Below are 70856 nucleotides of genomic sequence, written 5' to 3' on the forward strand. Positions count from 1 at the left end.
GTTTATGAAGATCTGAGCAAGTGTGGATGTGGAAAGCAATTTTTTTTGCAAGTAAATGTGTGAAAGTTAATGACAATTTCTGTACCTGCTGATGTAACAAGCCAGCCACAATGTCAGGTTTTAATGTAGGGAAGTAGCAGCCCCCTGGAGAATACCTGCAGCCTTTTATCACTTCACCAATACATTTATCTCTCTCAAGGCGATGCAGACATCAGAGCACACGCTTGGTTTTGCTCTGTAACAACATCAACATCACAGAGGAGCATATCCATGCAAAATCTTTATTTGGAGAATGTCTCCTGTGGGACAGCAGCACCCCTCCAGTTTACAGGTAAGCACAGAAGCACGGTATTTGCATTGTGCAGAAAAAAAAAAATACAAAGAAAATTCTTAAAATGCATTCATCTGCTGACATAATATAAACACTATTGAAACTGCTTGCCTCCGTTTTCTCTTTATCCCTCCAGCTCCCTGCCCTTGGGCTACCTAGAGCAGAAAGCTGTGGAAATGAGCTGGTATTAGTTTTGGAGATAGGCCACAGCAGCTTGAAAGTCAGTATGGAGAGTTATCCGCAGTGTGTAAGGAAAAAGGCACGAGGATACTCTGCCTGCTTTCCTTACAGGTTAGGAACAGCTTTTGGAATAGTTCTGATTATTTTCTCTGCCAGTCCAGCTCTGGAAGGAAGGCTGAGATTGCTGCTGCTCGCGGTGGAAAGTTCCTCCTTCGTTTTATAATCTGTATGTTATTGTGGTTTCTCCTGGCTGGGAAACTTCATTTTTATTTCTAATCTCAGCCATGTGTCAGTCAGTTCTAACTTAAGTTCCCTTCACCCTCTCCCTGCTGAGCAGCTCTGCAAGCCATATTGCAAACATATTTTTCAGCATGGGTGGGAGGTAGCATTGTGGTTTGGGGCTTTGCTATTGATATCAGGATTTCCCTTTTTCTTTGTTTCAAACATTTTTTCCTTTAAAAATAGAGTTGATGGTAAACAGCTTTCGTTTAGCTCCCAGGGGGAGGCAGAGTGAACACTTTTTCATGCAAGTTTGAATGAAAACATGAAGTCACAATTTCCCAACTTTTCTAAGGGATTCAATGGCATAATCATCTCATGAAATCTCCAGCTTCATTCTTTACTGGGACTGTGCAGAAGAATACAAGTTTAAACTCTGTGGTCTACACCTGTAAGTAAATCTCACTCCAGTAAATTAGGACTGCAGCATCGTGGCTTATTGCCCGGGGCATGAAATTAGGGGGGTGTTTGATCCTTAACCAAGAAAATATCAGTGTCCTGCAAAAGGACAGCTTTACAGGAAAAATTCAAAAGGCCAACAATTAAAAAGTTCATTTATTTCATCTGATGGCTCCTGTCAAGTAAAGATGTGCTTCTCAGATACACTTGCGTAATCAGATTGTGAGCTTGGACAAAATGCCTACCTTGCAATTGCAAGAACTGCTACTTAAAATGCAAGAACATCTCACTTGTACTTTTCTCCCAATTGCTTTTCTTTTGAAAAGGGGCAGTGAAGAAAATATCAACACTTTAACCAGCCCAGAAAGTCCACTATTGTAAAACTAACATTCAGCTGGCTGGCTGTGTGCTAAAGGCAACAGAGTATTGACCCAAGATATTAATACTGATTTATGATATTAAACAGAAATATTTCACTAAACTCAAATATTTATATAAATAAGCTCAATGGGACTGGCTATTTTAAAAGGGTGCCCACTTGACAGATTAATTGTATTACTTGACCACTTTAAGCACATATTGTCCTTTATTTCATTTTATTTTATTTTATTTTATTTTATTTCCCAGCAGTTGTTGGCTGTTTCAGTGTATAGAAGCTCCCACCAGCCTTTCATTTTTACGTGCTCCATCAGGAGCGGAGACAAGGGAACTCGATGGGTTTGATGCAGTTTGCAGTTGTTTGCAGTAAAGACTAATCTGTGGCACGAAACACAAGTCTTTCCTATGCCTAAGGAAAGCTTTTTTGAGTCAGTAGCTGACAAGTGGTGCTTGTTCAGGCCTACTGCTGGGCTACCAGTGATTGTGAGTCATGCGAAGGGATTTCCCTCCTTTGCCTCTCTCGTCCCACCCTATTTGTCAGTGATGACAGTGGGATTTCAGAGACAGGAGCATTTCTCATTGCACTCTTTTGTCTAGTTCAAAATGCCTCTAGCAAGGACTGGGGTGGGATCAGGGAACCGTGGCTCTTCCCGCAGACCAACTCCTGACTCGTGCTCAGGGGAACCACACGAGGGAGCACTCTCACCTTCCAAAAATGACATTCCCATCAGGGAGTTCCCGAATACCTTCTCGCTTCGCACCTCTCTGCTCCAAACCCGAAGGGACTGGCTTTTCTTGGTCAGCAGCTGCGAGCAATGCTGGAGACTGGTGTGACTCTTCTTTCCCAGGCAGAAGATGAGACCTCAGGCTGCGGGTTCACCATGTCCCTCCCTGGCACCAGCACTGGTACTGTAGCGCAGCCACCAGGTGCTGTTATCTCACTAACCACATAAATTGTTTTTTTACCCTAGGAACAGGCTCCACATCCTCCTCCTCCTCCTCTGCATCCACTCAGCCCTGAGCTCCTGCCCTGGCCATTGCCAGTGACAGCTGTTGCCATGACAGCTTTATTGAAACAGGCACTGAAAATCACCATTAACTATTTTTTAACTGCATCTGGTGCAGAAGGAGCTTTCTTTTGACTATTTGCAACTGGCAAAGGGCTTCTGGAAAGGTGTTCACCTATGGTATCATCCCCCAAGCCCGTTCAGATAGCTGATATGGCACAGGTGCCATAGAAACACTAAATCATAGTCATTCCTATGTCACAGTAGGAATATCTAGTGTGGTTAGACTAGCACACCATGTTTAAAGCAGTACTAACTCTAGTCTTCCATCCATTGGTCAGCCACATTGCTGCAAAATAAAGCTTATTAATGTTTTAAGTTTTAATTTCTCATTGTTGGCCTGTAAAACCAATTCTTCCTGTTGCTTTTTTTTTTTTTTTTAAATAATAAAAATATTTTGGCTGTTCACATGTTTTGGAAAAGCAATTACTTGACATGAGTGGTGAAACAGACGGTGAAGAAGCAAGTAACCCCTCCCCATCAGAAAGGGGAAAAAAAGCACAAAAACTTCATGTTCCACACAGACATGAACTGAAGGTAGCAGGACCAGAGATATGTGACATTTACAGTTCTCCAGAAATCCAGGGTAAATTAAATCCCTCAAGTTATTGCCAGGCATCTCAGCTTTGCTAGTAAGTGGGATGGTAAGAACTGGAGCAATTCTTTTTAGGAAGTAGCTCTTTATGGATGGAATTAGCAGTGGGAAACATGTTTTGCAGCCACTTACCAGCCCCCAAATGTGCTAGATGGAGATAGACGATTATTTTGAAACAAAGGTGAGTATAATAAGGATGGTAGGAACAGCTTGTCAACAAGCATTGCTAGACAGCATGCACAAGAGTTAATAAAATAAATTATACACCACAGTTTCTTTTCAAACAAGCTTTAAATAGTCCATATGTAACAGAATCGTGTTACAGACAAGAAGTTCTTTCTGCCAAAACACAGGATGAGTGTTCTTTCCAAAGTACAGACTTAGGAAAACATATTTCAAGAAATCAGATTTTAGAAAATAAAATTATGCTAAAAACAAACAAAAAAAAAAGGATAGTAGAATAGACCAGTGATGTACATGAACAAGTCACCTGAAGAATGTTAGTGTCCAGGTACTTACAAAAACTGCACAGGAGTGGACATAAAGGCTTTAAAGACACAGATCCTATGCAGGCTAATTCAGTCTCAAAGAGCAGAATGCATAGGCTTTATTATAAACTCTGTAGGTCATGCATTTGTGTGTGCAGATAAAATACATTAAAGCCATGTATTTGAATGCCTCAAAGAAGACATCTGAACTCCTCCCCGGCACCATCAGTGAGCTGCAGGGAAGAACTGAACCCGGGTTTATTTATTTTCATACACTGGCCCAATCCAAAACCACAATGTGCAAAAAGAAGTTAAGTGAAAGAAAGAAACCAGGTATTTCATCTGAGCTGCTCAAGGACACTGGGATGAAGATCCAAACTCTTTTTTTTTGGTAATCACAGTCACTGGAATGTTATGGCAGCAACACCAGCCCAGACGGTTCTCAGCTGCGCTTCAGAAAGTTGCTCCAAGCAGAGCGATCCAAGGGTTGAGCGGGGAAAAAACAGAAATTAACCCTGTAGTACATACACACATACATACATGGATGGCTCTTTTCCCAACAAAATAAGGGAGCACTACTGGATCTGTGGCAATACGGTGTGCATTAAGATACACAAGTGAAATCTGCTTGGGTCACCTTCACTCAGACGGATAAGTCTTCTTAAAATATAATAATAATAATAATAATACTTCTTTATACTTGCCACTTGTTAGCAATTGTTTACATCGTAGAAAAATAGATAGTATTCTGTAACAAGAAATATAGTTACTTTGTTAAAATGGGCTATTTTAAACCAGCTACTATTCTTTCATATAAAGAATTTCTAAACAGCAAAACAAAAATAGGTAATACTGAGTGCAAAACAGCCAGTGGTATACGTTGCATTGGTCTGAAACACTAGTTGCCAGCTACTATAATTACACGTTCTGTACATTGTACTACAAAAGTCTTCATCTTTTAGAAGCTTTGGGGTTTTTGCTTTTCTTCTCTCTAGGTGGCAAGTAAGTATTTAATCCGAGTAAATTCAAACTCTGGAAGTCAGAAATAATTTCACAATCAGCCTTCGCTCCCATTGTCTCACATTCCTTCCCCCGCTTTGTGCAGCAGCACTTTCTACTTATGGCCAAAAATCCCTTAAGTTAAACAAAGTTTAGACTATAGAGACTGAGAAGTTTAGCTTATAAATTCACATTCTTTTCAAAATCATTTCACTAATCTCCCACGTTTACATTTACACCAAAGAGAAAGCTCAAAAGCCTCGCTTTATGCACTTCATCATCCCTGCTGAAGACTGAAATGCTGCTCAGACAAAAACGCTTTGCCAACTGTAGGCATTAAGTCTTAATGCTACAAAGCCAGATGGTCCCAATGTAGAAGTCAGACTTTTCTGCGGTCTCCGCAACAGTTTCAGACACAAATAGCTAATTCCTAGTGCCAGTGGTAAAGGCATTACCAGTACACCATGAACACCACGAATGGAGGCAACTTCCAAGCATCAAAGAACAAAAACATACAAAAAGCACCCAGCAAAAAAAAATAAAAATCAGTGAAACATTCTTAGTAGAGCAGGAACCTCTGTTCTCCTCTCAGTTCATCTCACACCTTTTCAACTTTGGTGGGGTCATACGTGTCTGAAAAAGAGAAGAAAACGCCATCAGTAAGGTACTGTGAATCTTATTTAAAACTGATAGGTACAGCAAGCCATGGAAATACATCATCTTTTTCCTAATTTTAATATAAAAAGGGAAGCTAAAACTACTACATTCCTGACCCAAATTCTGTATTTGCACCGGTGTAACCTGGGAGCAACTCAGATCAAATGCATCGAGATAAAACTTGGGAAGCCTTGGGTAGGTTGGAGCAAGCTCACTGACTGCTAAATGATTACGTCTGTTTTTCAGGTGCTTCGAGAGGGAAGGACATAAGATTTGCCCCCCTTGTATTGAAGACTCAGGACAGGGAGATGCTGCAAGCTCTTTTCATCAAGATCTTTTCTTTTGATTGTGTGTCCCCAGCCCAAGGTTCATTCAGTGGTGTAGCAGAAAGCACTGCTGTTACATCCCTGTGGTCAGACCGACCTGCTTCAGTCCGCAGCTCACGGTTTGAATGTTACTCACTGAAGTGAGAACTGGTTCACTAACACTGGTCTTGGCTTTTAGCCTACCTCTCCTCAGGTCACAGGACACGCCTCACTTTGCATTTCTTCTCTGAATGCCCAAGGATGCTCTTCTATCTTTTATGTTGGTGTGAGGGAATGTTTTCATTCCAACAGGCATAAAAATCCTCAGAGGGGGATTTCTGCTTTAGGTGCAAGTGTCCATCTGTAGCACCCAGACCCACGCCAAGGCTAAGAAGAAGCTTCTGGGTATGGCCCTAGTGGGTGGATTCCCGGGGAGGGATCTGTGATTGTTTTTCTTGCCTTCTCTCCCCAAATTGCTAGGCCAGCTAAGAAAGGAGCCTGTGCTGTGCCAGCACTACCTCTGTTTTCCGAAGTGCTTATCACTATGAAGCCTCTTCTGGTATTTCCAGCCTTCAAGGACAGCCACCACATGAATGCAAAAAAAAAAAAAAACTCAAGGGGAAAATAGTGTACGAGGGCCAGTGCACTCCAGGACAATGCTTGAAGCATCTTTCTAAGCTTCAGGCATTGATGGTGCAAGAGGATGTCTCCAAAGCAGCGATACTTTTTCAATTGCAAGTGTTTTTTCCCACCTAACCTACAAGAACATCCACAACTTCTCAACTGCTCCGCATGAGGTTGACCTAAGGATAAAAATGGATTCACATTTCAGAAGTCTGATTTTCCTAAGGCCTCTGTGGCCCCATTTTCACACACGTTCACGCTGTGAGGGCTCACCACAACACGGAGGTGCTGCCTTTGGGGGAGAGGAAATCAGGCCACAAGATTTGGAACTGCGTGGCCCAATTTATTCCCTGATAGCTTACCCAGATCTTCAGCATCTAAACCAAGGCCACAAAAGGCCCAGACTGCCAGGAAGACTCTTGGCTGCCTCAGACTGTATCTGAGGGGCAAATACTGGAACTCCTGCACTGCTGCACAAACATTTATTCAACATTTGGTTAAGCTAACTTGAAATACTCTCTACAGACACAAAGCCAGATCATTAGCCTCACAGAAGCAGTCTTCAAACAGCAAAGGAGAAAAGACATCGAGGGCATTTGGGAACATTTGGAGATCAGATTGCAAGATCAGCTTCTTGCACTGAGTTTCAGGAGAGGTCTTACTCTGAGATGACTGTTGGAGCAGGAGTTAGCTAGGACAAACATCAGGCTAAAAAATCCGTGATTTTCTACACAGAAATCTTCAGTCCTGCCTCACTCAGGTCAGATAAACACCTCGTGGCTGTTGCAGCTGCGAGGGAACTGCTGCAATGGGAGCACGCTGCAGAATGCACGCCTGGCATTGTCAGCAGGAAGGATAAAATTAGACCTCATTTACTGCAGAATAACTCAAAGATTCCAATAAAACACACACAATCTGTTTTGGTACATCCCTGAAGTCATGTCACCACAAGAGTTATTTTCTTCACGCCGGCAGAAACCCCCCGGGAGGAAAGCGTATGGGAGGCGTGTGGGGCGTGCTCGCCCTGATGGGTATGAGGAAGCTGAAGGAACCCACTTGGAAAATTGGGTCTAGAGAATACAGTTCAGGGCAGAAAGAGCTGCAGAGCTGAGGGATAAGGAGAAAGACACGGAGGAAAAGGCTGCAAGACTGCAGGAGTCAATACTCAGAACTCATAAAAACACATTTTTTTGTCAGAAAGAAAGAAATACTTGCACTTTGAAGTATGCTCAGTTTAGTTCCAGTCCCTCTGTACTGGAAAACTGTGAACAGATTTGCATTGATGGGGTTTAATGAACAACCTGGGCAAATTTCAAGGCAGAGTGTCAGCTGTTGCAAACGGGATGGAAGAACGGAGGAGGAGAGTAACAGTAATTGAACAATTTTCGCACCATACACTTGCTCACTCCAATTCATTTCATGTAGCAGACAGGTGGCCCGGGACATTTGTCCCTTTATGCAGATCTATGGCAATGACTGGTTTTCAGTTGCTCACTCCATCCGATGCCATATGAAAACTGCTTTGGAGAGAGAACAGCTCGTGCTGCTCTGGGGATGCATACAGACTACACAAGTTTATATGCTCTTGAGAGATGAGGAACATCAGAAAAAAAGAAAAAAAAAAAGGTGTTCACTGAAAAAGACAACTTTCCATTTGACCCGGGAGTAACAGCTATTCTCAACATATGATCTGGAAAATATTCATGAGAGAGAATTTTCCAGGCCCCTTAATGCAGCCTTTTCCCAGAGGCTTCCCAGAGGAACATCAGATTTTATTTTTAGTTTCTCTTGAGCTCTGATATGGCATGTGTCTACTGAAGTATCAGAGAGGGAAAAAACGCGTACTCAGGGAGAGGCTGCGAGTAACTCACCACACGTTCCCAAGCACTGGCACAAGAGTGGCTGTCTTTGAACCCCGCTGGTTGAAGCTGGCAGCTCCCTGAAACAATTCGACAGAGAGCAGACCGCAGGGAGCGCGCCCGTCGTTGTGAATGAGCTTCAGTGTCACAAGTTGGCTTTACAGCAACTTGTCCTAAAATAGGCTCCCTCCTTACCTCTTCTGCAGGGGGTGGCAGCCAGATGGGGATAGTACCACCTACAGCCTGTTGCTATTTGAGCCTCGTTACGTGGGCACAGGCAGAGCTTACATAAAGCAGCTCCCCCTTGGCTCTCCAACACGAGGGTCTTACCTAAAGAAAAATCTCTGTCCATCTTCTTCTTGTCCACTCCAGCTAAATAGCCGTTTTCGCCGAGGGAGATGACACGCTTGGACACAGCTCCGGAGTTCGCCACTTTGCTTCCTCTCTCCTCTGGTGCCCTCGACAGCTTCTCCTCGTCCACCTCCTCTCCCGAGTCCGCGCTTTTAATGCTCAGGCGCCGCATCCGGGACACGGAGTCTACTTCCTTCATGCGCACCAAGCGCTCCATGGCAGTCCGGCTCGGGGGAGACGTGAGCTTGCCTTGGAGCGTCTCGATCACTTTTGAGGTGCTCCTCACTCTCTTCTCCGAATGCTGAGACAATGGCTTGGGCACCGAGTTTTGGTCTTCGTTTTGGCTGGGACTCGCAGGTTGTTCAAACGCTTGCTCCCTCACCAACGTTTTAGGGCCGCCTTCGCGGTGCGTGGCCTGGCATTCATCAAGGTACCTCTCTCGGTTCCTCTCTCCAACAAAGAGCGCGCTCTCTGTCCAGCCACACTTGCGCCTGCCTTCATAAGAATCATCTTTTTTTCCTTCTTTGCCACTTTCTGTGCTCTCCGCTGTTGACTCAAAGTCCTGGGCACCGTTCACAGGGCTCGCGCCTGGATGGGGCCCACTGTGGTCATCAGGAAGGAGAGACTCCACTGCTATCTCTATGCCTAAAATTCTTGCAGCTCTTGCCTGCAAGGACTCATTCACGGGGATTTCCACTGCGTTCGCATTTGAAGAGTGATCACAATTGTTAGCACCAGGTCCTGGGGCTACATCAAGTCCCACTGACCTCAAATCCGGCTCAGAGCGCCCTTGGCTCCTCTTCGTTAAGGACAACCGTACCACTGAGCCTCTCTCTAATACTGGATCGTTTTGAGGAGCTGCCCCTTTGCTGAGTTTCACGAAGTCCAAGTAATTTTGGTCTTCGCTCATCTCCTGTAAAAGGGGATTATTGAAAGGATTGCCATGGTAGCAACTGCTTGGGCTGCTGGACAAGAATCTCTTGATAGGTCCCGCGCGAACGGGCTGCTTGTTTGCTCTGCTCTTGGCTTCCTCTGCCCTCATTTCTGTTATCAGGCTTCCATCTGCTGGCCTGACTCCTTCACTGCTCCCTCCTGGCTGCGAAGAGCGTTGAGAGCCAACGCAGCCCGGCTCACCACCGTGCTCGGTCCCCACGCTCCAACTTTCAGACTTGCTTTTAACTCTCCCTGACTTCAACACGGGCACCTCTGGCACACCCGTTTCCAACCTCCCACCACGTTTTGGCTCCTGGTTCTCATTCCTGGACGCCCTTCTCTGCGGAAGGGCATGTGCCAGCGGAGAAGCCGCAGCGCTTTCCAAGTCTTCTTCACTGCTCGTGCTCTCCTCCTGCCCCTGCAGCTCCTTGTTGAAACTCTCCAGCTCGCTTATCGCGTCCCAGGGGCGGCGACTGACGGGCTTCAGAAGGAACTGCCCAAACAGCTCCTTACTGTTGCAGGGAGCGCCTGCTTCTCCCTTAACCACATCGGCCTTGGGAAGAAGGCCATTCTCCCTCTCCTGGGCGTGCAGGGGCTGGCTCTGGTGGCCCTTTGGCGAGGAGGCCTGCAGGATGGAGGTGGCAGTCCTGGAAAAGGCGCTGTTGCTGGACTGGCTGAGGTACGTCTGGCCCTTCATGCCGTAAGAGCTCTGCCTGCAGCCTCTCTCGTCAGAGGGCGACCCTGATTGTTTTGACCTTGTGGTGGATGCTGCACATCCCAGCTGCTTCGGAGACAGCAGCCTGGTGCTGTCGGGCTGCCCAGGCTTTGTACCACGGCAAACCTCCGGGCTCTGAGGTTCTTCGGAAAAACTGGTCTGTGTCTGCTGGTCTTTGTACTGATCACCTGGCCAGGAGCCAGAGTATTTGAGCTCTCTGTGTTTTGCAGGCTGAATAAATCTGAGGTCATTCATTTGTTTGAACTCTTCTGGTCTCCACAGCTCTTGTTTTTGTAACTCATTTTTATTGGTCATGCTTCCTGTAAGCGCCTGTAACTCCAAGTCCGTCGAAGACATACTTAAGAGACTTTGTTCTTGCAAAGCCCCATTGTTATCAAACCCGTTCTTATCAGGGCTCTGGGTTATGTTGTTGTTCCTATCTGTATCTGGCAGATTTGACTCTGATTTAACTGGGATGGAGACCAAACAAAATATAGTTTCATTCATTTTTTTCTTTGAACTCTTTTTGCTCTGCATCCCAGTTCCAGGTTCAAACTTCTTCACTTTTGTAACGGTCTCGCAGGTGCTGTCCATATGTGAGCTCCTTGCAGGAAGCCTGCCTCTTGTGTACTCTGTGCCGGCGTCGTTACGGGGGCTGTGATTAGTTGAGCTACAACTGTCTCTTTGGTCCAGCAAGGCACAATGGTCCTGATCGCGGATGGACGGCGCCAACCACCTGCAGCTGGGAGTGGAGCTGTCAGAATTTCTTTCTCCCTTTGCAGAACCCGGGGAGTGTGCTGCATCCAGAAAGGCACTGTGGTACTGCGCGTCGAGATCTCGCTCCTGCAACGTGCCAGCACTGGGACTCCGCGCGTTTTCACCGTGCTTGGTGCTGTCCTGCAGCCCTTCGGGAGGGGTGGCGATTTTAATGTGCCGTATCCGAGGGTCGTCGAAGGGGATGTACTGCACAGAACGCAGGTGCTCAGCGGGGCGTCTCGGGTGGCTCTGCTTCCCGTGAGGAGGGTGGCTGTCTCTGCAGGGGTCGCCCCCTCTTTCAACGCTATTCGCAGGCGGTCGCTGGCAGGTGACAAGCCGCTCCGCCGCGTCCTGCGGGCTGCTGCTGGCATGCGTGGCATTGGTAGGCACTTCGCTGGGGGAATGTGGAGTCACGGCGTGGTGGGGAGGGGATTTGTAGGATGGGGGAGGTACATAGACCGGGGGCTCCAAACCCGAGTCTTGAACGCAGGCGTCTGGCCTCGGCTCGTGTGCTTTGGCTAAGTAGGGAGTGGGGTCGTCCTTCTGGTGGTGGTCCTGAAAGCCAGCGGTGTCAGCGGGTGCCCTGCTCTGCCGCTGCAGTTCGTAGGAGGGAGGCAGCAGAGGCCTCCCATACTTGGGTTTCACCAGGGGCAGGAAATGGCTCCCCGTTTCGTGGTGTTTGGCCGATTCCACAGCCGGCCTGCTTTGGGGGTAGGACGGGGCTTTACTTGTGCTGAGGGAGCTGTTGCTGTTGGTCAGGGAGGGCATCTCCACGCACCTCATGCTGTCTGGAGACAGGACTCTGGGCAGGGACTGCGATTTCCCCTTGCTGTGGGCACTCAGCACATCGTCTCGCAGGGTCAGTGCATACAGCTCCTGGAGCAGTTTCTCCCTCTCGCCGTCCGACATTTGCCTTCCAACTTTTTTCGGCTGGTTCCAGCTTTCCAGCCTCAAACCTTGCCAGCTGCAGTCGCCGGGCGCCTCGCAGTTCTCCGGCAGGCCACCTCTCCTGACATACTCTGCTCCAAGCCCTGCCTTCAGCTGAGCGTCCTTGGGGTGCCGGGGCACCCCGTGGGCTGCCGCCAACCCTTGCATTTCCACTCCTCCTTTCTGGGAGTAGCCCTGCAGCACGCTGAAGTCTTGTCCTCGCCGCCGCCAGTAGGCCAGGTCCTTGTCAGCCTTGGGCTGGGAAGGCCACGCTAGTTGAGGCCTGTCATAAGTCCTGAAAAAGAAAGGCAGTGTCACAGGCACGTTTCCACAGCCGCCCCTTCTTTCCCTCATGGGTGATCCCGTTAGGTCGAATGCTGAGTTATGCCAATGGGGTTTCTGTAATTATTTTCAACCATGACACTTTATGATTTTAGTGAGAGGATTTAAGTCAGTCGTTAGCACGAGCAGAGGAATGGCGAAGGAACTGATGCTCTGCTGGCATGTTGTTAGCTGTGCAAAGCTGTTAGAAAGAGACACGAATGCACACGGTTACACGCTCTGTGAACACGTCCAGCCCTCCTCAACTGGCAGACAGAAATAATTACGTTGAGTTTATTTCTGCACTCTGTTACACCAAAACCTAGAAACTTTAAGGGGACTATAGAGATAAACAAGTTTAATAGGAATCTAAAACTAAAAAGTAGAGGATAGGGAGAACAGGTAGAGGGCTATTTCTTAAGATACATTCTGTAAGAAGCACGATTTGCATCCTAGTGCAAGAGCTGAAATTAAACACGTCATCTCCTGCACTGATTCTCGTTCATCTTTCTGAGGGAACAAATCTCTTTAAAGGGCTTTGGATGAAATGATACGTGCCACAACCATGGTGACGTATTAGCACAGCTCTGAGTAAGGTGGAACCACTCTTTAAACCTAAAACACACCAAAAGAAGTATAACTTTTTTAGTTTTGAACAAAAGAGGGGTGACCTTCAACAATCCATTACTGAAATACGAAACACAACACACATTTTATTGCAAATTAGAGATTCAGAACAGAGGTTTCCATGAACAGAACATTTTTTTCATGTGTTCTGAACAGACTGCAAACTATTTTGTATATTACTGCTGAACAAAATTGGTATCCTTGCATATAAATAATTAAGCTTCTACTTGAACCATGTCCTGCTATCCTTGTGCCTAAGGTGTCCAACAGTGTAGCTGCTATTACACTCCGTAGCTGCCACCAGCATACGACTAGAATGAAAAATCAAAATTGACATAAATAGGACAAGGATGTAGAGAGAACCCAAGAATTTCTTCCTCTTCCCTCAACCTCAAGGTATATAAACACTGTCATCTAGCTCATTCTTCTACTAAAAGTGCCCTATTTGAGTAGTAGTTTGTGAAAAGATAATATAATTTAAAATTCAGAATGAGAATCGCATCATCCATCTCCACAGTAATTTTCTTTTGTGTAGATTATCTTCATGGTCTGACTACACAAGTTTAAAACTAAGCTGGGATAAGGAGCATCTTGTTCACATTAACTCAACCGAATTAAGACTTAACATCTGAGCAAAGCGTTTTGCTTCTGAAGCACAAAGCACAGTTCAGTTGCTGAGCCCCACGAAGTAATAAATGTCTTAATTAATCAATGAGATATAACAGGACGCCTCCTATACTGGAAAGTTGATTGCAGTAACAACAAACATTTCTATGCATTTCAGCGTGTAAAAACATGCAGCTGAACAAAAGCTGCCTTCTTCTGAAATTGATCACGAGGGGATGGGCAGCTTGCTCTTTCTGTTCTGTCAGATCTGCTAGGAACACAAAATACCTGGTGTGATTTCACCATTCATCATTAAAGGGACTATAAAAAAAATCCCAGAAAGTACAGAGTCATAGATTCCGAGATCAGAAGAGACTGTTACGATTATCTGGCTTGACATCCTGTTCAATGCAGGCCAACACAACTCCCTGAAATGGTTTCTGCTTCACTGGCAGCAGGTCTTCTAGAAAAGCATCTAAAGTCTGGATCTTTAAATTTCCGGAGATGGCGAATCTATCATAATTATTGCAAGGGTTAATTCAGAGTTAAAAACAAACAAACAAACAGGAAACAAAACAAAATGAAACATTGAATATAAAGTGCAAACAAGTTCTTATCAACCTAACTATGAGAACACTGGGGGAAGGAGGTATGGGGGACAATAATGCTGCGATTTGCAACAACTGCAGCTAACAGTACAGGAACGAAGTGGGCTGCCTGTTTAAAGGATTTAATGGGAAATTGGGAATAGGGAAGGAAGCATTACTCAACCCTTTCCTAGGAAACCACTAAAAGAACAGTTTGGGTTAGTTTGCTTTTTTAAAGACAAACAAAACCCAAGCTCGGATATTCATTGAAGTAAATTTGGTCTAAGTTAGGGCAACTTCAGTTACAGAAGGGATGTTCCTCCATTTATTAAAGCTATTTGAAAGATTTAATTTATTTCTAAAGAGGAAAAGATTAACAGCTAGGCTCCGTAATAAATTTCTAAGCACGATACAAACCACCACGTGACCACCACTGCAGCATGAGTGCAGAAAAGACGTTTAAAAGGTGGTATTTAGGGCATTTTAAAGCTGATCTTTCCTATGGTCTATTCATTCACGAGGCAGAGAATCTCATTCTCTCCAATGCCTGACCCAAGGAGCTGGGGATGGTTACACACAGCCTGCTTCCCGGGCCCTGTAAGCCTCTGGAGAGGATGGCACCGCACTGCGCAGGGCAAGGGGATGCTCCACAGCCTCCTGACGGGCCTCCAGCCTAGCACAGCCTGAGGACACCTCTGCTCCTGAGGATTTAGGGGATCTATGACACTGCTGGGTGATCTAATGAAGCGGTGGAAAGGGGAAGCATCCCAAAGTCGCCTCAAGTTCAAAATGCTGCCTCAGCAGTGCCACAGGTCGGGATGGTGAATGCCACTCGTGCTGTGGTCTTTGCATCCAGGACATGTCATCAACGAAGAGCTCTCACGGTACCTTTTACCACTCCCTGACCATGCTGCTCCCAGTGCACAAGTCTGCTTTGCTCTGGGCTGCAGCCACGGTGGTGCACGAAGAAATGTGCTTCTGGCCACAGGGAGCTTCACAGCTGGCTCTCTGGTGGCAGCCAGGGACAGAGGGGTTCCACGCACCAAGAGGAAGATTTAATCATTGGGAACTTTTTCTACAAGGACTGCTTCTAACAGACATCACGACTGCTGTCATAAAGTGCTTTGAGCTGAATCTATATAAAATTAAGCTAATAAAGCATTCTAAAAGCATAAACTCTTGCTGGCTCTCTACGAATCTTGGGCCTCTGCAAGAAAGGAGGCCATCAGCCCACCCTGTGCTGGCTGCACGACCACATCTCACCCAGCTGCTGCTCTCACCACAGCAGGACGAAGCTGCCCAGAGGCTGGAGCAGGACCCACCAGAAGTAAAGGAGCATGGCACAGGGCATGAAGGCAAAACCCTGCAGAATGAGGCCATTGTAGGGCCATCTAACAACAGCATGGCAGTTTCAGTCCTTGTTTTTTTGGCTCCTAGTGGGTAAACAGAAGGCATTAGGCACCCAGCTGCCCAGGGTGCATGAGATTTTTTCACCAGGACAGACTTTGTGCCCTGCAGGGAGGCACTGTGAAGAACTTATTTCCAGGATTTTGGCAGCAAGGTGGAAAAAATTCAGAGCTCTGTTCTGGACAACTGGCAACTTCTGTTCTATTTTGGGCTCCTATCCTCACAGCATCTCATCCACGTTGCAACACCAGCACAGTTGTCTAAGTTTTGCAGCAGGTGATCTCATTAATGATGCTATCTGCTTATCTCTAAATTGGCTAGCTACCAGCATAGTTCCACACAAGCAAGGAAGCGAAGTGCATCTCCTCCACGCTCAGATGAGACGCAGGAGTTCTGCAAACGGTCCCGTCTCTACCCGTAGGGGCAGCCTCCTCGTTTTCTTTGCCTCACAGCCTCTTCCAAACCTTTCCCGCGTGGCCTCCTGATGCTCGGCTAAACCAGGACAGCCAGGACATCACTCCCACCACCACATGGAGGTTATGCTCCCCCAAAACCTGCCTGAAGAACACCAGGGTGGAGCAAAGCACGTCAGCAGAACAGCGGAACAATCCCAATGTGTGGAGACAATAGCAGCACCTCCTGACCTCACAAAAGCTGGACAACACCCCATATTTCTGGGGTGCTTGGAGGCTCATCAGCTCTTCTACACCCAGCACTCTGAGCATGAGTTGGGACACACGCCTTTGCCACGTTACTGAAGGTCTTTGTTGGAGGACGAGGTCCCGAGGCGAGAGCCTTGCGTCCTGCTTTCAGTTTCAAGCCCGTTCCGCCAGAGGAAGGGGCTTTTCCTCACGAAGCACCCCCGTCACAGCTGGGCTGGCTTCCAGTTCTGCTCTCGCCCCTTTCCTTTGTTGATCGGGAGCACTCAAATAGCCACGGAACAATGCCCGAGCCGTGCTGTATACACACAGCTCTTCCTGCCCGGCCTGCCCCGGCCCCGCCGCGCACGTACTCGGCGGTGAGCACCCCGCGGCTGTGCAGGCACGGGGTATGGAGCGGCGGCCAGAGCTTCCACTGGCTGTGAGCTGCTTTGAACAGAAACACACGGGCACCTTCGCCTGTTTACTCCACGAGAGCAGCCTTCGGAAAACCAGAAAGTGCCCTGTGCGTGGAGGAACCCACCAGGTGGGTGAACCCACCACAAAACCAGGCCATGTATGTGGCAGAAGAAGATGGGCTCTTTTTTTTAAAACTACTTACTTACAAAAGGAAGAGCTTCTGCCTCTCTTTTTTATTTTTATTGCGCTTGGACTGAGCTTTCCCCAGCCCCTCAGCAAGGCCTTTATGTGACAGACCATATGAGCAAATGGCATTTCCCCTCGGGTGGCCACTTCCCACCACCCCGGTACCCTCAGGGGCCTCTCCGAGCAGGAGGCGAGCAGATGTGGACCTGTGGGCATGGAAATGGTCACTAGCAGGAAAGGATCACAGGAAGACGGTGTCACGGGTTAGGGACATGCTCAGTTACCCGCCCGGAACCCCAAAGGAAGAGAAAGCAAAGCCATGGCATGATGCTGAAACTTACCCCCCTTCTGAAGTATGAAAAGTGGACAAACCCTGAAGGCCATGGTGGTAACCAGGACCCGCTCGCCTCCCGTGGCTCCCATGGCTGCTCTCGGTGCTGCTCGAGTTGGTTTTCACCAGAGGCTTCTTGCTGTAAGCTCTCGAGTCTGCTTCGAACCCGTTCAGCGGCCTCTGAGCAGGCCTGGTACACACGGTTTCACGCCGGTATCCATCGTATCTGTCCTCGTAGGAAGCAGGGGGGTTTCTAGCCAATTTGTATCCATGGGAAATCAGGAGGTCCTCCACACTGAACATATTGCGCTGCTTTCGCTCACAGCTGCGCCATCAGAGAGCTCCCTCCAGCAGGACCCATCACTGGAAGAAAAAAAAATCACACAAACAAACTGCTTTAAGCACGGGAAGGCATCCTTCATCAGCTGGTGGGATCCAGCGCTCATTGCAGCTTTCCCATCTCGCCCGAACCCTTGCACCAGAGGTAAACCCACCGTTTGACTCAGGTGTCTGCTTCAAAACCAGCTTTCCTCTGGCGTGCTCTGTAAGCCAGGAGGAGGGGACGGGTTAGAAGGCAAGCCGCCTCTCCCAGCAGCTCTGCATATTCCAATTAAGAAGAAATGTTCACATGAAGGACAATGTATGCATGAGAACAAAAAGTCATTATGCGACCACATGAGAAACCCAGGTAATGTCATGCAATACCTTAAACGGTCTATTTTACAGATTATTTTCTATTTGGCCTAGGCTGACCTGCTGGAAACCAGTAATTCCCAACTGGAATGACACGAAGCCTAAAGTTTCGAGCGTGCTCTATTTTTACAGCAGGCTTTCCCTGAGAAAAACGACTGAAATCAACCTAAGGTGCCCGTGTCTGTTGTGTCTCAGTGATTCCCAATCCAAGATTTTTCTCTCCGGTGACAGTCCTCAGTTCAGGACTCCAGTGGAGCTTCAGCAAAATGCATCAGCTCGCCAGAAACAACCTCTATTGTCCGTGCCCCCCTCGCAGCTTGTTATGGCGATTACAGAAAAACCATTCTGTAGTTTTAAAATGCCTGGGAGGTGTTCGTCTATTCTGCAGGTTGTGCACAGCAAGGGACTGACCTGGAGATACTCCTCCGGGCTTGAACTGCACTACCAGAAAAAAAAAGGTGCACAAATGAGAAGTAAAACAAGCAGAAATAGACTTGTTATGTAAAACATAAACCACTCCAGAGGATTTTTGCTGCGTAGGGACTTCATCTGGCACGCCTGGTGAGTGGTGTGTGTCCTTCAGAGCAGCAGGTCCACCTGAGGGACAGGAGCCCAGCGTTAGCAGCCACCCAAAAGGAGATCATCTCTGCAAAGATCACGAAAAACAAGCGTGTTTTTTCAACAAGCTCTAATGCTTTTCTTGGGCAAGAGGTAAGGGAGAGCCCTCTTCACTGCTATTAACAATAATTTGGATGGAGCAACTACCGGGATGGCTGCTGCGCATTTATTAGGGCTAAACCTCTCGGGCTGCCTACCCACAGAAGCCGATGGGTTGCCTTAGTACCTAAACCAGTTTCTGTGGCGCAGTGCTCCACGTACTGCAGCCACACTGCAGCTCTCCAGCTTTATCCCCATCCCCTTTTTGCTCACGCCCTGTCTGCTGGATGCCCTGGGGCCGCTGGGGCCAGCCCCCTGCGCGGCTCCAGGCGTGTGGAGAGCCCCTGGAGAGCACCAGGGCAGCCCACGGCGTGGAAAAGCAGTGTTTTAAGGCAGAAAATCATGCACGTTTTAAATGCAGAGCCACGATTTAGCCGGTAACCTGCAAGGCTGCAGAAGTGGCTTTGCAGCCTGCGAGCCTGCTTAGCATTGAAACCGGTTTGTCTCTGGAGCTTAATGAATCTCTTCCCTTTTCACGCAGGCAGCGCTACACACCCTTTAAAAACAGAGGAATAAAACTCTGCGCCGAAAATATTTGAGGAGTCTCCCTTGCTAGGACAGGACTCCAAATTCTCAGTGAGCGCTCCGGGTATCGGAGCCAGCAAGCAGGCGGGGAGGAGCAGGACCCTTCCCTGCCGGAGGGGAGGGAAGGCTTTGTGGTTTATTTTTGAGTGCTGACCTAAAAAGCTGATTTTCCATCCTCCCCCTGCCCTGGACCGTGCGAGGAGCCAGGTAGGAGCAGAGCAAGGGGAACAGCTGGCTGCTAGAGCTGCTCAGCCTCTAACGAGAGGAAGATCCGATGTGACTACCAGGGACGGCAGAAAGCCCATCGCAGGTGCAAGGAAGAAATGTGCTTTTCCTGCTATTATTGTCAGGCTGGAGCATGGCTTAACCCCCTCGCTGCCTCCTGCTGCAGCCACAGGGACATCGGGGAGGCAAAGGGACAAGGCACCCCCAGCCGTGGGGCTCGCTCTGATCCCCTTTTTGGTGAGGAGGAGCAAAGCCCACAGGACATCAACCCTGTCAGCACCCGATGCCCACAGGGACACCGGGCATCTTTCCAAAACTGGCTGCAGCGCTGGGACACTCTTCCCACCCTCCCTTGGATAAATAAATCTAAAAAAAAAAACTAAAATCAAAGGGATCGGACTGGCAGGAGTAGCAAAACCATGGCTGCGGTGCCGTCCTGTAAATAAGCCGTGAGACTGGGCCAAAGAGTAAAGGCTGCGCAGAGCTTCTAATTCGAGGCAAGATCAACAAGGCTGCAAAACAGTTTGTTTTTCCAGCGCTCGGTTGTTTTGTTTGCCAATGACATCAGTGCTTTTCTGATAGGGTTTGCTTCCTGAGGATGCCTGCTATCTTGCCAGGGTTTCCGACTTGTCCCCGTCAGCCGGTACAGCCCCGCACCGAGCTGCAAACCGGGGCCAAGCTTTTCTCTGGAAACTTCTTCACGGTGCTGTCAGATGGAGAGGAGCGAGCGCGGGCTGAGCTGCGGAAATCTGTGTGGCCTGTGTGCCACTGAGTCCTCTGTGGCCTTCAGGGCAGGCTCTCGGCGTGCTCCTTCGCTTGGTGCTGATCCTGGGGGAGCACCCACGCAGTTCAGTGGGATGCCAGAAGGGACAGGGAAGTGGCCTGGAGCTGGCTGCTCTCTGTCACACTTCTTGCTACTTCAAGTGGAAGGTGGCAACCCTCAAAGTGTTCGAACACCACCTCTGGAAGTCCTTCTTGCACCCAACTCTCCCTATTCCACCTCTGCGTCACTATTTACACTATTTTGCAAGCAATTCTGTGCAACTTGACAGAAAGGAAAGTAACCAAGGGGCATTGCTCACGTTGCAAAACGAAGCACACAGCCATCACGAATTGCCAAAATCGAGGCACCCTGAACAACCCAACGACATGCTGTGATTGCGTGCCTCCGGGCTGCTGAAGTCTGCAGGACTCCTGCCTCTGCTGATGCACGGGGCAGGTGGTGCTGTTCTTCACGGGCTTTATCCACAGCAGCTATCCAGACGCTGCTCTGAAGACGGAGCTACTAACAGGCATCTGAATTACAAAGCGTATTATCTAGATGGGTCACACATTAAGCTAGCTTATCTTCACTCACTTCTCTTAGCGTGCGCAGTGACTTTATTCTCATTTTATACCAGACACGTGCCAGACAGCAGTATTTATGTAGACAGACTAAAGTGAAAACAGCCCTCTCCGTTCTAGGAGCCCAGCCTGAAGTGGCTGCAAGCAGATTTTTCTGAAGCACAGGGTTAAAATGGAACAAGGTATGTTGAAAGCAACAAGCAAGAGGCCAAGGGGCTGCAAGTTGTGCCACATGTGGCCAGCCAGGTGCCCACACGATGAAGGAAACCATGGGGTGACCCAACAAGCTGGTTGCAGTAATTAGTCTAACTCCGTCCCTCTGCCCACCTAATCCAGCACCAACACGTTTGGCCAAGCAGCCTGCATCTCCCTCCCACCCTGGTAGTTTCTTACCTCTCTGCACACCGCTGCCTTCATTCCCGAGGAAAAGTTTCCCTGGGCAAAGCTGGGGCTGTGCAGGCACACTCTGCTCACACATCCATGGGAGCAACGAGGGCACCAGCACTGCACCAGAGGCTGTGAGATGCTGATGGATGTGAGGAAAAAAACTTGGGAAAACGGAGTGTCTGGAATCAGAGACAGGTCTGCTGAGAACACGCAGATGTCTCCGAGCCTTGTAACCATAGATCCTGCTCCTGAGCGTGATGGCACCACAGCTCTCAACCAAGAAGCTGGAAGGTTTCTTTTCTTTCCCCGTTTTAATGTGGGCAAAACAACATTCCTCCTCTCCTTCCTCCTCTCCCTAGTTTTTCTTGGAAATGGTTGAATTGGTTTGGCTGACGCTATTAGAATAAATTTAGCCTGAGAGAGACACACAACCTGAAAGTCTCAGATGAAGCGATAAAAGCCCGACAGAATACAGCAATGGAGAACAGGTTCTTGGAGTTGAAGTTACAATACTAGATGGTACTACGAGCTTAGACTAAATATAACCCTGAGCTACATCCCAGGAGAATATCCAAGCCTTTGTCCATTGTAATCTCTCCTGTTTTCTCACTCTGTTTTTGCATGTGTGCATACGAGACAGCTTATCAAAACCACACACACTCCGTGAGACGTTTACCTTGATCCTTTTGGAGAGGGATGGTGCTGCAAAGGGCAGGCTGCTCCTCAGCTGTACCTGGTGTGCCGAGCCCCTGCCCTCTGCTCAGAACCACAGGTGATGTGGAAAGGGCCAGCACCACGTTCGCTTGCTGACAGACAGACGTTCAGATGGTAAAGAAGAAATTCATTAATGGAAGTCGGATGCGTTCAGCTCAGTTGGCCCTAATTAAGCGCAGGCCTGGAGTAAGGAGGGAGCAGGGATGTAGCCAGAGCAGCCTCCAAACCATTCGCAAATACCTCCTAGAAGCTCTCAGAGGATGGGCGAAGGGCGAGCATTATCTAACTTCAAACAAAACGGGGAAAGAGACAGATCTGAGGTATCATAGACCAAACAGCCTGGCTTTGATACCAACTCAGACAGATTATTCAAGCCACTTGTAAATACTTCTGGTAGGTGTTGATTTATCACGGAGCAGGAGGGAGAGGGGACGAGCGTGCGGCCCAGCAGGAGCAGCGCCATTTCCAGCTCCCTGCAACCCTGCAGCTGCATCCACTCCCACATGATAAAGTCATAAGAAAACAGAAAACACAGACTTGTCAAGAGCAAATTAAGTCTAATCAATGTAATTTTCTTCTTCAGCAGAGTTGGTAGCATAGTGACTAGGGGGAAAATACAGAAGTTGCACGTTGGAAGGAGGAAAACTTTGGATGGATGCATGTGACAGTTTTATACGCAAAGCAGGTGAATACGATTTATGTATAATATATTATCGTAGGTGGATATACAAATGTTCCAAATCTGCACTCAAGGAATAGTGAGTAAATTAAATGTCAGCCTGAAAAGACACACAAGGGCTCTGCCGGGGGTTTTGCTCTATTCAGTATTTCCATTAATAACTTGTAAATTAGAATAAGGATTACAATTACAAATCAGTAGGGAGTGCTATGAGCATTTTCAGGGATTACAATTAGAATAAAATCTTAATAAATTAGAGAACCTATCCGAAGCGAATGACAGATTCAATACAGGCAGGTGCAAAGCACCACGCCGAAGAAGGAAGATGTGTAAGTACAAAACGGAGCGGTACAGGAGGAGGGTCTCGGGGCCTAGAGCCACACAGAAAAAAGGCATCAAGAACAGTGCAGGACTTGGCACCCAGAGGCGAGTATGTTTGGAGATACCCCAGGAGGAGCATCTCATGTCAGGCTGTCCTGCTCCTCTCCGTGCCCAGCCCCGCACCCAGTCCTGGGCCCTGCCTCCAGCTGCTCCCTGCCAGCCACTGGCAGGAGTGATAAAAGGGTTACGGAGTGCGACCCCTGGAGAAAAGGCTACAAGAAGAGGCCTTGTTTAGCCAGAGGACAAGGGAGGAGGGATTGGGGTGAGAGAACGAGACGTGATAACAGGTTTCAGAGATGTCAGGCTGCTAGCAGGCAGCGATAATCTTGTCCCGCTCCCTGCTGATGTAGGAACCTGAAGGGATTGCCTCAGCAGGCAGCACGGGAGGCTTGGGTTAGGCATCAGGAGAGACTGTCTAGCCGTGAGGATAGTCAGACACTGGGAAGCTACAAATCTCCACCAACAATGGTCTTCGAGAACAGGCTGAAGGGACATCTATCAGCAACAGTGGAAATAAAGCAGATCCTGACCTGGACACAAGGGATTTGGGACAGAAACTAAACAGTTTGACATTCCTCCACCCTCCTCCCACCCCCAACCCCAAAGGTATTGTTTTGTTGAAATGCCCCACACCTGTAATTCTGAATATTTGACTAGACGACGTATTTCTTGTTTCCCTCTTGATTCCTCAGCTGCAGCTTGCTGGCCTCCACTCTCTCCTAGGGGCCTACCCTCACACGAGCGCCATTGTGCCTCCACCACGAGCCTCATGCAGATGAGGAGGACCAGCACACGGCTCTTTGGGACGTGAAGTCCCAAAACGAGCACAAGGCACAAAAAACACCACACGCTGAAGGAGCTTGCACACAGAAGAGGCAGCAGATGACCCAAGCGGAGGCACGAGGACGGGTCCCGACCAGAGGACTGGGGTCAGATCTGGACACACAGCACCAGACAGAGCTTCAAGGCCGTTCCCACTACAGCCAACACCACACCAAGGGTTTCAAAGCCACTAAATGCAAAATCACCTCTGCTGAGCACACGTGAAGACGTGCCACAGTCATTGCTGGGAGATAATTCAGTGTTAGGGCGGCTCCACAGGCCTTCCCAAGCGAGTCTCTCTCATTTACCTCACAGAAACGAAAAAGAAATCTGTGAATTTTGTGTTTAATCCTCATTACCTATGGGCAGGAGGGTTCACATTTTTTTTCTGTAACACAGAGGTTCACAGAAAGGGAAAATTATAGCTCACGTCCTCTCTGCAGCCTTCGAGCAAGAAGTCCTCACTGAAATCACCAAGGAGCCGAGCCAGAGAGTAAATGAATGATCCAAGGTGGCTCCAATAAAATTAGGAAGTGGGGAGGAGGAGAGGAGTGAGTGTTAAAGAGTTTATCTATCTGGAAGAAGGTAGTTATTCCTGTCTTTTATCTCGCTGGCACAGATGTATCAGCAAACCCACCGGGGCATGAGAGAGAGCACCGAGCGCCTCCTCCGCTGGGGGAGGCCGTAACGAGTGACTGCTGCTCTCCCCCTCTACTGGGTTTCAGGTCAGGTTTTGAGGCTTGCCTTCTTGGATTTGACAAGAAAAAATGGCAAAGAGCTCAATTTATTTTTTTTAAGTGCTGTGGGTGTTTGAGTATTGGGTTCACATGATGATGAAATACGTGTCTGATGGTGCGTGGCTGGGAGGTTGGAGCTGAGCTAGTGCTGATTTTTAAATTTGCTGTAGCCTAACCCAGCGCTGACTGAGCATTCATTTGCTCAGGCTCCGAAGCATCCAAAGAGAAATAAAGGCAGAAACCGGGAGAGGAAACGTCCAGGCATGCACAGACACCACTGCTTGTGTTAGCTGGTTTTCAAAACGTCAACAGCTCGCTCCCACCGAGGACAGAGCTGCACACTGCTGCACTGAAATCCGTCCAGATTTTCTTCAGAGAAGGAGCAATTGTTAAAGAGCACTCGCTGCTACTCTGCACGGCAGATATAACGAGTTCTTAGACCAATTGGCAGCATATGGTATATTTCCCCAAATGACAGCTTTTGTTTGTCGCAAGAAGAGAACAAAATAGTACATTTATTAAACAAAGCGTAATTAGCTAACTCTTTCCCTGCCCAAAAGGAGCAATAGAGAATATTTTTTAAAACCCAGACGAATGTTTCCGTGCAGTTATGACACTTCTGTACGGAGAGATCCATCAGGGTTGTGGTGGAACAAAGCAAATGTAATCACATTTGTTGTTCACATCCTAAAATCAGGCTGCTAGGGGCTAATCATCTCACCTCAAATACCTGTGGGCAAAGTGCTAATAAGCAACTCCCACACTAAGACTGCGTGAGCTTTTTTTTTTTTTTGTAATTGTTTTTTAACAGAAACACTCTCATTTGTATAAAGCAAAAAAAAAAAAAAAAAGGATGTCAATAATAACTGTATTGAATGTTTATAAGTAAAAATTTCTAATAAGGGATCCATCACGGGGCCGAATGTCTTTGAGGTGACGGTGACATGACTTACAGAGCCTGGGCTTTGTGATCAAAAGGATTACGCACATTAGCATCCTACTAATCACAGCAGGACGGGCCGGCCCATCAGGCCATGGCTCACGGAGGAGCGATCCGCAAACAAACACTTTCTCCCGCTCACAACTGAGGCTGGGAGCGGAGGCGCTCCAGGCTTGGCATGGTCTTCTCTTCTTTCAAAGAGATAAGGATTGTGTCTGCTGGGGTAAATAAATTCTCAGCTTAGCCTTACACGTCTGTTTGTTTACTCATTTTCAGACATTACCATCCTCTCCTGTGCTGTTATCCCTTTTATATTACCCTTGTATGTATAATTGAGTGCCCTCTCTTCTGGATTGACCCTTTGCTTCTTCCTGTATTATAGACATCTTTGATCTTCCTTTCTTGCGTCTGTGTGTCCTGCCTTGTAGTCTCAGCAGGATTTCCCCCCGACCCTTTGCACTACTAGAAAATAAAAGCCAAGTAGCACTTGAGAGCATTAGTGTAGAAAAAAAGTAAGACAGGCACCTCTCCTGTACACTGGTAGGGTACGTACAGAGGGGTGAAAGGCGGCACAGATCCTGAGCACAGAGCCCCAGGGACCAAAAAGTCCATCAGCAAGCAGCGTGGTGGGGTAAGAGGACCTATCCTAAAGCTTCAGAAATGGCTGGTAAATTTTCCCTTCCCTTGCCCCACCATCTGAGATGGTCCAAGTTACAGCTGACGACTTCTATTAATATCCCAACTGCAATACACTTGGGCGACAAAGAGTCTGCTGCCCATTTTTGTTCTCTGCAGGCACTGCCAATACCAGAAGAACTGCGGGTTATCTCTACGTAGATGTGAAAAGATGCCATCCGTTCACATAGAGACCTTAACGACCACATCAAGACCACTGGAAGGCTGACCAGCCCCTTCCTTTGTCGCTGGAACCGGTGAGTAAGCTTCCCCAGCAAGCCCCAGTCCACTGGCTCTTAAAACAAAGCACAATAGCAAGGTTGCAGAAAGTGAGATAACCCTTTCCACTCAAGCAGTGAAAAACAACATCTGTTAAAAAACAAATAAACTGGTGTAATGGCTTCAGCAAGAGACCCAGAGGATTTTAGAGATGCAGCTCTTGTTTGGGTCGACACATTGTGAAAAGCAAATTACAAGAGAACAATTGTTTCATACCAAGCTCTCCCACCCCTGAACTCCCTCAAGGTTAATTAGGATGGCCTTTGGCCAAATTAATTAGAAGATCTGGACAGGACTTTGCTCTGCAGTCACAACTAGTTCCAAGGTGACCGAGAAGTTCAGAAATGCATCACCTCCCAAATAAAGTCTGCTTGGCAAAAACCAAGCCCACATGTGCCATGTCATTTCTCTGGCAATCAGGAGCAACGCTTAAAAGTAACCTTTTCCTACCCAGGCGGCGAAGGGTAGAAGATTTTCTGCACCCTTCCCACTGAACAATATGCCCTTGTTTATTTTCTGTGTGCTTTTTAGGTCACAAGAGGCCAGTGAAATTATGCATCGAAAGAACAATATAGCAGTGTGACATGCCACTGGACACACACGGCCAGGCAGGCTCTGAACGAGCAGTATTTTCTAGGAGCTGGCGAACACACAGCAAGGAGAGAGCATGAACATCACCAGGCAAAGGATGCAGAAATGGGGCCGAACCTTCGAAACAACAGCCTGAGCTGGCATTTTGCAGCACGCTGTGCCTGGTGGGACACCCTAGGGAGCATCCTGCCTCCAGGGCTAGGAGCTGCCCAGGGCAGCAACCTGCCTAGGTCCTCTCCTTACTCCTGCTGCCCTAGGCATCCTCGGCAAAGGGGCTAGCTGGCAGGACCACACTTTTTCCTCCACGTACCTGGGCGTGCTGTATAACTGCAAGAACATGACAGGGTAGGGCAGGTCTGGCCTCGGTGATTACAAACTGGAAGCGCTGGGACAAACTGAGGCTCTCGCAGCGGCTGCATCCCTTAACTGCACAGCCCTTCTCTGTCATTAATCCCATCATTTTCGGTCTGAAGCTGGAAGGTTGCTATTTTCCCCGTGCCTGCTCCCCACGAGCAGCAGCAGCCCTTCTGGGCAGAACCAGAACTTTTGAAGCAATGAGAAGAAAACGCTGCAGCTCACGGGAAGAAGCAGAGCTGAATGCTTCTCGCAGGGCACAATTCTCCTCGTCACCGGCCAAGGTTTAACGCCTTGCCTGTTCGGATCAGCCTGAGCGCTCAGTTAGATCATATCTGCACTTGGGGTAACCCAACATGCAGGGTCCCCGACACAAAAAAAAAAAAAACAAAAACAAAAAAAGCTATTCTCAACTCTTGACAAAACAGGGAAAAAAATAAAAAAATAAAAAGGAAAAAAAAATTTAATAGATGCAAGAGCCCACTGGCATGGACCTAGGGACAGAGTGAGGCCGCCCCTTGTAATCCTGAGCCCACACCCAAGTGCCATACGGGCGCAGACCCCTTCTGACACCGCAGCGCTGATCCCCTCCGTCACAGCAAGCGCTTTGGGACAGGGAAAATGGAAACAAACCACCAGACCCCAACAACTGCCGTGCAGACACGAGCCCAGACCCCCAAAGGGGAGCCTGCCGCTGCTCCCCCCCCTGCAACCACCCCGCACCGCGGGGACCCCTGCGGGCTGCTCCAGCCGCGGCTCCCCCCCAAACCTCTCCGGGGGAGGTGGGGGGCTGCCGGCGGACCCCCCTTTCACCGAGGGGTCCCAGCAGGTGCAGGGCGACCCCACAGCCTCCTGCAGCTCGTCCCCGAGCTCCCCCAACCCCATGCCCGTTCCCCCCCCCCCCCGGCACTCACCGCTCCGCGGCAGCCGGGAGGCGCCGAGCCTGCGGGGCCCGCCACCCGCGGCGGGGCGGGACGGGGCGGGACGGGCTGGGATGGGCTGGGACGGACTGGGACGGACTGGGATGGGCTGGGATGGGCTGGGACGGGCTGGGATGGGACGGGAGGAGCGGGGCGGAGCGGCCGCGGGAGGCCTGTGAGGAGCGGCTGAGGGAGCTGGGGGGGTTTGGGCTGGGGAAGGGGAGGCTGAGGGGAGAGCTCATTGCTCTCTGCTGCTGCCTGAAGGGAAGGGTGGGGAGCTGGGGTCGGGCTCTTCTCACAGATAACCAGTGATGGGACTAGAGGGAATGGCCTCAAGTTGCGCCAGGAGAGGTTTAGATTGGAAATGAGGAGACATTTCTGCTCAGAAAGAGCAGTCAGGCACTGGGACGGGTTGCCCAGGGAGGTGGTGGAGGCACCGTCCCTGGGGGTGCTCAAGGAAAGGTTGGACCTGGTGCTCAGGGACATGGTTTAGTGGGTGACATTGGTGGTAGAGCGATGGTTGGACCAGATGATCTTGGAGGTCTTTTCCAACCTTAATGTTTCCCTGATTCTATGACTGCAGCCCACCCGGCACAAGCCTGCTCACGGGGAGCTGGGGACATGTCCAGCACCTGTACATCCCTCCGGGAAGGTGACATAGAAGGGCCTGACCCCGGAGCCCTGCAGGGAGCACACTCCCATGTGGGCACTTCATGGAAAATATCAACTTTCCCTGCACGGGGATGAGCTGCAGAAAAGAGTGTAGCAAAGAGGGAGAGGGATCAGCGCACGTCCTTCTTCAGCTGCCACATCTGTTGGCCTGGGCAGACCGCATGCCCAAAGGGCTCGTCCTTGCCATGGTTTTCACTGTCACACTTTGAAGCATTATTGGTTGCCTGCTTCCCCACCTCTTCACTCCCCATCATTTAGTCAGCCTTGAGAAACAGGTGAATCATTTGAAAATCTACTTCAGTTTAATGATGCTCTGGAAAAGGCATGTTTGTGAATCATTTACTTCAGCAATTCCTTGGGCCTGCCAACTGCTCGCCATGTCTTAATTGACTTTTACCCTAGGCCATTGAAGCACTTTACACATGTTCACGAACAGAGCCCTGTTCAATAGGTGCTCTGGCAAAGAGTGGGAAAGCAGGGGCTGGAAGTTCAGCGATAACTCCAGGAGCTGGGCAGGAGAGCCCAGAACCAGGTGCAGGTTCCTGGTGCCCTGCTTTCGGTGTAATCATCATCGTCCTGCTTTTCTTCAGGCGTCTCCTTTCACCTTCCAGCAGCGAGGCTCTGTGCCTGCAGCCACTGGCACACAAAGCATCCCCAAGGGGAGCACCGCTGGTGGCAGGGGGACCTGCAGCAGGACCCCGTGCAGCACCTCACCCCCCGCCCTGCGGGTCACCCGTGCAGCTCCCGCAGCTTTGCTGGTCAGGTAGCCCTGTATTTTGCCCACAGCAAAGCCTTGTGGCTGGCAGTAAATGAGCAGAAAGACTGGGTTTTGTCAGAGCACAGCTTCATGTGGGCGTGATGGTAGCACAGGTTTCCATCAAAGAGGCCTTGCTGGCACTAGTTAAGGTTTATTATTTTAATATCTTGACGCTGACAGGCAAATTGGGAGGTGTTTTTTTAATACCTGTCTCTACTGTCTTGTATGAAAAAATAAATAAAAATTCAGGATGATTTCCTCATCTGCATGGCTGCAGCTCAGGGCTGTTTGCTTGGCTGTAAGAGATGGTCCTGCTGACATCCCTCCTTCCTGAGCCCAAACCTCCCTGTTGGGGGTTAGGACACAGAGCGAGTGCTGCAGCAGTGGGAGCTGGTGGGGAGCACCAGCTGGAGCAGCCCCTCCGGAGGAGGAAGCCTGTGTCATGTTCTGAACAACGTCAACGTGAAGGGAAGGGTCATGTCCTTGCCCTCGGGAGTTCACTGCCTGCAGAGAGCACGGTAAAAGCACACAACGCAGCACACCCCAAAGCCAGGTGCTGTTTGCATCTCTGCATTTGGGGGTATTTTTGTTGTTCCTCTTCTGAGGGTACGTGGTGGGCTGCAGAGGGAGGTGCAGCCCTTGAATGATGGCACTTCTGCAAAGTTGTTAGGAGTCCTGCACTCTCCGGAGGTTGCCTTAAAGTCAAAAGGCCTTGAAATGAGAAACAGCTTTCCTCCTAAAACAAAGAGAACAGTCACCTGTGCTTCTGGCTCTCCTGTTACAGAGAAAAGCCTGAAAACACGACCTGGACGTAGCCCTGTGGTCTGACACCAGAAAGCAAATCGCATTGTTTTCAAGATGATCTGGGCATTTTCTCAGGCTGGATTCACAATTAGCGACTGTGAACAGCTGCAGCCCCAAATCCCACGTAAGGGGGGCTGAGCAGAGGACTGGTGTACGGCACGAAGACACGGGACTGCGGCTGGGGAGCTTCGAGCGCTGTGCTGGGCTCTGCCCCTCCACAGAAATGTGGCTTTGGGGGACTTTTTTGCCCCTCCTGCATCTTGCCCTCAGCCTGCTAGCGAGGAGACTCCTGGGGCAGATGGAGCTTCTGTTTTTTCCCCAGCTCAGTGCCCAGATTGGTGGGGTCATGGTCTCACTCAGGTGGAGAAGGGCAAGGATGCTTGGAGAAAGGCAAAGATGAGGAAAAGCAGAGGAGGGAGGAAAGCAATTCTGCTTTTTTTGTGTGATGGCAGTAAATGTGCATGGCTGGTGGAGCACTGCTCCCCTGCAAAGCCCACGGTCCTGCGGAGATGTTCCTATCCTGGCTCTTTCTGGAGAAGGGGACCACAGTCGGACCTTCTTCTCTTTAGCACTCCCAACCTAAAACAGCTGTGAGAACTAAATGTGCCTGCGAGAGAAACATTCAACTGGGGTCTGCAGAAGAGAAAAGAGCCCTTAAGCCTCTGGGACAGGGCTCAGCCACTGAGGGCACTTGAGGTGGGTGAAAATCATGGAAAACAGGAATGCACAAACACGGGAGAGGCAGGCCAGATGGGGGAAATACAGATGAATTCATGTGCAGGGAGGGGAAAAGGAAAAACACGGCGCATGCTGCACACCGGCCAGCTCCTCAGCCCCAGCGCTGCTGCTGGCCGTGGCTGTGTGATGAGTGAATGGGAAGTTCTGCTCTGCTCGGTGCAAGTTAATGCTGCTTTATGCCTTTATAATTCACTCTGGCCTGAACGCCTCCCTCGCCAGGACTCCTCTGTGCTTTGTGTCCCATCATCAGCCCTGCTGCTCAGGGCCAGGGCAGTCCTGCCGTCCCTTCCTAGCTTGTTGCAAGCTTTCAGCCTTGTATCTTTAAATGATCTCGTGTCAGTGATTTTTACCTCGAGGTCAACCAGATTCCATCAGATTTTGGTGTGGTTTTAAGTGACTAGGTACATTAATTATTCCCCAAAACGCAGTAACAGCGTTTGTCTTAGATCCAGTTGCTGGGGATGTATTTAGGAACACACGCTGAAATCACCACATACCTGAAGTTTACCATAACTAACTAGCCACAGATGTGCTATTAAAACTCTGCTTATTTTTTTCCTCTTGTCCGTCCTATAGGGCATGTTACAGCCATGATATATGAAACTTTCTTAGAACAGATGCTATTCATAAACAAAACAGATATTACACTTTTGCAAGAAAACACAAGTAATGTCACATTACTCCTCCCGCCAGTAATCACCTGTTTATAGAATTGGCACCTCTTCAGTTTGGAACAGAGGAGCTTCAGATATTTTATAGCTACATCAAGGGAAACACTAAGCATTGCCATGGAGAGGAGATGTTTTCGTTTGTCCTCTTTACTTCTTTAGCTGTATTTTGAGCTGATATTTGGGGATTCAGTTCCTTAACTACTTCACCACTTCCTAAGTGTCCCAGAGCAGTGGGTCAGTGCACTGCTGGCATGTAGTTTCCTTTAGATATAAGGACTAAGTGAGCATCTGTATGACACCCAAATGTATGTTGGAGGTTAGAAAACATGGATAAAAAAATAAAAATAAAAAAGTAATTAACCCAGAAGAACTGTACACACACACTGTGTGTGAAGACACCTGAACATTGAGAAGGCTGCTGAAGAGGTTGAGGTGTGGCACGCAAATTACCCTTCAAATTTTAGCTGTTTTACATTTGGGAAAATTAGGTAGTGTTTCTAAAACTTTTGAAGTGCTAAATATTGTTAAAACAATCCTTGCAGCTCTTTTATTCAAGGACTTGGCTCGGGGTGCTCAGGAAATATGAATGAGCTTCTCATCACAACACCCCGGAGAGGTGGGAAGTTCTAACAGGAATTGCTCCCATCACCCAGACGGGGAACACAACTGTTAGGCCTAATTTTTCAGAAGAGCCTTCTGACTAAAATATTTGTACAGTCGTTCAGCTGAAAAGCTCTCAAGAAGGGCTGGGAGCTCCAGCAGGCCTCCTGGGAAGGTGCTGGGGATGGAGAAGAGGCCGGAGAAGGCAGGGGTGGATCAAAGGGGAATAGTTGTGTGATAGCAAAGAATATTGGTGCTGGATCCGGCCTACTTTTCCTAGTTTGAAATTTGGATGCCCAAGGGTATACAAACAGTACACTAGAGACACTATTGCATCTCTGCTGATGCTCACAAGGGCTTTGATGGCCACATCATCGTTTCTGCTAATGATCCACGTGTCACTCATTAGGGAGTGAAGTCTTGCAGACGAGGTCACGGCTGAGAACAGACATTTGAGATGTATACAACAGAGAAGTGGTCTTTTTGCAAGCATGGGACAGGTTTTAGCTGTATTTCTCTAGTCAAAAAGCAGGGGTTAGCAAGGGCTGTGATCCCACTAACATCACCGTGGAATATTCTGATGAAAGCACGCTTCAAATAAAGTAAAAGAAGAACGGGCTCTGGTAGGATCTCATATTTTACCACAAGATCTTGATGGTCTTCACTGTTACTTGGGGTGCTCCCAAGCCACACTCAGCAGCCCCCAGGGTCATGCCTGATATCCAGTGCTGGTCTGGGCAAGCAGCTGGGTGCACCCTGTCCTCTCACAGAGTTTTTCACCACAGCACTGTCCAACTGTGACACCAGATTCACTGTGGGGAGGTCAGATGGTGACCTATTGGCTTCATGGGGAAGGCTGAGAGCAAATTCAGGTCGCCCACAGGCATCGGCTGAAGATCCTTTGCCTTTTCATGAAGCTAATTACAAAGCTACCTTGAAAAAAAAATAAAAATAAAAGCAACTTCATCTTCAGAACAGCTGCAAAATTGTTCTTAGCAGCATAAATAATTTAACTCACAAGAACACAGCGTGTGTGTGCTGAGCAGCTCTTTATCTGGGAGAGCGGAGGCTGAAGTAGTGGGGCACCTGATGGAAGGGACGCACACGAGGTGGGGTGATAAAAACATGCAAAATAACATAGAAACAGGACAGGTAGTTTGGGAATGTTTCCTCCCTTTCCTGAACATACACATATAAACAGTTAGCTGGAAGATGGCAAATCCAGTACTGATGTAGGGATTTGGAAGTATTTCTGCTGCATGTAGTTAGGCTGTGGCAGTCACTGCTCGAAGATACAACCGAAGCCCTGGGGTTCGTAAGGAGCAAATGAAAAACACATACAGGCAACAAAAGAACCCGTGGTTGCAGCAGTAAATATCAAGAAGCTGAGTCTGGAGGGGCTGCGCTCTGCCGTATGCCCTTCCCCAAGGACCACAGGTTCACACTGGGGAACATCACGGAAATAGTGCATTTTAATACCAAACCACAGCACACAATAAAACGGCTCTTGCTGTAAATGCTCTGCGGCATCGTTCCTATTAGTTCCATAAGGATTTAAATAATAGCTATTTAACTTCAGCTCACCAACTCCAGCCTTTAGCTGTGGCAGCATTACATTTTCAAAGGGCAGCACTGCCCTTTCTGAAATACTGCCTCCCTGCCACGGAGCTATGCGAGCTCGTTTTATGAGATACCAAGGGCAGAAAACTGGGCTATTTTATTTTATTTTATTTTATTTTATTTTATTTTATTTTATTTTATTTTATTTTATTTTATTTTATTTTATTTTATTTTATTATTTTATTTTTCTGTAGAAGAAGCTTGGTGTGGTGGCAGGGGCAGGAGCGCGAGGCCGGGCTGCCCGTAAGGGGACGACTCACAGAGTTCAGCAAGAGTTTGCAAGACCCCTTCGTGCCAGGCCGTTCCCACAAAAAGCCTCACCCAAAAAGCTGAAATTACAGTCTGTTAAACAGATAAAAAAAATATATGTGAGAATGGCTTGTAATTTTTGAGCCAGAAGAGCTATGTTTATCTCCCAGAGAACAGCCCCTTGAAGACACGAGTGTCGCTCGGGGTTGAAGGCCGAGCAGAAAGGCCGCAGAGGGATGGATTTTGGACATGGAGCACAAGGAATCTGTCTCCCTGGGGCAGGCCGCTCTGGTTATCTAGCTGATATACTCCAGGATGGTGCAGCTTTCTGTATCCAAACACATCTTGACACGGGAGATTACACAGATCCCCGGGCTCTGGAGGGCGGCCAGGGCAGCGCAGCCGCCCCACGCAGCTCTCCGTGAGGGGAGCAGGCAGGGGCACGGCGGGGGTTTGTTATCAGGGAGCAGGGACCTGTCACTCTGATGTGCCGGGGGGTGAAGGGATTAGGGCTCAAATCCATTCTTAATAGAAAAATCTTTTCCAAGCGCCTGCCTTGAAGCTGTGAAATCACCTCAGGAGCATGCTGTTATCTGTGGGGGCAGCACGGGCCCACCTCTGCGTCAAGTGCGGGTCCGAAATAGAAAAACATAGCTGCATAAAGCATCCCCGTGGCACAGAGGCATGCTCGACAAGCTGCTTTCCTTCCCCCTCACTCCCACCGGGGTACAGGTTTAGATGTGAGTGGGGTCTGTAGACCCACAGTGATAAACTTGCCTTGTGCTTGTCTAGTTTGTTCTTGCAGCTAACTCTTACTCACTCTCGTATTGTTTTGCAGGAGAGTTCGCACTTACTCCAATACTGCTCTCATCCCCGTTTCCTAACTGGTGTCCACTTGCAGTGCTTCTGGAGCAACATTATGGAAACACAATTTGGCTTGATAACTAAATTACAACAACCGTGCAAAAGGATCACAGCACCAGCAGAACATACGCCTGCACCGTAAAGGGTTGCAGGTGTGTAGGGGGTGTATTGTAGCATGGAAGTCTTTGAAGTCTATTAATTTCTTACGCAGTCTTGTGGAAGCTGATACTGATATTACGAATAAGTCTTGTTTGGAAGGTGGGGAAGTCCAAGCTCTCATGCTAAATGCTATTCTTGTTGAGCCGAACTCTCCGTCTGTCCAGCACCAGAGGGAAAATGGAACCAGGCACCAAAATAATAAAAAATATTAATTGGGCAAAGCCTCATTCAGATTAATCAAAAGGCATTTTACTAGGTTGTTTTGGCTTGAGGCTGCCTCCTGTACAACTTACGCAGCCTCTCTGAGTCACCAGAGGGCTTTTAGACTCACCAGTGGAGATTACACCTATACTTACGCTGTATTTTCTCTATTGCAGATCAGAAACAACCACCACGGAAGCCTTAATTTGTCACATCCTGTCTTCCACGGGCTGAAGCTTCACCCCCTGTATTTTGGCAGGCCGCAGGGCAGCACAGAAGTGTCACGCAGCCTCGCATCAGGAGGCAGGCCGTGCAAAGACTGGGTCCAGGTACACCACACACCCTTCAATCACACTGCCAGCCTGTCCCAACACGGTCATCCCCACAGACAAGTCCCCGCTCTGGGGGGTCCCATGTCCATTTCCCAGACAGCAGGGACCTCACAAGACCTTGCTTCACCTCTCAAGTATTACAGAGACCTGGATCTAGAAGGAGCCCCTTAGTTCAGGCTGGTTTTGAGAGCCTTGTTTGTCCGCAGCGGGCTCTGGGAGAAAAGCAGCCAGTGAGCCTCTGAATGAGCTGTCTGAAAGGAGACTAAGCACTCCCAGGCACATGCAGCTACAGTCGGGCAGACAACATCGGGCAAAGCTGAATCGCATCCACTACAAGGAGAAAATTGAAATGGAAATGAGTCGTCTTACTTCAGCTCTGCCTTTTGTTGTGCCCCGCAGGCAGCGTGCACCTGTGACCGTGTGTCCTCCAAAGTCAGCGTACACGCGTCCCGAGTGACAGAAGGTAAGCTTTGCCATCTATTTCCCCTCTTTACCAGAAGATTTTCTGTTCTCTTTCTGCTTAATGTGAACTCTCTGGTCATGAGCAGCACCACAAACCCCGTAAGCATTTGACAGGCCTCGGGAGGGAGGTGTAAGAGTGAGTCCCAAAGCTCAGGGCGTAGCTCAGCTCCTTCCAAGCGACCTCTCTATATTTAAGGAAGGAGGCAAACAATCACTACAGAAACAATGCTGCTTTACACTGCTGTCCTCTACCTGCTCACCAATTTCAGCACAAAGTCAGCGGGAGCTTTCTGGAGCGCTCCAGGCTGACAGTGTGGCAGCAAAGGCAGCGAGGAAAGCGCTGCTGAGGGGTGTTTCCTCGTAGAAGCAATGAAGGAAATGGCTTGGGGCAAAGGCACCATAACTCAGGGCAGCTGGTTCTGCACCGATCGTTTGTTCGCAACCTAGGATGCGTTAGAAGAGCAGCTCGGAGCATTTGTGTTGCTGCTTATCCCCTGACTGGGCTGTTGTTAAAGCTAATGCAGCGCTCACTCAATGAAGTGTTTGGGACAAGGTCCAAAAAAGCACTTAGGTGCCTAAATCCAAGACAGCAATTCACAGCTGCCTAAGGACTTAGGTTCTCCCTTTTGTACGCCCCTTCCCAGAACTCCTTTAAAAACCCGGACTTCTGCAAGGGGGTGGCTGTAGGTGCTGCTGTCTTAGCAAGGCTTGGCCACCACAACCTGCATCTCCAGGGGAAGGTGGCCACCTTCAGGGGCTCTCTGATGCCCTGTGGGCTAGGAGTCCAAGCTGCTTTTGCTCAAACCTTGGCTGGTGCTGCTTGTCCCTGTCGGTGTCCAAACCAACCTCCAACTCCCTGTGTGGGATCCAAATAGAAGTCCTTCTGATGTTGCCCTCTTTACTGAGGGCTTGGTAGGAGAAGTTGGAGCCAGGTGGACTCTGCAGTCCAGTGTGCGTGGAGGCTGGATGGGTCATGGGATGCCAGGCTCAAAGCCACTTGTACCACAACCCATCAATAAAGCTATACAAGAACAGCATAAAGTCACTCCTAACAAGATATAAAAATCCCCCATTAACAAACTCTTCCACTACGTTGCCGAGTATGTCTGTCCACGTGCCTCTTTCCTCAAGACAGGGCTCAAAATAGCAACAGAAATCTGGTTATTGAACTCCTGTGACTGACAGGGAGCACGAGAGACCGTAGCTGCTATTCTGCTACGGTGTATTCATTCTGCTCCTGAAAAAGTCAATTACCTCTCAGGAAACTCTTTGGAGAAATGGTGCTTGTGCTGGGAACTCATTAGCGGGGATGGCAGCACGCCGTCCCGCAGCCCGAGTATCTGTTTGGGTGATCTGACAGAAACCTCTCAGCCTCGTTCATGTCTTTTGCTGCGAGATCGTTAAGCTTTGCCAGGTTTCTCCTCTCATCTGATAAAGCAGTTAGGGTCTGTGTAGCAGACGCTCGCACGTTTCAGATCTGTGTCTCAGGTAGGGCTCTACACGCAGAAGCTGGTTTTCTCATTAAGCCCTACACTTAATGCAGTTTACTTAAACCCACGTTGGACTGTAAAAGGCATAATCGATATAACACATTGACTCCTGATGAGGTAAGGGAGGGGCTGTAACAACCTAGCAGATGAGCTGATCTGATAGCTCGTAAATTTGGGATGGCAAGGAAGGTTTACCGCGTTAAACCGGATACTGCCAGCAGGCTTGAGTCCTGCAAAAATGCTCCAATTCTTCATAAAGCTATGACTGAGGCTTAAAAAGAAAGCTTGAGATCTGAGCTTCTGCTCCAGTCTTCTTCACCTTGTTCCTCTTGCTACTGTCAGGGCAGCCCAAGGTGGTGGCATGTTTCTGAAAGGATTTCAAAGATCAGAATTGCTGTCTTCTCTGCCTCCAGTGCCCTCAGCAGAAGGGTGAAGATGAGGAAAACGGGTTGTCTGTAGGTCTGTCCGTGCACGTGTATCTAGCTGGGCCCCGTTCTCCAGTCACACTGCAGTCTGTATTTCAAAGGGACCATCATTCCTTCTCAAGTTACTGCTGCTGGCAGAGCAGCAGAGCTGGCAAGTGAGCTTTCAGGAATGTCTTTATCCTTTGCAATCCATATGAACTAGGTCCAAGTAGTAATATTCTTGGAGAGCCAGATATGCGGATTTTGCAAAGGTTGGGAACAGCAAAGCACACTTATTAATAAAACAGTCACAGCGCTCTTGGTTTTGTTCTGATTGTAATAATTGCAAGCAGAAGTTTTCTTTTATCTAGTTCAAAGTCTCTGTTTGCTTCAAGCCTAAAGCTGTTGGCAGCTGAATAAGAGGGCTATGATCGATGGACGGGAGTTTCTGATCCAGAAAGGGCCGTCTGCCTACTTTGGTAAGTTTAGCAGGAGCATGAGGAGGAAAGATTGTCTGAAGGCTCATTTCCCCATCCGCTGTTAGCATGACTGAAGCTCAGAGTAGCTTACCAAAGGTGTCTTGGCTTACACCTGGACATGTATCCATAACTGTATATAATGGCAAAACCCAGGATCACATCAACTGCTATATCTGTTGTTCTGATAATGCTGGCTTATTTTAACAAAGTACCTTCAACAGGGACCAAAACAAGAGGACCTGTTCTAAAAATACTGGGAACCAGACACAAGAATGATGCTGCTTATAAGAGTCTTTTTTATCCTTAGTGGAATAAAACTGGTGCCTTCTTATGGTACAAGCCTACTTAGGAGAGAAGATTTTGCTGATAGTCAATAAATTTTCCCTGCACATCTTCAAAAGGCAAGGCTCAATAGCTGCCATTAAGAATCAAAGTCTTGGTGCTCCAGAGGCCAAAGTACCCAACATTTCACCTCATCTGCAATTTCACAGGTTTATCATTTACACCGTGTTGTCTCTCATGAAGGAAATCCCGGTGGAATTAACCAATATTAGATTTCAGGTGCAGCAGGAAAATGTGCAGTGAAGCACATTTGTGCTAGAGACAGACTTTGGTGCCTGGGTACACTGCAGTGGATATTGCTGAAAAGGGCAGCTTTTCTGCAAAGTTCTGTTAGATCCCCTCAGCAGGAAACAATTATCTGTAATACCAATTTCCTGCAGAATTTCGCAAATCCTTCCCTACAGGGATTTCACCTTTCATTGTTTCCCCTGTACAGTACAGAAAATCTAACTGCGGTGGTAGAAAATCAGATCTAAGCCGTATTTTTCAGCCTCTGTCAGCTGGAGGGAACAATCTCATCTTGGTCAGGAAGAAGATGGACAAACAAGGCGATGGCTGGTGACTGGGGTCCCAAGACGACCTCTGCAAGTCCCTTCCCACCTTGCCTGTTTTGTGGTGCTGTGATTCTGTGGCTACCTGCACCCAAAAAGAGAGGGGTGGAGGGCAGGGTGGCAGACCCATGCACTTCACCCATTCTTTTTTCATTCAGATGTGGCAGTGCAGGGTTGCCAGGCAGGATTACAGCCATGGCAACCATGAATCACGTTTTTGGTGCGTTTTCTGCATTTTTTGTCCTTGTCCCTGACCCCTTTTCCAAACCAAGATATCTTGGACACGTGCATGGACACAACCGTGACTGAGCAGTCTTGCAGAAACAACCGGAGCCATTGGAAAGAAACTGGAATTGGTGTTTATTTGTGCAAACCCTGAAATGGGCAGCACCCTACCCATGGCCCGGAGAAAAGAGAGCTTGTGAGATGCTGCTGGGGACAGGGTACTTCTCTCTTGGGACAGTGGGGATTCTCTCTTGGAGCAGTTTGGCTTATTTTTGGCTTAGTTACCATACACCAAGGTTTTCTCGCAGAATCCACCTTTTTCCACCTCTCCAGGCATTTCTACAGGGACAAAACCCAAGGACTCTGGCTATGTGTGTAGGGTTTCTAGCTGCATTTTCCACCACCAAAGCCTGACCCGTTCTGTCTGTTCACCTGCCTGTGACAACGTGTGGCTCTGCCAGCCAATTTCACCCAGTTCCTGATAGAGGAGACATCTCGAGGCCATGAAGACCCCACAGGTTTGGGACATGCTCTGATTTGGGGTCCTCAGCACTAGCCACTGCTCGCCCCCTCCCAGGAGGAGCCGCAGGACGGCGTGAAGGGCCAGACCCTGCAGCAAACAAGGCTCCTACGTGCACAGAGCAGCTCCCTCACTGTTTGTCCACCTTCATCCTGAGCTATTCATTAACTCCAGCCCAGATGACCTGACATTCAGGTAAGCCGGATCCAATTTTCTGGCTGAGGGAGCCCTCAGATCTTTACCGCTCCCAACCAGATTTCATCACGGAAAGCACATTTACCCTCCAAAGTCTGATCTTCAGTGCCAATAGCAGCAAGTACCGAGTGTGTGCAGCTGCTGGCAAAAAGAAAACTTAAACCCTTGCTAAGCCCTAGCTGAAAAAAGGGAGGAGAAGGAGCACTGGAATAGCTGCTGGACGCAGTGCCAGGCCTGGGGTCGTACCCAGTGTCCCCATCTGCGTTGGCAGGAGGCACCCGGGCAGCTGCAGAGGGACAGAAAAAGGAAAAAAGAAAACAAACAAACAAACAAACAAACAAAAAAATAGAAAGAACCCTCTGTGATATTTTTTTGAGATTTGATGAGATGGAAGAAAATCAAATTTCTCAGGATATTTTGCTCTTCAGAAATTAGAAACGTAAACTTCAGGTGCCATTTTTTTAAATCATTTGGAAAATACTTGCTTATAAGCAGAGTTTTTCTGCAACAAGTGACTTTGAAAAAGCCATGACAAGATCTGTTATTTTAGGAGGAACATCTTTAAGTCCCAAAAGTCCGAGTAGCCCTGCTCAGCTTGAAGCATGCCCAGAGCACATCCATGTCCACACGGAGCTGCAGTCTGCTCCTCTTTGGGGTCTCGGCTGCTGGCCTGGAAGCTGTGGGGCAGCTGCCTCGTTTCCTTTTCAGCAGAAAGTGGTACAAATCACGATGCTACCATCCAAGCAGTGCGAGCAAAGCTGTGAAGGCACACAGACCCACAGCACCGAGCTCTAAGGCTCTGGAGCATTTCTGCAGTGCTGTTAATATCCTTTGATATTCCTCCCAAGCCGTCCATTTGTATTCATGATCTTTTTACTTGCTGGAGTTCTCTAGCAACCTTCAATCCCCCCAAAAAAATTCATTTCCCACTTGAGATCTCAGAAGAAGAGGGTAAAAATGTAATTTACATGATAATCAAGGTCTTTTTCAAGGGAAGCGTGGGATAAATAGGCTGCAACGCAGAAGGAGTGAGAATATCCATCAGAAGTTTGTTTGCTTAATTCCAAAGCCCGGGTGGTTGCAACAAGTCTGGTTTGTAAAAACTAAGAGAACAACAAGCAGAGGAAAATGGTTTGTTACAGAGAGGTCCAGAAACCCTTCTGAGGTGGTCGCAGATGGCAAATTGCAGGCTGTCCCCACTGCGCGGGGAAGGCAGGAGGGGAAGCACACCTGAAGTTCATCCCTGATATTTAGTTCTTAATTTTAAGCCAGATGTTCTTGCTTCAGTCATGACATAGCCGTAATGTCCCCTGACATGCCACAGTGTTTACAAAAATCAAGAGTGGTCCAAGGGCAAATAGTGCCCTCCTTGACCAGAAGCATTGTTTCTGAGGTTAATGGGAGAAGCAGCAGGCGCGGGACCCTGGCACTCAACAGCAGCGGATGCTCAAGGAGCAGGTAATCACCCACTTGCATTTTGCAGCTTTTCTGCCTTCTGACTGACAGCTCAGGCCGACCTGTGCTCCTCTCACTCATCACAAGGGCAGCTTATCTGACCGCAGTGCCAATAAAAATAAATCATCTGCTGGCCTCGTGTTCTGCGCGGGGGAAAGCAGAGCCACCAGTGGGCTGTGGACTTCCACGCTAACTTTACGCCTCCGGCATTTTTTTTCACATCAGATCGCAGGGCTTCGAAGAGACTGCTGTGTGCTGGAGAGGATCAGGGGGACGAGCCTCAGAATGAGCAAACGAGGGGGCTACAATACTGCCATTGTTCAGTCTAGATAATGGGTTCTCAAATTAGGTTCACGAGTATGAGTTTAATGCTCTCATTGAGGAGCAGGGTGCACAATGGGCCACCCACCATCTGGGAGAGCGCTACGAGTTTGTCCCCCTGTAGGCGGGCATCACTGAGCTCCCCATCCCCGTTCTGTCAGTGTATCCTTAGCCTGGCTTTAGTCATTCATGCTGGAGGAGCCGCAGGCGTATCTGGATCACACAATTTTCCACGGGGGCTTTGTGCACGCTTAAACGCTGACTTGGGATGATGATTCAACAACGAGCTGAGGGAGCTCAAAGCCTGGAGAGCTGAGAGCTGTGCCAACGATCCCAAATCCAGCACTTGCCACTCATTCGGGGTATGAGTAAACCCGGAGTCATTCTTCTGAGGCTGGAGATGTACCACCTCAAAGCAGGAATGGGCAACATCCCTCATCTGCCAAGGGGGAGCCAGGTAGCAGGTGAAGTTTTTCTGTCACATTTTGGGAGTCTCTGCTCTTGGCTTTGTCGTTGCTCCTATTCTCATTCCTGTAGTTCCGTTCTTTAGACGTGTGTAAGCTGTCAAGCAGGACACAGCTTGTGAAGGAATCCCTCCCACCCAGATCAAATCTGAGGTAAAATTAGATAAATTGCAGCCGCTGTGGGAATGGACCCTGGCGGTGTTCCTCTCTGCATCCTCTCCACTTCTCACAGCACTGGTGGGGGAGATGCCGGGGCAGGTTACTGGTGTCAGCACGAGCTGGTGGTACCAGCCGTGTCTTGGCAGCAGGGAAGTGTTGGTGCCGGCAGCCTTGCACGGCATTTATATGTGATGAGCTAATGGACATCGGGCACCAAGCGGCTACCGGGACCCTGTAAATCCCTTGTTTTGTGAGTTTTGTGCAGAAAAGCTACCTCCAGCACTGTGTGTGACTGTATATTCTGCAGTAATACATGGTGTTGGTCCTTAAAAAGCACCAAGCTGTGCAAGGCTGGTTCCAGATCCCCAGCTCAGCACCTGTGCCTGGACAACCCCAAGGATGCCGGTGCCTGCAGAGGGGCTCGAGGAGCTCTCAGGTGTCTGTGGGCTGGTTTGTGAGTCCCTGAGGTTTGCTTTTCCCCCTCTCATCCCATCATTTTGGCTGGGCCAAGTGGCTCAGCAGCAGCTGGATGGATGCATCCCACCTGAGCCCCCCAAGCCTTCACACCTGCACGCACAGTCCCCAGCACCCCTTTTTGCTCCCCGATCCCTATCAATGCTCGCAGCCTGGGGCACAGGAAGCCTGGTGTCACCCCTCCCTGGGCCTGAACAAGCACAGATGCCACATTTCCCACTTCTGGGAGCGGGGCACACCCCTGGGTAAGGTGGGGTGGCTGTTGAGGTCTCTCTCTGCTGTGCACTGCATCCGATTACTGTTTAGGATAAACACCCTGAAAGCCCCTGCTATTAACTTGAGGCTAACATATAGTTAATCTCATTCCAAATCAAGGAAATTACAAATTCCATTAACACGCTCTGTTGTTGAGAAACACGAGCGTAAACAATTCATTAGGGAGAGCTGCGATTAGGGGGAGCCCGCTGCAGAGCACACAGCGCGTTCAGCTCCGTGCTGAGGCATTTCCAGCCCCAAATCCCTCGGGATGGGTACGGGACCAAATTCAGCTCTCACTCACGCTGCCCTATGGCTAAAGCGACTTCAGTTTGCTTGGCAGCTTGCGGCCCTGTGGCTTTTTGTGGTAAGCTGGTGGGATATTTGAGCTCCAGCACCAGGAGCAGGAATGATTCCTGTGCGTGGTGTCCTGTAAGTATCTGCGTGAGGAGCCAGGGCCGAGGGAAAAAAGAAATCAAACAGAGGGATGTGGAAAAATCTCTTTATGCCTATAAAAGGATCACTTCAAAACCACAGGATTTTGTATAGGAACCTTTTCCCTTAAATAGTAGGAACAGTCCCTGGTTGCATTCTGCTCTCTCCTACCAGGAGGGGGAATAAAACCCAAAGCTCTCCCGTGGTTCCCGCAGGAGGGCGGTGGGCCAAATCCTGCCATGCAAAGCCCTGCTGACATCACGGGGATTAGGCGGGCTGCTAATTGGGACAGCGGGATTTGTGTCAATCTCTTACTTTGGATACGATGCCGAGTCCCCCGGTGGTTAGAAACCTGGTGAGTGTGAGAGAGAAAAACCCCCTTTTTTGGGGGGTTTCAGAACCAGAGTCATGTTCTCTGTAAGAGCTTTATCAGAGGAATCTCGTGCTAGGGTCAGTACTCTGGAAGTATCATGCAGAAGGTCCCAAGGCTGCCCTCAGCCCATCCCTGCACCCTGTGCCTAGGGCACAGCCTGCAGGTATATGGAGAGCCTGCCCCTGAAAGCCTCTGACAGAACCTCCACAGCCTCCTGAGATGAAGAGTCTCAGCGTTTTTCTGTTCTTAGTGTTCATTTCTTAAATCTGAACATTTCTTAAACCTGTCTTAAATCTGTATTAGACCTTTCTTACCTCCCTCCTGGCCAGACGAAGCACACACCCCCACTGAAATTTTAGCACATGGCTCCTACCTACAGCACCGACAGAGAACGGTTTATTTGCTTTCCTTTTGCTCACTCTCTTACAAGAAATATGTTATAAAATGTCATTTCAGCATTCAGCCCTCTCTTCTCCAATCCACACCACCTTCTTCAGCCTACCTGCCCGCCTATACCCATACGGACATTGTTTGAGGGGCTCTGCTGTGGCACGGCGAAGCTTGCAAGGGGCTGGAAGCATGGGATAGGAGCAAGGGGCCTCCCTTTGGGTGCCTGCAACTCATTTCTGTTACCACCAAAAACACAAGCAACCCCACAGGGTATGGCTGGCCACCTCCCAAGTGTCCGGGTTTCCGCTTCGTGGAGCTTCTGGAGGTCCTACCCTCTGCAGAGGGCTCAGACCTTGTGCTGAACATCCACAGATCTCTAGTAAAATTGTTAGAGCTATTAGAAAAGGATAAAAAAAGTACTTTTGGAGCAGTTGCTCAACCTCCTTTCCAGAGAACAGCACAGCGTACAGCTGGAGACACGCTGCTGGAGCAAGCACGCTCCATGTACTGGTCTAGCAAACACCTCCTGAACATTTTTTAATGTGACCTGGCAGCAGACCAGGATAAATGGCATGTTCTTTTTCCAGTGCTTTGGCCCAAAGTGTGTATTTCAGAGGCTCAAAAGAACAGTCAGTCAATTAAATGTGATAAACGAGGCCATTTGTCACCAGCATTTTAGCTTCTCTTTTAAAGTATGAAAGGAGATAATGAGCAGGGCTTGAAGAAATCCTTTGTGGTGTTGGGAGCCAAGGGCACATGATATATGGGACGGATTTTCTGCCTCTCCCATCATGCGAATGAGATCTGACAATACTCCCCCTCATGACACAGAAATCAGAGACGATGTTAAGAGAAAAAAAAATCACTAATGGATGAAAAAACAGTGACATGTTCCAGCGAAGATAAGAAAAGAAAAGCACTTAGTTAAGGGCAAATCTACCCCCATTTGCATTCTTTAAGGTCCCATCTTAGAGGCTGGTCAAGAGGAACACAGAGACAGCTACAGAGCACCTTTAGCTTACAAAAAAAAAAATAATAATAATAATAATAAAAAGCCTCAGGTAGCACAGATAATGACACTACAGCTACTTAGAGGTCAGCAGGGTATATGCCCAAGAGCAGCCAGTGACTGATGGAAGAGATCATCATCCTTTCCTTTCCTTTCCTTTCCTTTCCTTTCCTTTCCTTTCCTTTCCTTTCCTTTCCTTTCCTTTCCTTTCCTTTCCTTTCCTTTCCTTTCCTTTCCTTTCCTTTCCTTTCCTTTCCTTTCCTTTCCTTTCCTTTCCTTTCCTTTCCTTTCCTTTCCTTTCCTTTCCTTTCCTTTCCTTTCCTTTCCTTTCCTTTCCTTTCCTTTCCTTTCCTTTCCTTTCCTTTCCTTTCCTTTCCTTTCCTTTCCTTTTTTTCCCCACACACACATTACACAGCACACATACACATTACTCTGTGCTGGTGGCACTCAGTTAATTTCCAAATTTTGGGTTTGTATCCACTGATGGAAGCTAGACCTGGAGCTGGATCCAGAGCTGGAGCATTTCCTGCTCTCTTTTACAAAATAACACCTTTATTTCTGGCAGATTCCCTGAATGCGTTTCACTCGGTGCCTTCATTTCCCACCAAGGTTATCTAGGAATTAGAAAACTTTTACTACAGCAGGCGAAACCTCTCCACGCTTGCAGGACATGAACATATCCCCTGGGCCGACTGCATTTCACACAGGGGTGTGCACCACCAGCACGATGGTGCTTCTGCATCCTCTTCCCCTCTGCATCTGCCCACCTGTAAGGAATTACTCGTACTTCACCTGTTTTCCCATACCAGCCACCACTGAGGGCATCGAGGCTGGAGAGGCAGTGTGGTGGTGCACAAACCTGAGCAGGCATTTCAGGGGGTGAGAGCCGCTGCCAGTCTCTGCAAGCTATCTTTTATTTATGCCCGCACTGCGCTGTCTTGGCAGCATTTGGTTCAGTCCTGGGATGAAGCCCTGCCTTCTTGTAAACACGGGCAGCCTCACACATGCCTCTGACACTAAATAAGTAATACACACCAGGCACGGAAACATGCTTTTAGGGAAACTTCCCCTCAGCACCAGCATAATCAGGAGGTACAGAAGAGATATCCTGAGAGATCTCCAGAGAGAAAGGATCAAAATCTTTCTAAAGGAATTGGATGGAAGTAGGTCCCGGTCATAAATCTAAGGAGTAAATACCAAACGTGCAGCTTGGCCGATGGCTCAGCATCAGGTTAACCTCAAATGAATGAGTTCTGAAGTTTTCAACTCTTAATGAACTTTGTGCATGGCCTTTGGTGGGTTTTGGTGGAGGACCGCCCCCCTCAGCCACCCTGTGACTTGTGAGCAGTCCTCACACGTTTCCCTTCCTCACGCCCACGGGACTACCCCTGAGGTGGCTTTGTAGAGGCCCTGCCACCATCCATTGCCACCAACCAGTGTGAGAAACCAGATAATTTGGTCTCTAAACATGGCCCGAGGAGGGGACTGCCCATCCCTCCTGCTGCAGAAGCCTGCTGGCCTCCACCTCATCTGCCTGGGTAAGCGAGGAGGAGGTGGAGAAGAAGGGGTGCCCTCCGGCTCCCCCAAATGCTGACTGACAAATCCAGGAAGATGGCTTCTTTGTAAGCACTTGCCACGGTTTCCTCCTCTTGTTGGCTCCACAGAAAGCGGAGCGTCCTTAAAACTGCATCCACCTCCCTCGGGGGGTGGTTCTCAGATCCCTGCTCAACCCAATTTGGAGCAGTGCTGGTCCCCTGTTAAACTGGGTCCATCTGGAGCTGCTCTGGGCAGTTGGGGCTGGTGCTGATCTTCACAGTCTCGTGAAATATTTACTTATCTGACTGACAAGAGAGTTATTCAGTAAGTTATGAGGCCTGCAGCTCTGTGTAAACAGTTTACAGCGCCGGGACTGAGGCCGGGCACTGTTTGGAGAGCGGCAGGCCCGATTGTATACACTGGGCCTCGGCTTGGAAAGTTCAGCCCCGGGACTGGGCAGCATCATGCCTCATAAATAACAACAGTTAATCATCGGGGCTCATGCTGCTTTCAGCGCTCAGAAAGCCACACGAGCACGGCCGAACTAAAACAAGGTTAATTTGTGCAGCCCTTGGCCATGCAAGAGCCAGGGACCCCACAGAGGTGCCCAGCAGGGTGATCATGGAGCCCAGCTCCGCTCCTGCCTCTGCCCCCCGTGCCTGTGATCTCCGTAACCCTTATTAGAGGTTTGGGTTCAGTTCAAGCCATAAACGAGTCGTTTCAGCTCTGAACCACCATCATGCCTTGTTTCTGGAATTAAGTGACCTGTACATTTCTGAGGCGGTATTTTAGGGCCACACAATTGCCTCAGATTTTCTGTAACTTGACTTCCTGACCTGGCTGTGTGCAAAGACAAAGGTATGATTGCCGGGAGGTCCCATGAAATGGAAAGCAGGGCAGCGATGTGCAGTGCAGAGCTACCACTGGAAGGAGAGGAAGAAAAAGCCCTTCCGTGCTATCATGTGGCTGCTCAGATTGACTATTACAGGCAAGAAATTTTAAAAAAAGATGTAAGGACTTTATTCTGGAAATACTCTTTCAGACACATTGACAGTCAAAGGTCCGTGCCAGATGCTGTGAATAAATTCAGGAGGAAATTAAAGGAGGGAATTGACCCTGACGCCAACACGAGGTGACTGGGTGGATGTAAGCAAGGGCTGGATAAAAGCCCTTCCTACCCACCTGGGGAAAAATGTGCTTCATCTTGACACAGCAGAGTAATGAAGTATTGATTTGAATTTATTAAAGCGCGATGCTACGTCCATGCTGCTGGAGATGGCCTCGTGTGATGGGGAGGAAAGTACAAGGAGGGCTCTCCAGTTCAGACTGAAAAAAAGGCAAAGGCTGTCTGAGGCAGACTTTCCATGTGCTGCCTTCACCATGGGAGGAAAGTAACACTCGGTGCCACCCTGATCTTCAAATCTGTTCCTGCAATCATCCCCAGCCACCGGGAAAGACTAATTGATCCCCAGCTTCACCGACAGCACTCCCTCTGTAATGGGATGTGTCTTTTTATTTAGCCTGTTGAAATTTAGGCTCAGTACAAGGAGGGTCTCGATCAAAACACGGCCTGCCTCTTCCTCCCCAGGGCCCTGCTGGAGGAGCACTGCACTTAGAAAAGCAAGTGGAGGTGCCAGGGGGACCGGAGGGACTGCGGGCTGATGGCACTGCTCTCGGTCTCCATGGAAATGTGCCTTGATGTAATTAGCGATAAGGAACCGGGATGAGAATAAAAATGATTCAGAGAGGCTGTGGTGCTTCTCCCCTGCACAGCTCCCCCGGTTAAACCCACATAGAGCCCAGAATGGGAAGCCGAGGCTCGATTATCGCCGAGGAACAGCATAACGAATTACCTCCTTTGCACTTGCTTATGTGGGTGAGTAATCCAATTCCTACCCAAACGCACACTGGCTGGGGAGATTTTGCCAGTGCATGAATCATCGAGGTGCTGGAATACTGTGGAATTGGAAACACAGAAGGAGGACTGCAGTTCTCCACCACTTACATACTGATTATTCCAGGCAAACTTTTTAGCAGATAGCATGAAAATAACGTAATGATTTGCTGAACTCGCACCCTTAGCTAAAATTACACAGAAGCAAAGTGAAGCCTCTTTTTTTTTTATGTGCAATACCAACATCTTTGTGTGGCGAGTGGTGGGTCCTTCTCAGATCTGAGGCCTCCGGCTGAATAGCACAGAATGTTTTACTTGTCTTGAAGGTCTGCTGCTCAGAAAATGCCCAGAACCACAGGTTTTATACAAAAACAATCAGATGCCGGCACTTTCAGCCTCAGCTGCTGTGCGTGTGCAATGGTAGGAAGAGAGGCTTTCAAAGCAGCTTTCCTGCCTATTCCTGGAAGTTATGGGGCTGTTGTGTTCCTGGGACAGAAACAATATGTGTGCTGAAACCCTGCCCTGAGGCTCTGGAGCCCTTGGCAGGGTTTGAGGATGGGTCTGTGAGCCCCAAGGAGCGGGCACCAGCTTTCTGAGCAGGAGGCAGTGCTGTCCCCGGTGCGGCTGTGAGGTGGGGAGGCAGACCAAGGAAATTTTAAAATAAAATTAAAAAAAAAAATCTGGGGTCTTTTATAAAAGGCAGTCTTGTACAGCAATTTATAAAGAGCTCAAGGGATGTTATAGTTTAAGTAAATATTTAAGGGAGATTCCTCTGAATTTAAACACAGCGAGCTGTAGCATGTGGAGAGCAGCGACGTTTGATTACATACGTGAAAGAGGCCAAAAGCAAGACGCCGTGAACAAAGGCGGCGGCGAGGAAAGCAATTGCTTTTGGTTCGATTTCTCCACCACAGGTCATCGACAACCCCGTTTCTGCTTGGTGCTGGGCGCAGCAGGGGTACACAAACACAGCCTTGGTGGTGGAGGCTGCAAATTGCAACATGGGTTCATCTTAAAGTGCTGCTTAATTTGGTTGGGCTCAGGGACGGAAACACCAAGGAGATTTTATCAGGGGCTACAGAGCTGGAGTCACCCCGTGCGGTGAGCTCAGCACAGCCAAAATTCAGCGCTGCTGTCAGAGGTTTGCTACAAGCAGGCGCCTCCTGCCCTGCAGGTGGAAAACGCCGAGGGCACAAACAAACTGGCAGGAGCAGGGAAGAAGAGAAAAACAGAGAAATTCACTGCTGAGGGACAAGGCATCTAAATAGAAGTGAAAACGTGATAAAAGGCTGTAAGCAGTTAAAAAACGCCCTCAGAGATCTTGGAGTTATTAGGAACTTGTGTGTGGCATGGTTTCATACCTAGACTTAGACGATGGGATTCACAAGGGCATTGTAAATGATAGGGAAGGACTTAGGGGAATCGATGACACTTGGTTTAGGGTAGGAGACCTGAATTTACATCTGGTTTCCCGGGTGGTCTTTGCCAGTGCAAGAGGCTGAAGTGCTCGTCTTCCTCACCCTATGCAAGTTTCTCTTGAAAAAGGTAAATCCTTTCCTTATCCTTGCACCTGAAGACATGGCCCGGTCCCCATACAGAGTAGGGTGTGATTTGCATGGGGCCGGGATGAGCCTGACTGTCTCCAGCCATGGGATTTGGGGACCTCAGAGGTGCGACACAACCACCTTCAGAAACCCAAGACCTGGTGTGGCTCCGGACAGAGGACCTGGCCCATGCAACCTGCAGGCTCCGGGAGTCTGCAGAGCAGATCAAAGCAGATCGTTTGGAAAACAGCATTAATTCCTGAGACTGAACAGTTCATAACTCATGACTATTTGGAAACATATGAGAAATGGGAATTACACAAAAGCCTCGCTTTGTCCATTGAGGAGCTGCAGAACGAATTTCATGAACTTTAATTTCCAGCAAAGAGCGTGTCCCAAGGCGCGGGGCTGTGGCTGTTGAGCTAGTCCTGTCCCACAGCCTGCTTTAATTCAACCAGACCTGCAGGAAGAGCACGAAGGGACAAAGCCAGCTGCTAGCCGTGAGTAGAGCTGGGGTAGGAGCAGGGTCTGGGTTTGGAGCAGGTCGCAAACAATGAAGGTTTGGGGTTTGCACCTGAACTCCAACTGAGTCCTTGTGCGAGCTCCAAGGAGCTGACGAAGCATCACTGCCTGCCTTTGTGAGAGCAGAGGCTGTACGGGATGCTCCGTGGCTCACAGCCCTAAAAGAAGCGAAAGGAGCCACCACTTCTGCAGCTCCAGCGGGAGCGGGGTTGAGCAGACTGCCGCTCTCTGCCTTCGCTGTGGGAATCACGTCAAGTGGCAAAATGGAAACCCTGACATTTCGCCATCTGTCTGAGAGCGCTGCAGACGCACCGCACACAGAAATAGGCCGCAAGGATAACTTCAAGACTGAAAAACCCACGAGGAAAGAGCTTGCAGAAGTAGGACTCCCTTTTGCCACGCGTTGCTCACTAGATGATCTCTCAGCGTTTTGCTAGAGGTCCCAGCTTTACCCCACGGGGCAGGATGGACAGAGGACTGATCTTACCAACAGTGGCACACCTCCCACAGGCTCTGGGTGCTTCACAAGCATTTCTGAGCTCTGGTACCTGCCAGGGCTGGGGAGATGCTTCAGCCCTTTGTCCCTGCAGAGCCGTGGGCAGGCAGCAGCAGCAGCAGGAGCTCGGGTGCCTGGGAGCATCGGGGTCAGCGCCGGGAGCTGCTGGGACACTGGGCTGGGCTCGCTCACGCGGGAAGAAATCTCAGCAGATTTTGACTACTGAGCACTTGCATGTCCTTAATAAGTTGCTATTTTTTCCCTTCAAAGTCTATCACGAGGCCAAATTGGAAGAGATTTACAAAGTTAAAAAAAAAAATAAATTACAACAACCCACAGTCCTGACAGAAAGCTCAGCTCCTGCCAAATTTCAGATCTCTGCTCCAAAGCACAGAGGGATAAGAACTATCCAAAGAAAGATCACCAGGTCCCCCCCCTCCTGCTTCTTCCTTTCTGCTTTTTCCAGTTGGACAGCAACGCCTTTTCCCCCTATGCTCATTCTTGGAAATAGCTGGACAGTTTTGGCTGAAATTTTCCAGAAAAGAACTTAGCCCGAGGCAGACAAACAAGTTGGAAAAATTCAGTCTAAATGCCTCGAGTCTGGCAAAGTTATAAGGGACCGTGAACGCGGTCCTATAGCGAGGCGAGTATGAGAAATCTTAATCAGAGGAGTCACACGCAATCCCACCCCGGCACATCCAGCCTTATACAAGCTGGTGACGCTGTTCCATTCAGGTGTGTCTTATCACGATTCAGATTTGTCACTTGGAAAAAAAAGCTTTCGTGCAGCCATCCCACTGAGCCTTCCCACTCCCCGTCCTACTCGAACAGCTCTTCCCATCTGACAGCCGCTCGTACAGAAAACCACGCTTCCCTCCCTCACCTCCGGCGGTTGCATGAGAGCTTCTGACTCTTGGATGGGGGCAGCTGATGCTAAAACGGGACCGCTTTCCGAACTAACATACTCAGAATTAATAAAAGAAATAAAGCAACACACTCCTCTGGCAGATTCCCATGCATATTTTCCATGAAAGTTCATTTTTCCACATGAACAAATTGTGAGTATGCGGGGGATTTTCACTGAATCTTGATACGGAGCTCAGGATTCTTGGCACTGCTCTGGGAAGTTGCAATGACATCAGCCTGACTTTCTATATGGAAATTTTACACTCGCTGCCTGACCACATCTCTTTGTTCTGTGCATATTCCCTCTCCTCCGAGCTGCCTCCCCGCCACGGCGTGCTGTACACAATGTGCTGTCGCGAAGAACTCTGCGTTTGTCTTCCTTGCAGCCTCGCTTCCCCCTCCCCACGCCAGGCGCCCAGATGATAAAACCACATTTCCCCCGCCAGGACAAAGCGGTGGCTGGAGGGACAAGGTTACCTCTGCCAGGAGGGAGCTTCCCCACAGCACGGCAGCTCAGCGCTGCGAGGGACCTGGCATGCAGAGCATCCTCCTCCTCCTCCTCCCTCCGGAGCAGCAGAGGAGTTGGGTGCGTGCTGCCAGGCTGCCAGGGCTTTGGGACAGCGGGGACCAGGGGAGGGCAGCTGTGGCAGGCAGGAGGTGCTCCCTGAAGGGCTGTGAGGAAGCACCCTGCCTCGCTCAAGGCGATGATTTCCTACATCCCCTGGGACTCGGAAAGCAGTAAGAGCAAATAAAAGCAGCCAGTTATCCAGCATGCAGCATCCCAACACTTCTGAGCGCCCCGTGCTGTCGCTGCCATAGGAGCCTCAGCGCATCCCCTGCTCCCAGACCCGCTGCCCCCTCCAGCACCGCGCTGCCTCCTGCGTGGAGCCCCCCTCGAGGGGCTGCACCCGGGGGTCAGCCACACGCCTGCTGTGCTGCAGGCTGCCCGGACCACGGGGGTGCCCGCTTCTGTTATTTGCTGCCTTTCCCAAACGTTCAGCCTCTCTACCGTGCGGCGGGGAATTGCTGCTGCCAGCCCCGCCGTGGCAGATTATCATTTCATCCTCGCTCTGCTGTATGGGAGCAGCCTCCAGAGCAGATTAACAGTTAAAGATTGTGAAGCCATTTCCCAAACGCTTCTCGCTATGTAAGCAGCAACATTTGCACAGCCACATTTGCATTTTTACAGGCACATTTACCGGCTCCTTTACGTACACACGCAGACGCACACAGAACGCAGAAAATCTTTACCTTGCTCGCAGGCAGGAGAGCCCCTGCCTTCCTCGCATGGATCAGAAGTAGGATGGGAAACAAACCCGGGAGAGACCCTTCAACAGCTTCATCTGCGGAGAGTTGTCTAAATCCCGAGCCTGCTCCCGCTAGCAGCTCTAAGTTTGTGCTCTGAATAGAGGCTGTGTTATTTTAACCACAGGATTTCTGGTCGTGGGGGAGGAGAGATGGATTAGGTACGTTTGCAATCTAATGCTTCACATCTACCTCGGCTGAAACGGACTACTTTAAGCCTGATGTAAATAAGTGCTGCTAAGATATAAATTTCAAGAGCCCACTCACCAATTATGCCTAAACTAACATGTTAAATAACTGCGGAAAATTCCAGAGGAATAAGATAACAGACTTTTGTGTTCTTTCCTAAATAAAAGGCATGTGTGGAATTTCATGCTAGATACTGAGACAAGTGGGAGACAGCAGATGAACTGTGCAGACCGACCTCTGTAAGGTGCTGTGCCTCGTAAAACTGTATTCCCAGCACCTGTTAGCGTGGATTTCATCAGACATCAGCACAAATGGGTTTTCGTGGCTTGTGAAAAGTACAACTTTGGGGGATTTTAATATGGTCCTTCGAACAACATCAACAAAAACAAACAAATAAAGCTGTTTAAGGTAAAAAGGCAATATCTGAAAAGGCCATCATGTCTGTAGCTGTACGAGAACACAGGTATTAGCACGCTGAAGACGTGCCATCTCCAGGAGGGCTGCAAGCCTGATAGCCTCCCTGCAGCTCACATATTACTACAGAGATATTGTCAAACACAGGCAAGATATTGTCCCCAGGAAACTGGTTGGGTGGTTTTGATTATTATTTTTTTTTAATCCAGCTCAAAACCTGCCTTCATTTCCTGTTGTGTGACACTTTGGTGCTGCAGCTGCTGTCACTGCACGGCACAGCCACAGTCCAGGCTCCCAGGTCCACCTCCCAGCTGATGGCTTAGGAACATAGATGTAATAACTGCCAGAGGGGTATGTTTTGTGAATAAAGCACACCCTTAAAAGTTCAGGCTGAACTGAGGAAGGAGAATAATTTGGATGCAAAATGCTAGAGGAAAGGAGGACAAGTTCCAATTTGTCGTTGACAACAGAGGCTTCATGAGCCTGAGTTTAATTCCATTTTAAATAAAACCTGGCTCTATAAATAACATCGCCTTACCCTTACATAATGCTTTTCATCCCAAAGCGTTCCCAAGTGCTTTGCAGACATAATCAGCCCATCTGAAAACCGCAGGCAGGCATCCCGCCCCGGTGTGGGGGGGAGCTGGAAGCTGTCCTGCACCTCTCAGCCAGCACCCTGCCCCCAGGGTGATGACTCCACTGGCCTCAGGAGAGCCCACCCTGATTTATGGGCCCAGCATCTTCAATGAGCAGCATGGGCGAGAGTGGGTTTGTCTGTCGGGAAGGATTGGGGCACCTGCTTGATTCTCCTGCTGCAGGACGAGTGCCACCTCTGGGGACACTGAGCTGCTTCTCAGAGATAAAGCTGAGCTCCCTGAGGTCTCCACAGTGCCTGGCCCAGCCCGGCTCTGGGAGCTTGTTATTTTGGCCCTGGGAGCAGGGAGGTGACTGGGATCTCTCTTCAGCATCACTGTGACTGCCATCAGATCATCCCTGCTGGCCACTTGAATCTACAGGTCACACCTTGTCCTCACGTGGGTCCCCACCAGGACAGCAGGCACAAGCACTGCTCCCAGGGCAGGGCCAAGAGTTACAGCCCTCCTGGGGAAGCACCAGTGCCTCCCAGTTTGCAGAGGTACTGGTATATCAGTCGCCAGACCAGTCAGAGCAGGTGTGCCAGCCACCAGGCCACGTATGTCAGCACGGACACTGCAAGTCGCTGGAGAGCCCTGGGGTAAGAAAATGGCACTTCTCCTTTTCTTGTGCTTCGTGCTCCACTTGGAGAGAGGAGTTTTGCTTGCACAAAGGACGTTTCTGTGCTGCAGAGGAATACATTTTCCATTTTTGCTTAGCTGGCGAGATAGGAAACAGTGGGAGGAAGAGAGGCCAACAGAAGTTGCTCTGCAGGTTGACCTGAAAAGAGCCCATTTTTTCCACAGAAACGCAAAAAAAAAAAAAAAAAAAAAAAAAAGAGTGGGAGGGAAAAAAGCAAAAATAATTTTGAATCTAGTGAAAGCATTTGATCTTAACATGTGGTTTCATTTTCTAATTTATCTCTTAGGCCAGACTGTACTTAATTTACAAAGAAACAGCGCATTAAAAACAAACATAAAGAAAACGAAGACTTTCATTTCTACGAATGTGAAGGCAAGAAATGTCACCTTTCCAAACTGCTGCTGCTTTTTAGCAGTGGGTTCAATGTCAGCTTCCTTTCACCTCCCAAATAAGTTGATGAATTGGCCCCGGATTTGACTGTTTTGTTCAAGTCTGTGTATTTTTGAAAAAAAAAGGGGGGGGGGGGGGAGGGGGGATGTCTGAAACCTGTGCCAGATTTCGGCCCTGACACAGCAGTTTGGAAGTCAAACACCTGTCTACTGATGAAACTTGGTGTTTTATTTTCCCCACACGCCTGACGGCAGGTCGGGCCTGCTGCTCCGGCTGCAGAGCAGGCCACAAGCGTGCCCGCTGCCTCCGAAGCCAAGTCGGCTCCACGTAGTTTCCTAGAGCTGCTTCATCCAACCCTAACAACAAATGCCAACAAACATTTCCCAGTCCAAGAGGAACCTCCCCTTTCAGTGTCCTCTGTACATCGCTGGGTATTTCTGCACCATGACCCCACCAGGCCGAGGCCTGCAGGCAGTGGGTCTCACCTGACGTCTCCTAAAGTTTCTCTTTCTCTTGAATTCGGAAGCTGCTTCTAGAAGTGATGTTGCCAATCCACCCAGCTAAAAAAAAATCTTAAGTGAAGATCACACAAAACTGTAAGATTGATCTAGAAAACACAAGCTTTTGGGAAAAAAGCCCACTGGGAATGGTAGCAGGACACATTTTCACACTTCAGCTCTGTAGTTTTGACATCTGGTGCTTGCTTCTGTTGCAAAATAAAGCAAACGTTTTCTTCAATCAAAGCACGGAGGAGCTGCGGCCCTGAACCAGCCCCTCCCAGAAGCAAGTACCAAAAGACACAATGGTGATGGTTGCTAAAAAAAGGAATTAAAAACAAAATATCAAAAAGTGATTTTAAGCTGCTAACTCTTGAGTTACATTCATTCTTAAGCATGACGCTGTTCTAAAATTATGTCAATCACAACCTGATGGTGAATTAAAAAAAGGAACTAGTGACGTGACAAAGAGAACAAGCTCGCAGTAAGTGCCGGTTAACCCAGAGGATTACATTGAGGCATTTCCCACTCAGTGAAGTGTGTGAAGCTCAGCTGCAAGCCCAGGATAAGGCAGGCAGGTGTGTGGTTTGGGGGACTGAGGCCCTGACCCCCTGTGTGCATGGCTTCCCCTCTCCAAAGGCAGCAGGTCTCATCCTGCATCACCCAGCTTATGGCAGTAGGGTCCTGGTCCCCAGCTTGGGGTTAGGATGGTCACTGCTCTGGTGTCCTGGGCAAAGGATTAAATGTGTGAGCCACCAGGGACCAGATGTGAGCTCCTGAGCCATGCCAGGGACCTACAGGGATTCCAGCGGAGGCGGTGAGCTGTGCCCAGCACTTGGTAAGGAAAGCTGCGGTCATCTTCAGGCCTGGGGAGCCCCACAGATGTCCCCTGAAAGGTCCTCTGGTGGTGCCCAGGGCTGCCTTGGCATAAGGCTCACTCAGAGTAGGGTGGGAGATTTCAGTGCTTATTAAATTCTTTTGGCTAAATTAACAAATGTAAAGGAAATAAAGACAATAAACTTGCTCTTCTCCCTGGATGCTTGGAGGTGTATCGTGCTTCTCACTTGGGTGTATCCCTAGCTCTCCTCCCTTTCACACCACAACCAGGATGCCTGCCTTTGGTGGTGCTTCAAAGCTTCCCCAGAGCAGGTATGGGCTTCAGTTCAGGAGTTTCCTTTGTAAAAGAACACCCTGCTTGCAAAGGTGATGAAGCCTAAATCATTCAGCTGCTGGGGGGCTCGCACTATCTCCCCACATGCCTAGAAGGAGCTGGGAAGCATGCTTTCCCCAGCATGCCTAGAAGGCCAAATACTTTCGAAATGACTTACTAGGCAGGTGCCACAGAACAGCTCACCTCCTGGCAGGGCGAAGCGTTTTGGGAGAAAATCTGGGACCCACATGGGCGAGGGCAGCATTACAAGAGCACAGTAAGGTCAGTTTCTGGGGTGTGAGGATTTCAGTCAATAGATCATGATTGGAAAATTCCTGTCTGGCTAGAAGTATATTATTACAATATTAGAAAAGACGCATTATGATCTGACTATGACTTATTTAAGCTTTCTTAAAAAAAAAGCCCTTCTGTCTATCTGTCCCTATTCTACAGCCCATCACCCAGCCATTTATAGTTTGCTGGTGAGTATGGCAGGTGGCAGGCAAAGATGTGATGAAACGACCCACATGGATCTCGGAAGGAAGAACACGCGTTTCCCGTAAGCAGCTTTAGGGTGAGAAAGCTGAAAACCAGGTTCCACAGACAGCTAAACTTCAGTGGGGGCAGCCCTGAAAACACTCCTAGAGAAGAGCCAGCTTTGCTCAGCAATAGAGAGGTGCCAGCAGCAGTGCCAGCCAGTGGACCTTCCACTCAGAAAAGGTTATCCTCATCCCCAGTCCCCTCCGACGGGCAAATGTGATTGCTGCTGCTGCAGGCATACTCATTTAGAGGTGCCTTCTGAGGCCCATGGGCATATTAAATCTCAATTGGCAGGCTCATCCATCAGCAGGGACCACTCGTGCAAGTTATGTGACTGCTATGAAGTGGAATTTCTGCCTTGGAGAGCTTGCCTTATTAGAAAGCTCTGCTGCTGAAGGAGTTCTTTACATCTCCTGCAATGCTTTTACACCCATCCTTAGTGTGGAAACAATGATTACTTGATGTGACATTCAGAATAGACAATCAAGGCAGCTGAGTCCTGATTTATAAGATGAAGGGGTTTCTTTACATTAACAAAGGATTCACATTCTTGCATTCAGGTTTGCATGTCTTTAAAGCTGTATTACCCAATGATACCCAAACCAAAGTCATTTTGACTGCAGCAGGCAGTTTTACGAATGTTAGCTCCTGCTTTGCTTTGCAATACCTGTTCAAGCCCTGTCCCATACCCCACATGAGCTGCTTGGTAGATGCAGAAGAAATCACTACAGCACTCTTGTCAAGGACCAGAAAGGACCAAGCCAAACCATAGCAGTTCAAGGCCTCTCCTGCTCTTTTCTGAACTCCCTAACGGCATGGACAAGGGCTGTAGGCACTGCTGCAGCAGCGATGCCTTGTCCAGCTGCAAGGTGATGGGCTAAAGGCCTTGGTTGAAGCACATTCAAAGAGACAGGAGTGAACAGCAGAGGCCCTTGTTCAGCTGGAGGTTTCAGGGCACGCTGTGGAGAAAATGAAGGAACAGCAGGCTGAGGGAAAAGGATTTTGGAGTGGGAACCTCTGAGGTCCTGGAAATAGAGGCTGATGAGGAAAACAGAGGTAGCAGAGCTCTGTTAGCAGAGCTGAGAAAATTACATTCAGGCAGAGCGTGAGGGTTGTCAGGAGGTAGTAACAGCATGTCTTCTTTCCTCTCACACCTCTGATGGCAGGAACACAGGGACCTCTTGCACCAAGGACCATGAAACGAGCTGTGCTGCTGGAAGGTGCCGTCAGCTTGTTACACTTTATTCCTCCACATGAAAGCAAACTGAGAGTCACACAGTGAGGGAGACTCTCCCTGGGAGGCACAGGCAATGGGGAAGGACCATGCCGAAATACAGCAGCAGGTTTTCCTTGCTGCACGGAGAGCCAGCCCCTGGCAGGGACCCGGCGGCTGCTTCCTGGGGAAAGGAGTAGCTGATGATGATGACAGCGAGGGCACATCTGACACGGGATGTGCCCAAACCCGGCCGTTCAGCTCCTGTGCTGTAATTGCTGCAGTTGTCTCTTCCAGTTTGCTTGAACCAACGCCTCTCACCCACCCTACAGCCTAGGTCAGTGGCAGGGACCAGGCTCAGCCTGGGTGCCTCGAGCCCCCATGGCTGGTCCCTCAGTGCCCGCTGGGCCCTCCTGGCACACTCCTCGCATGGCCTGGCCCTGCCCTGTGGCTTTTGGCTCAGCTGTTTCATGGTTCTTGGTGCTTTCAGCAAGGAGGAGGCCTCCAGGTAGATGGGACGTTTAGGATTAGTCTCTTTTTAATACATCCAGAATTGCAGCCTGCATCTCTAAGAAGGCCTCTCTTTACACACCTTGCCTTTAGGCTGTAATCATTTCAATTAGCCAAATGGTTGCCCAGGCTGCAGCATGAAGTCCTGTCTGAAGGAAACACTGAGCTGAAGACCCTAGTGAATAACAAGGCAGGTCGTGAAAATGTGGAAGGCCTAGCACCACACCAGCCCTTTCCCCTCGCACTGCTTGTGGAGCAGCGTTTGGGTTGCATCTTTGTTGTTTTTTTGCAACAAAATTTGTCTGACAGATGACACTGTAAGGCTCTGTGAAGGATGCTTCAACAACCTGCTGATGGACATTCCCCGAGCCTGCATATTGTGCATGGCAGAGGTACAATGCTGCTGAGCCCCAGGCCCTGAGCATTGCTGAGGGTGCCCAGGGCGAGGTGGGGCTGCCCCAGTGTCCCCACAGCCAGGCCAGGCGGGGACATGGCCCTGCAGAGGGCTCAGGTCCTTCCCTGCAGCTCCCCAGGGAATGCGGAAATGCTCCTGGAGCATCACACCGTCTGCCACGAGCAGTTCTGGGTGAAGCAAGGCAGCAAAGCCGAGGCCAGGCCCTGTGCTTCCCAGACGAGCCGGAGGCCTGAACAACGTCCTCTGACTGGGAGAGCAGGGCCGGATCCCCCAGACACGTTGCAGGCTCGCTGTATCACTCTGGCAAGTCACTCTGTGATGGATTTTCATACACTTGGCACCAAAGCCGAGCTGCTACAATAACTATATAAGGCAAGATCCCCAGAAGAGCTCATTTCCCCTTGTCCGGAGTTCTTTGGAAGAATTTGCCCATTACTTTACTGACTAGAGGGGAGCTCAGCTCTTCTGAGAACTGCTCTTGCTTGGCAGCACCGACTTCTTGAGAAACTTCACGCCCACACCTCTCTGCCTCCATCCCCATCTGTATGTTGAAAGAAACCATCTTTCCTCAGCATCCTTACCCTGGCTTTGCTACACCAACCATGAGATCCCTGTGGTGAAACTCCCTTGTATTTAGGGGTCCCTCCGGCACAGTGGGGCACGGAGCTTTGATGCTGCTTCTGCTACACCAATGCACACCACTAAGTAAAAGGAATCAGAATTAAAGAAGCAAACTGCACAGAGAAATGGGCACTGAAAAGGGAAATGAAATATCATGTGAGATTTCTCTTTGACCCACTTTAGTCTGTTTTTTCTTGTAAGATGCTGCATGTTTTGGACTATTTCTGCTTCATTCACTTGGACGATTAGAGGGCAGTTTTTCTGGGAAATGCACCGTAAACCCTCTTTAACGATGAAGATGAATAAGGATGAACATGCTCTGTCTAGAGTGAACATCAGCAGGAGCAAAACACCAGGAAATATAATGAAACAGACCTTAAGGTCGGAGTAAGCTGAACTTTCCTCAATTTTATGGCCACATTAACTCTGCTTGATTTTTTTTTCTGAAACTGGTATTTAGCATATGACTTCCCAGATGCTGGAACTGCTCCTTAGAGCCACAGAAACTCACTCACAAGCAAGGCTGTAAAGGGAGTTGCACTCAAATTATACAGTGTCCCTAGGAGATCAAAACTCATTCAAAACTACCTGCTGCTATTCCAGAGAAAACAAGCCTCACACTGTCGATGTGGGTCACTCGCTGTGTGGAGAAAAACAAGGCTATTTTTGGCAAAGTTCTGATAATCAGACTCAGATTTACACTGAGACCAAATTGCTCACTGCAACCTTTCCCACCAAAAATCCCAATCAAGCATGACAAAATTAAGAAAAATACCACAGAGGCTGGCAGATGAGCTCCTGGCTCCATCCTTCAGGGATACAACCTATAGGGCTGGTGGGGTGATATTTTTGAAATATCAAGCACCTTGTAGGAAGTGGCAAGTGCAAGTTTTCATGCTTAATTACCATTCACAGTGCAGTCAGGGATGTCTCCTGGGACAGTGATGAGGATGCAGTGAAATTTCCCACAGCATGAAAGGGTTTATGGATACAGGAGTGGGAGCATTTCCCTGAGCAAAAACTGAGTGCAAATACTCTTTTATTCTTAAAGTAACAAGAGGTCTGGGTCTCTTCCCTTACCACCCCCTTTGCAATACATCTCAGCTCTTTGCAAAAAAAAAGCAGCATCAGATTATGTTGGGCTGTACCCAGGGAGCAGCTGGGATAAGGAGTCCTTCTTTTTTTGCTAATCTCTCCCAATCTGAGACAGCAGCAGTTTGAAGCTCACACCCTCTGGGAACCATTTGGCAGCTCAAATTAAATGAATCCACCCGGGCTGTGGGAGATGTGACAGTGGGGTCAGCAGCAGCCCTGCCCAGCATCACCATGGAGCAAAAAGCAATAAAGCCTCGTCCACGGCCACAAGAGGACAAGTGAGACACCTCAGGTGGCCGTGGGGAGGACAGAAAAGGTCGTGTACAGCAGAAATTAGGGCCCAGGTAGCATTTCCTGCTACTAGTTGAGTTTGTGTCCTGGACCTCATTACAATTTTTATTTTCCTTTTGCACCCTAATTTGCAGCAGATATGGTTGTTCTTGTTAGCAGTGCTCAGAAGCCAAGCGGTTAATCAGGTCATTGGCAAAGCAGTTCAACAGTGGCTATTCCAGTTCATTGCTGTGTGTGTTGATAGTCCAGAAAGGACAGAAAGCCTACAAAATGCTCAAAATGCTTTTTTTTTTTTTTTTTTTTTTTTTTTTTTTCCCAAGGTCAAGAATTCGCATTTGATGCAGGGAAAAAAAAAATTAATAAAAAATAAAAAAAAAGAAGAAGAAAAAAAAGCACCTCCCATCCTAGGAAAATCTGGTGTAAGCAAAAGCTCAGGAAAGCTCTGCTGTGAGGGAGCAGAGGTGCTGCCTGCTCTGCCAGGAGTCCGGGCTGCCCTCGGATGGCTGCTTGGAGGGAAACACAGCCTCCTAGTGCAAAACCAATGGTTTTTAGCTCCCCCAGCTGCTGCAACCTGTCAAAATCAACACACTTCTGTGAACATTCCCATTTTGATGAACCGGCATTTTCAAATGGGAAACCAAACCAATCCAAAACAACAACAAAAAGACCATTCAGCTGGAAATCCCCCAACCCTTGTGATGCCCAGTGCCAGCCCACGTTGTGCCACATGGGTCGGCGAGGCTGTCACAGGGAGGTGAATCCGTGTGGCCCAACTCCAAGGCCCATGGCAGTCAAGGTGCCTGGGAATGGACCCGCTCATTCTCCTCCAGTTCAGACCTGCCTGCTAAGCAAAAAGGCAGGAAAAAAATGAATTAGGCACCCAGAGCCCCTTCTACTCTTCAGTGGCCCTTCATAAAGGCAGCGTAGCATTATCTGTGTCAATCTGAAGACAAAAATAAATTCTGGATTTCTGCAACCAAAGCCCAGAGAACATTTTGTTTATGTTCATTTCCTGCATACTTGCAGGCACGAGGTGGATCGTTAGCACTGCTTTCCTGTTATGCCACACAAACATGATTTTCAGGCTTTCTGAGTGTAATACTTCATTCTTTTCCATTTTACAGATAAAGAAAGACACACACGGGTGGTTGAATCACTCGCTCTAATACCCGCTGTGGGTTGTAGTTGGGCCGATGCCTCAGAGACCAGCTCCTGACCTGAGCTTAATTCACCTGACTCTGCTACCCCGAGGAAAGGGCCTGAGCTTCCCAGCAGAATAACTTCATTCACGGCAGCGTTCAGGCCATTCATCTGGTGGGGGGCTGCCCACCGGCCCTGCAGTGACCCCGCTCTTTTTACAGCTTTATTCCTCCATCTCCTGCAGCCCGGTGCTGCCACGGTGCCCTGCTCCCTCCAGCAGTCCCCTGAGGCTCTGAGAAAACTGCCGTGGGGCTGCTACATCTCCAGGAAGCAAACTGGATCAGAGTGCAAATTCTGTAAAGGAAGGAGAGCTCCCACCCCCTGCAAAAATGTGCCTCCTGTGCCAAGAGGCAGCACTGCGATGCTCGGAGAACCCTGTGTTCACACCTCCCTAGCAGGCTCTGGCTTTGCTGTAAGGTTCCTGGAAGAACGCGGTTCTGTGAAAACGTCTGTGTTTATTTAAAGAAAACGTTCGTAGCTCTCTCGTCTGGGGAGAAAAGCTTGAAAATATGACACCGATGGAATCAAAATCCCAAAGTTAAAAAGCTGCTTGCAGATTTCTTTGAGCTCGCGCTCCCGGCTTGCCTCCCCCTCGCTGCTGGAGGTGGTGGGCATGGCGCAGGGGGGTGGAGAAGCACGAGCTGCCCACACGTACGGCGATGCTGCTCCCATCCCAGTGTCCCACTGAGATGTCAGCTGAATACCTGTCCCCAGCTGTGAAAGGACGGGCTGATGATGCAGGAGCACATGTTCTGTAACTATCCTTCTTTTCCCATTTCAACCAGACTAAAACAGCTTGCCCTTTGGTTTTCTGCTGGGACATTTGCTTCTGTGCACCCCGCCAGTGGTTCCTGCAGGGAAGAGTGGCAGAGGCAGTGCGAGCGATGTCCCTACGGGCATGGGGCTCAGCAGCCAAGCTTCTGCAGCTCTGGGGAGTTGCCTATCAGCCAGCAAGAAGCACCTCGCTGTAGATAATAAAACCCTAAATCGATCCTTTCACAGAGTTTTTTTTTTTGTTTTGTTTTGGTTTGGTTTGTTTTTTTTGTTTTTTTTTTTTTGCATGAGGTTCCCTTGCGTGAGGCCCAGCCCTCGCTCCAGTCCTACAGGGGCAGGATTAGCCGACCCGCGGGGCATGCTGCACGGCACGTTCACTGCCAGGGCTTTTTCTGCCCTGGAGATAACGGAGGCTTGATGATCTGCAGCGTGTCTGGTGATGGGAAGGCAGTGCTAATCAGCAGCACTAATTAGTTGCTGTGGGAGCACTTGGTGCTGTGGATGGAGGCAGCTGCTCCCATGCAGAGGGGTGCTGAGCCTCCCCATGGCCAGGCAGCCTGAATCCACCCCCAAAATCACAGACCTGCAGTATCTTCTGCTGCTCCCAGAGCTCCCAGAGCCCAGCTGGAGTGGGAAAGGCTGGAGAAAGTCCCTGAAAGCCAGAATTTGGAATTGCCCTGTCCCCCTTCAGCCTCCATTCATTAATGGTGCTGAACCTCCAACCTCTGAGCACCTCCTGAATGCTTACGAAGCTGGTAGGCATCCCACCAGTCACGTCACCAGCTGAGGAACAAGAAGGAATAGGGGACCCTGGAGGCATCCCCTCCTGATGTTCTGGGCCCCCAGGGATGTATTTGGGGCTGTCCAAAGTAATACCTTTGCAAAATACACCTCCTTTTACCAATGCCAGCTTTTTAAACAACCTATTTTCCAAAAATATTGGAAAATATCAATATACTGACCAAGTATATGAGGACCAGGTAGATACTTTTGGCCTGGCTGTTAGATTTACCTGTGCTGAAGATCTGTAGCATGACTGAGGTTTTAGAGGCACGGTACCCATGCCGTAAGGGTGAAGGGACATTTCACCACTCTACAAAGCTTTTACTTGCTCATACCGGAGGGCTGACAGCAAAGCAAGAAAGGTTTTCTTTCCTCTTTCTTTCCTTCTCCTCCTAATTTAAACAGGAGGAAGCCGTCTTAAAATGATTCCACTTCAGTGTGAGCCTGGAAATTGTTTAAATGACTGCGGTGAGGGAAAAAGAACAAAATAACAGAGAAAGGATACCAGGGGGAAATGGTGCAGATAGCGAGCCGAAGGGAAGGCAACGCTTTCATTTCGCTGCTGGCGTGACTGCCAAATGACACGTCTGTGCTGCTGGTAGAGCTTTTGGAGACAGAAAAGCTCCGTCCAGCCAGGGGGTGCTGGAAGGAGGACAGGTGGGACGTGTCCGTGGGAGCAGGATCTCCTGCTCCTCGTTAGCTGAAGGACAGCAGAGGGCTGCCTCTGCCCCTTGTGCTCCTTCAGCTGGAGGTGCCCCAGCTCTACTGGGATCCAAGTCCCCGTGGGAAGTGAGCAGGCACCTGGTCCCATCCTTGCCTCACCAGCTCCACATTTCAATGAAGGCAACGCTCGTGTCCTTGAGGCAGACGAACCTGGGGTCTAACACTAAGGTTTGGGCCATGTTGGCCATGTGGAGAGGATCTCTGGGGACCCCAGCAAGTGCTGGGGACCCGTCAGCCCGCTGGTGTGCAAGGAGTCCTCGTGTGTTTCGGGAGGTGAGTGGAGGGATCATCTGTGAGGCATTCAGAAGATGTCAGGTGGTAAAATCAATTTTAATCACCACCAGTACTTTCAGGACGTCTTCTTGAACCTACCAGTTAAGAGCTGCTCTCTCCAAAATTTTGGTCAGTTGGAGGGGCTGAAGAAGAGTTTTTTCGGTGATTTTCTTCAGGCACTGGAAGATCTTGGAATAGACAAGCCAAGGAGCTCGTCTTTAATTTTGAACAAGCATTTCTGGGGCACAAGGCGGGGATGTGTGGGGACTGCTGGGAGTGGGCAGGCTGGCTGCAGGGCTGGTGCCCAGCTGGAGCCCCCCGGTGAGAGCAGGGGCTGCAGGGACCCAAGCACGGGCTGCAGCTTCACCCATGCAATGGTTCACTCATGGCATGGGTCCTCGTGGTACCAGCTGGGAGCTGGGAGAGCTGCTGGGATAAGGGCTGAGGGCTCTAGGGCCTGTTCTGGCCAGGGAGGTTCATGATGTACTGGCGTGGAGGAGAAAAAGCTACTTATCCGAAGCCATTATAAAAATTGAAAACAATTTAGCCCTAATTCCCAGATTTCACTTCTCTCTCCGCAGGGAAGATGGAGAAAAATGCTCTGTGTGCTCTCGGCTTTCTGTGTAAATGGGCAGGTTTCCTTGCGAGAAGCCTTTGACCTGCTAATGGCTGATGCAGAAACACTCCTCTTTCTCTCAGCTTTTTAAAGCTGGTCTTCATCTCTTCTTTTCTTTATTTGGATATGCACGGGGACTTGAGGAATATCCTGCTGCAAAATGGTTGCTTAAACCTGGTATATTCCAAGGCACTACACCCTTGCCTGAAGGAGGCTTTGCAAAAAATTTAGGTTCTGGCAAAGAGATATACAGGAGATCCTTCATCGAGAGGGAAGATGCAAATAGTACTCCACTGGAGAGTGAGCTTAAAGTCTTTTTTTTTTTTTTTTCCTCTACAAAATAAGAATTCAGCTAATCAAATCTGAGAAAAACGGGAAACCCAAGTTGGGAAGAAATCCAAAAATACCTATATAGTTCAGTGAATCCCTCCGGAGTAGCAGGCACCCCAGAGGTCTTGCCATCATTACACAAACTCAACAAACCCCGCAGTGCCCATGCCAGGGAGGGTGACATCGAGTGCTACCGAGGTGGTGTGCCAGGAGCCAGATGAGCCTTTGCCAAGGGTCTCCTCTTGCACTGATGGATTGGATGGGGCAGAGCAGCTCTCCTACAGCTGCACTGGGTTCATGGCGCGGGATGAACAAAAGCACTGGCCGGAGAGGTGCTGCGAGGTGTGCACCTGGGGATGCAGGAAGAAAATGGATCCTGAAATAAAAAAGTATGTAGGAAAAAAAAATCAATGCTACTTCAGCACAAGGGGCCATGGAATAAAATAAAAACGTGGTTGCTTGTGTTTGGGTAGCAATACAGAGCACACACATGGAAAGAAGAGAGAAAAAGAAGCAAAATTCATCTCAGAATAGGAACTGTGTCCCCTGGAGGGCCTTCGAACTGTCCTGAGAGCTGGGCCAGCTCCGTGTGCTGCCTTGAGTGACAGTCCAGTAGCTCCCTTGGAGAAAATCCTTTTCCAGGAGGTGATTTTCAAGGCGACCTTGAACTGAAGTGTGTGAACTCTGGCCCAGGAGAGGCTTCCTCCAGTTTCTGGAAGGGCCGCAGTGGGAAAGGCTGTGAAGCTGTCACAGACACTCAGGAAACCCCACTGGGGGACCTGGCATTTCCAGCCTTGGACCAAGGATTGGAAAAATGAGGTTTATTCCCAGATCTGCCAGTAAACTGACGTGTGACCCTGGGGAAGGCAATCCACCCGTCTCTGTTTCACCTTCGCTTTATGCAATATGGGAATAATCTGTGTTGTGCTTTTGGCTCTAGTAATGAAAAAGAGAAGATAAGAGTTTGGTATTTATTATTATCATTGTTAAATAGGCAGTTAATTAGACAACAGCTCAGATCTTAAGAGCGTTAAATCAAAGACACTGACTTGCTTTGCCTGTGAGCTGGGGACCACCACCCCGACCTGGCATGGGGTCCCACGGGGAGCGTGCCCCCGTCGGTCACTGGAGGGAGGAAAATAGGGGCTGGTGTGCAGGGAACAGCCACAGACCAGTGGGACTGGCACACAGAGGCTGCCTTACCTGCAGTCATCTTATTTTGTGACGGACTTACTGGGATGGGCACAAAGAGAAGCAGTGTGACCGAGCTGGTGGTGCTCTCGGTTTGGATTCTGCTCTCTTCCCAGTTATTTGGGGAGGTGTGACAGCTTTAGAGGAACCCACATCAAGCCCTAATGGCCCTCTTTGAGGCAGACATGCGTAACTGACATAACAATGCGATTTACTTGGCAGAAATCATCCCTCTTTTGTTTTGCCTTGTATTTCAGGAACAGTTGTAATTACACACACCAGGAAATGACTGCAGGACTAAAGGTTCAAACCCAGGAGCTCTGTGCTCTGAGAAGACAGCCAGAGGAATGCATTTCCCCAGCCCCACGTTTTCCTGCTTTGTTGTGCTGGTGGAGCTTCTCCGTGCAGGGGAAGCAGGTTTGGAAACATTTCACTGCCATCAGCTGAGGGAGAGGCAGTGCGGGATGATAAAGGTGGCAAAACTAATGGGGAAAAGTTCACCAGAAGCACAGGTGTCTGTCAAAACCAGGCAAGAAAGAAAAAATGATAATAATCAGCAGTTGTATGGCAATGACCTTCTGTTGTATTTATGTATATATCCCACTGTAATTTTGAAGCAATTCAGATTTGCAAACAGACTTTGGTCCCCACCTGCTCATCCTCACCTCTCACCAGGATTGTTCCACCACCGACCCAGGGAGCTACAAGAAGCTCGGCTCAAACCCCATGGCTGTACTTCGTGTTTTATGTATTTACATAGGAACACCTAACAGCCTTCAGAGGCAGGTTTTATGAACATTGAGGGGAATGGCAGTGCTGGATGCTAGGGCTGGAGGCGAGAGGGCTGCAGGTGATGGGATGTGGTGGAACAGGGCTCGTGGGGACAGGATTGGGGGATCAGGGCTGGCTTTCCAGGGCTCGAAGGCAGGTGGCTCCAATTCAGATGCTGCTCGCTCTGAGGCACCTGATGCCACCTGGAGCACTTCAGCATCACCAATCTTTCTGTGTGATCTTTCCAAACATGCAAACCATCCACTTGCTGAGCTTTCATCTCTTTTTTTTTTTTTTCCTCTTGCTCTGCCTGTTGCTTACCCACCCGGCAGCAGTGGCAATTCCAGCACCACCTCTACGCACAGAGGCTGGGATAAAGTGTAGCCAGGCACCCCGGCTTGGGAAAGAAGAGGAAACCTTTTCTTCCTCTTCTGAGGAACACCAGGCACACCGGGGACAGAGCAGAGACCCATCCACGGCCCTGCTGCAAGCAAGGACTACTCCGAATTTGCCGAAGCAGCAAAATGCCCCAAGAGCTGATGAGGAACAGGAGAACGGGATCCTCTTGTCTTGGTCAGCTTGGTGGCTGCTTGTCCACAGTGCCCTAGAGAAAGGCCTGGGAGGGAACAGGAGCTTTCTGTTGAGCTGAGAGCATACACAAAGGACGGCCAGGAAAAAGCCTCTCCGAGAGGAAAACCTGGAATAGAACAGAGAAGGGAAGTGGCTGAGGGTCTGGGGGAAGCAGGGGAGGAGGCACGGGCTCAGCCAGCCGTCCACGTAGCTGTCCCCAGCGGCAGGGAGCAGTGCTGGTGTCCCTGCAGCTGCAGACACCCACATCTGCCCCGGGGAGAGGAGGAAGCCAGCTGTGCACAGCCCCGCGGGCAGGAAGGCAGCGTCTTCCTGCAGAAACCCTCCGTCAACAGCCCGCCTCTGCCTGGGGCTCTCCCAGCAGCTTTTCCTCTCTGAGAGCTGGGGAAACCCAGTTCTGGTCTCAAGTCAGCACAGTCTCCCTTTGGGTTTCATTTCTGAGGGCTGTCACGGTGTGTTGGACGAGGCACCTGGGCAGCTGAGCAGCAGCAATGCAGCCTGGTGATGGGGGATGAGCCCCGGGAGCAGGTTGTGCTTCTCCAGGTGGTGGCTTTTGGCCAACGTGGAGCTCAAATGGACCCCAGAGCTCTCCACGGACACAAACAAGGCAGTAAAAATAACCCCTGGAAGAATGAACCGTGTCCCGAACATTGTTTTACCATTTAGGTAGCCCTAATCTGCAGCTGGGAAGGGCAAGGTATTGTTGTCAGGGCTTTCCACATGCTTGCAGGAAAAACAAGGGAAGGGTTTGGGAAGCTGTAAGGTCCGAGGGAGGACGATGGGTGTAACTGGAAGGAGATATGACGCCACTTGGTGAAGTAGTTTTGAGGATCTTGGTGTGTTTTTGTAGTTTGTGAGAGCCGAGCGAAGAGGGCTGGGATCGCTCGGGTGGGTCTCATCTGACCAAACAGAGATATATTTAGGCTGCCTTTAAAGTCAGTGAGAAGGAACAAGTGCCCTCAAATTCCTTGCCTGAGTGTGGAGCCCATGACCTGCTCGTCTGGAGACATCCACAGTGTGGCTATCCAGAGGAGGGCAACGCGACTCCTACCACACACGATGATAAACAGAATAAAGAGGTGACCGGGGAGCCTGGAGCACGAGTGTGGCCAAATCTGGAGCTGGATGCTGAGGGAGAGGGATTTTAGATCAAAAAGAAGATGCTTTAGGAGCTGAGGTTAACTA

General features: G+C 49.2%; 1 protein-coding gene across 5 annotated transcripts; it reads right to left on the reverse strand.

The window, feature by feature from the left end:
* Positions 1-1816: 1816 nt before the first annotated feature.
* On the reverse strand, positions 1817-53947 carry JCAD (junctional cadherin 5 associated). 5 transcript variants are annotated; one of them, XM_068673623.1, is made up of 4 exons: positions 53769-53947; positions 16977-17329; positions 8492-12138; positions 1817-5349 (listed from the first exon to the last, which is right to left on the reverse strand). In XM_068673623.1, the coding sequence occupies exons 2-4, from the start codon at positions 17267-17269 to the stop codon at positions 5315-5317; spliced, it is 3975 nt and encodes a 1324-aa protein (XP_068529724.1). In that variant the 5' UTR covers positions 17270-17329; positions 53769-53947; the 3' UTR covers positions 1817-5314. The 5 variants fall into 5 exon arrangements, with proteins under 5 accessions (XP_068529724.1, XP_068529723.1, XP_068529726.1 ...); XM_068673622.1 differs by lacking the exon at positions 53769-53947 and adding an exon at positions 27944-28044; XM_068673625.1 differs by lacking the exon at positions 53769-53947 and adding an exon at positions 26986-27327.
* Positions 53948-70856: the final 16909 nt, after the last annotated feature.

Source organism: Anas acuta, chromosome 2, assembly GCF_963932015.1.
Source record: "Anas acuta chromosome 2, bAnaAcu1.1, whole genome shotgun sequence".
Taxonomy (NCBI): Eukaryota; Metazoa; Chordata; class Aves; order Anseriformes; family Anatidae; genus Anas; species Anas acuta.

Coding starts and splice junctions, on each gene's coding strand:
- JCAD (XM_068673623.1), bottom strand. CDS start 17,269: ATGTTCAGTGTGGAGGACCTCCTGATTTCCCATGGATACAAATTGGCT. Junction 12,139..16,976: donor TTTCATACTTCAGAAGGGGG/GTAAGTTTCAGC, acceptor TTTCTTTTTCAG/GACTTATGACAGGCCTCAAC. Junction 5,350..8,491: donor GGACAGAGATTTTTCTTTAG/GTAAGACCCTCG, acceptor TCTCTTTTTCAG/ACACGTATGACCCCACCAAA.